At 38.4% G+C, this 72,089-nt stretch overlaps 2 protein-coding genes and 1 long non-coding RNA gene across 9 annotated transcripts; 2 read left to right on the top strand and 1 right to left on the bottom strand.

The window, feature by feature from the left end:
* The first annotated feature begins 10,923 nt into the window (after positions 1 to 10,923).
* On the top strand, positions 10,924 to 22,216 carry TMED7 (transmembrane p24 trafficking protein 7). Its single transcript, XM_033181508.1, is given in 4 exon segments — positions 10,924 to 11,452; positions 11,455 to 11,492; positions 15,114 to 15,359; positions 18,971 to 22,216. Coding segments are annotated over 4 exon segments (672 nt in total). The 5' UTR covers positions 10,924 to 11,301; the 3' UTR covers positions 19,208 to 22,216.
* On the bottom strand, positions 15,373 to 30,639 carry LOC117065999. 3 transcript variants are annotated; one of them, XR_004430132.1, is made up of 6 exons: positions 30,569 to 30,639; positions 30,344 to 30,454; positions 28,610 to 28,691; positions 24,346 to 24,423; positions 16,566 to 16,626; positions 15,373 to 15,719 (listed from the first exon to the last, which is right to left on the bottom strand). It is a non-coding gene; the product is annotated as an uncharacterized LOC117065999 (long non-coding RNA). The 3 variants fall into 3 exon arrangements; XR_004430130.1 differs by lacking the exon at positions 16,566 to 16,626; XR_004430131.1 differs by lacking the exon at positions 16,566 to 16,626 and having other exon boundaries at positions 24,333 to 24,423.
* Positions 30,309 to 55,344, top strand: TICAM2 (toll like receptor adaptor molecule 2). 5 transcript variants are annotated; one of them, XM_033181502.1, is made up of 3 exons: positions 31,830 to 34,253; positions 51,443 to 51,550; positions 52,678 to 55,344. In XM_033181502.1, the coding sequence occupies exon 3, from the start codon at positions 52,728 to 52,730 to the stop codon at positions 53,442 to 53,444; it is 717 nt and encodes a 238-aa protein (XP_033037393.1). In that variant the 5' UTR covers positions 31,830 to 34,253; positions 51,443 to 51,550; positions 52,678 to 52,727; the 3' UTR covers positions 53,445 to 55,344. The 5 variants fall into 5 exon arrangements, with proteins under 5 accessions (XP_033037395.1, XP_033037398.1, XP_033037393.1 ...); XM_033181503.1 differs by having other exon boundaries at positions 51,443 to 51,546; XM_033181504.1 differs by lacking the exons at positions 31,830 to 34,253; positions 51,443 to 51,550 and adding an exon at positions 30,309 to 30,367.
* The last annotated feature ends 16,745 nt before the right edge of the window (positions 55,345 to 72,089 follow it).

Genomic DNA, 72,089 nt, shown 5'->3' on the forward strand with positions numbered 1-72,089 from the left:
TTAATCCCCAATGGCCAAAGATGTAATCAACCCCTCCTACCTACATAATGAAACTGCCAAATGACAAGGTTCAGGGAGCTTTCATGTAGGTGAACATCTCGAGGTAGCAGGAGGGTGGTATGCTAGGAGGTTTATGTGCCCAGAGAGGGAATGACAGCTCTGCATCCCCTTCCCTTCTTTGCCCTATGCATCTCTTACATTTGGTTGTTCCTGAGTTTCATCCTTTATAACAAACTGGTAATGGTAAGTAAAGTGCCTTTCTGAGTAATGCGAGCTATTCCAGTGAACCGTCAAACCTGAACAGGGAGTTGTGGGAATCTTCAATTTATAGATGATCAGTCAGAAGCACAGGTCGCCTGGAACTTGTGTTGGTATCTGATGTGGGGGTAGTCTTCTGGGACTAAGCTCTTTAACCTGTGGGAACTGACTGTAACTCTAGATAGATAGTATGAGAATTGAATGGAATTATTGGAAACCCAGCTGATGTCAGAGAGTTGGAGAAGTAGTAACCTCTCTAATTTAGTCTTCATATGCCAGTCAGAATGCTCTTTTGACAATAGAAGTTAGGTGATTTCACGGTTAAAACTCTTCCATGGTTCTGCACTGCCCTAGGAAAATGCCCACATTTCCCATAACATGACCTTTCAGAAGTAGTTGTCAAGGTAATTGTGTGATCCATTCACTAATAACTTTTCATTCTCATCTCTAGTTTTTTATCCTGGTGCTTTTAGCAAAATTTCGCTCAAATATTTTAAAAAATTTGTATTTTCAAAATATTTTATAAAATATTTTAAATATTATATATTTATGACATATTTATAAATGTATCACTAAATATATTTATAAATATTTACATACAAAATGTTATAAATAAATTAAATACATTTAATATATAAATTATAAAATATTTTAAATATTATATATTTATATACTATAATAACTTATAAATTATATAATTTATATAAAATATTTTAAATATTTTAAGTATTTAAAAAATATTTTATATTTTCAAAAAATATAGTAGCTGTGCTACTCTAAATCTCAGATGAAAGAGGAACAATCCATTATTGGTGCCTGGGCAGAAATATTAGAATGGGAGCAGCACCGCCTAGTGGCCGGCGTGGTGTTGGTGGGGTAGGAGGGAGAGTTGAAAGTGAGCCGATGAATATGAAGCCCACAGTGTGGTTTCTGGTTCACTGGCCATTTACAAGAGAAACTTCCTTCTCTGTTGCTCTCTACATTTTGGAGAATGCAAAACTGGTTTTCTTAAGGAACATGGTGTGTTTGTTACTGTCTTCAACTTCCATTTTAAATGAGGATTTAAAATATTGCCCCATAATATTATGTTTATAATCTGAAATCTTTACAATGTTGAGGAATTTCTGCAGGAAGGTGAGCAACATAGTCCAACTACAGAGGTTTCTGAGGAGCTGACAATCTAGTAGCCTGGATTCCTGGCTTCCAGAGATTTCGTGTTTTCAGTTTCAGCCATTGGTAAGTGGTTTTTGAGGACTAGTGGCTTATGACAATTTGTTCTTTTCTTGAGACACAAATATGATTTGTGTGACTGGTCAGCATCAAGGTTTCCTTGCGGTTTTGCTTTCTCTTCAATACACTATCAAGTAGGCAATCCCTCTTCATAACGAAATGAAAATTTCACATGAATTTTTAAACTTCAAATGCATTGCCTGCTGCAGAAAAATCATATGCTGCAGAAGTGCTCATAGATCTGGGAATTCACAAATGTCTGAAAATGTGTCCTTTGTGTATATCTTTGTATCTATCTCTTCAAACAGATTAAGGAACTGTGAAAAATAATGCATTGATGTGTCTATTTGGCTTTCTCTTACATATCAGGGATATCAGACAAGTCTTTACTACGGAGCAATCTGTGGAAGTGGGCACAGATATAGGTATTCACTTTCTGAATTCTCATCATCTAAAGACTGCAAACGATTTCTCTGCAAATTCACTCTGAATCAAAGCCTGCTGTAATGAATCTGCCATGCATCTGTCAGTCAAAGCATGTACATTACTTTGACATCTAAAGGAGAGGATGCAGAGTACACTGCAGACCTAGTTCCAACCTTTTCCCGAGTGATGAGTCCCTGCTTTCATTATTTAAATGGGTTGCACATTATAGATATCATCTTCTCCATATTATTAAATAAAAATATATTCTAGAAAATCTATTCTGCAATTAGTTGCTAACAATGTTTTGGGGCAGTCATAGTTTCAAAACAAAAAAAATCACAGAAGTTGCCAAGGTTTGTATATTTTGTGTGTGTGTGTGTCTATAGTTAAGGAAAATGTTGAAATTTGTCCAACTTAATAATCACTGTTGGTCAGCAGAAGAGGAAGAAAAAGAAAAGCAACCCTGAGTACTCAGTGCCCAATGTTTAAAATCTACTTTAGAGCATGCACAGGAAAGACTGATATCATAAGTGATTGTGACATAAGCAGAAGTATCACACTCCCAAATACATTTACAGGTACAATCCTATCGTTAGGAACTTAAATCTGCAAGCTAAGGGAATGCTGTCCATCCTGAAGGATTGCCTATTCAACAAAAGGCAATTGGGGTTTGTCTTATTGCTGCAGGCCTTGCTTCTTCGTCACTGACTGACTGTTGAGTGCCAAGGTGAGAAGACCGTTTATCTGCTCCTCAAATTTAGACCTGGACAAACTTCTGGCACCTACTGCATGACTTAACTCCTTCATTTACTCATTCTCCCTCAAACTTCACCCATCACCAAACTGCTACTAAGATCACAGCCCCCTTTCTCTCTTCCCACTACCAAATCTCACCTGGGCAATTGGAAAGTAACTCTTTTTCTTTTATTTTTCCTCTCTCCCTCCCTCCCTCCCTCCTTTCCTCCCTTCCTTCCTTCCTTCCTTCTTTCCTTTTTCTCTCTTTCTCTCTTTCTGTCTCTTTCTTTTCTTTCTTTCTCCTTCCTTCTCTTTTTTTTGAGACAGGGTCTCACTTTGTCACTCAGGCTCAAGTGCAGTAGTGCAATCTCGGCTCACTGCTGCAACCTTCACTTCCTAGGCTAAAGTGATCCTCCCCTCTCAGCCTCCTAAGTAGGTCCCAGCTACTCAGCCACAATGTGCCACCATGCCTGGCTAATTTTTTATATTTTTTTTGTAGAGAGGGGGTTTCACCATGTTGCCCAGGCTGATCGAGAACAAGTATTTCTTAATTGCCTTGTTTTATCAAGTTATTTTGCTAATTGTTATGATGTATCTTTAACATAGTGTGTCATTGTTTATTTACATTACAGTGCATGTTCTTTGCAATGTAGAAGGAAAACATAATTTATAACTGATACTGTAGAGTATCCTTGAGTGCTGCATATGAACATACCATTGATGAGCTCATTATGTGTTGAGGAAATTAGATAATTAGTGCTTTAAATGCTTATACTGTCATGCATTGCTTAATGACAGACATATTTTTTTAAAAAGTATCCTTAGGCGATTTCATAGTTGTGTGAACATCATAGAGTATACTTACACAAACCCAGATGGTATAACCTACTACACACCTAGGCTCTATGGTATAGCCTATTGCTTCTAGGCTACCAACTTGTACAGCATGTGACTGCATTGAATACTGCAGGCAACTGTAACACAATGACAAGTATTTGTGTATTTAAGCATAGAAAAGGTACAGTAAAAATACAGTATTATAATCTTAGAAAACTGCTTGTGATTGTGGGTGACTTTGTTCCTTCTCATGTTTTCAGTTTCCTACAATGCACACATTAACTTTTAAAAAATAAAGGTTATTTTTAAAACCTGAAAAAAATAATCTTCCGGAATCACTGTTATATATTCAGTCTGTTGTTGACTGAAGTATGGCTATGCAGCACATGACTATATTATGAAGATATACGTGAGTTGCTATATAAGTTGAAGAGTATTGCTGGTGATATTTAGAACAACTGGTTAGATATTTTTATATGAATATGGAATAGATTATTATTTTTCCTATTTAAATAATAGGAAATAGAATATAGGCTGACTCTTCCCAAAACTGCTATCCAAAATGTTTTCAGGAATATCTGATTCAGATAATGATGAGTGTAGGCTCTAGGTGTAATAGTAAATATGCTGACACTTTTAGTCTTCACTCCCTTATGTCAGGAGCTGCCTAAATAGGGGATCTCCATCTCTGGGCAGCAAATGCTTTATCTCAGAGTTTCACTTATGTGCATCTGATGCTGACACCAAGGAGGTCATGGCTATGTTCCTTTCCTCCACCTAAACCTTGTCCTCTGAAACTTCTCTATCTTATATTTATGTTAGTTATAATATTATTTAACCTAATCTAATATTCTAACATACAGAAATAATAGGAAACCCCATATCTATAGGAATAAAATGATAGTTTTTGTCTCAATAATGGCCTTTTGTGGAATAATTAGAGTCCCTGTTGTATTTCAAGCACTGTGCTGTGTGCTGTACAGACATTTCCTCATTATCTCATTCAATATCCTTTCAGCCACCTACAATTATCCCGTTCTATAGATTAAGAAACTATACTAGAAAGGTTAGGTAATTTGCCCAAGTCTATATATTAGTAGGGGATATGAGACAATCTTGGCCGGGCGCGGTGGCTCAAGCCTGTAATCCCAGCACTTTGGGAGGCCGAGACGGGCGGATCACGAGGTCAGGAGTTCGAGACCATCCTGGCGAACACGGTGAAACCCGTCTCTACTAAAAAATACAAAAAGCTAGCCGGGCGAGGTGGAGGGCGCCTGTAGTCCCAGCTACTCGGGAGGCTGAGCCAGGAGAATGGTGTAAACCCGGGAGGCGGAGCTTGCAGTGAGCTGAGATCCGGCCACTGCACTCCAGCCTGGGAGACAGAGCGAGACTCCGTCTCAAAAAAAAAAAAAAAAAAGAAACTGTACTAGAAAGGTTAGGTAATTTGCCCAAGTCTATATATTAGTAGGGGATATGAGACAATCTAGTCTCAAAGATTACATGTGGGTCAAAATTCCCATTGCTGTGTTTTCACTGTAAACTGACCAAATTATGGGTTATTTTTTCCTTGTAACACTTTGTAGTTCTTAGTAAAAGTGTGTACTTTACATAAACATTATATTAATTTGTGTATTTTACAAAACTTTCTCACATGTATGTTCTTTCTGATCCTTATAATAATCCAGGGAAGTAAAGGAAAAAAACTAAAAATCTGGAACAAAATTAAATTCATATTTTCTAGATTATGAACCCTCCAAGGACAAGAATCTTGTTTAGTTCGTTTTCTGTCTTTATCTGGCAGAGTGAATTCAGCGCAAAAATGAACACAATTCTTCCCTGGCCCCATACTCACCTTTGCAAAGTGTCTGTGGTGGATTTGTATTGTATTAAATTAGCTAATTCAGAGCTACTGTTTCCTAGAATTCTATTCCTTGCATAGACAAAGGTCAGTGTATCTGAAGTAAGGAAGCAGCAGTGATATTCTTTTTTATGCCTGAAGTCTTCTGACTCCCAGGCCAGGTATATGTTTAGTTCCATGAAAAAAAAGACAGCTTTTCCTGCAGTTCACCTGTTGCTGAAAGGTCGGGACTTCAAGGCAGTGAGAAATGGCTGTACTTGTGGCCCATTCTCACAGGCTCTAGTTTCTCTTTATTTTTCCACTTCACATCCATCTTTCCTTCTTGACTATGGTAATTATCTTCAGACTTCAGGCTCTAGCACCAGACACAGAAGCAACAGCCTCCCATACACTGTATAATATATGTCTACCCAAAGAGATCTATGTTCTTGTTTATTTATTTATTTAGCCTTCCAGTGATTCTGCTTCTCTAGTGAAACCCTGACAGACATAACTCTTCCTTATCCTTGGAATCTGGGCTGACCTTGTGACTTCTGGTTAATAGAATGAGACAGAAGTGACAGAGCTTAGTACTGAGCCTAGCCCTCAAGGGGCCTTTTACATTCTCTCTCCTGAAATCCCGGGATCATCCCATGAATAATCCCAGGCTAGCCCATCAGAGGATGAGAGACTCCTACATGGAGAAGAGTTCAGTTTTCCCAGTCAACACCATCCTAGACCAGCCTAGAGCCAGTTGTCCTGCCAAAATACGAATGAACCCAGCCAAGATCAGCAAAGTTGTCTGTCCAATCCCCAGTGGACCACTGATGATGAGTGAGCCCAGGCGAGACTACACCCACTCAGCTGACCTGGGCTCTAATGTGTGGTAAACTATAAATGCAGATGGTTTTAAGCTACAAGTTTTGATGTGTTTTTCTCACAATAATGACTAACTACTGATGCATCCAGTATATTAAATCTTCCTTCTTTTGCTGTGAAATATAACATACATGCAGAAAAGTACATAAACCATATAATAATAAGTAAATACAAAGTGACCATACATGTAACCACCACCTATGTCAAGAAAAAGAGCATCACCAGCACCATGGAAGCCCCCACTTTCCCCACTCTGTGTTGCCTCTCACTTATTACTCCATCCTTCCCCGCTCTCCTGACTATTGAGATAATCATTCCTTTGCTTTTTTGTATAGCTTCGCCACATATTAGGGAAAATGGGATTGTTCAGTTTTGCTTGTTGTCAGCCTTTATATGCTGATTTTTTTTCTGTCACTTTCTTTGGCATCATGCTTGTAAGATTCTGCAATGTTGTGCTGTGTAGCTATAATATGTTCATTCTCGTTGCTATGTTATGTCTCATTTTTTAATATACCTACATATACCTACATTTATAGATATCTGGGGTATTTCCAGTTGAGACTGTTACTAGGCTTTGGCTTTCAGTAGTCTCGTATACGTATTCTGGTATACCTGTGCATGAGTTTCTTGAAAGTAGTGATTCTCATACTTTTTAGTCTCAGAATTTTTTTTTTTTTTTTAAGACAGGATCTGGTTTTGTCACTGAGGCTGAAGTGCAGTGGTGTGATCATAGCTCACTACAGCCTCAAACTCCTAGGTTCAGGCGATCCTCCTGCCTTAGCCTTCCAAGTAGCTGGGACTATAGGCATGTGCCACCATGCACAGCTAATTTTGAAAAAACTTATTATGGAGAAGAGGTATCACTATGTTTCCCTGGCTGGTCTTGAATGCCTGGGCTCAAGCAATCTTCCCACCTCAGGCTTCTAAAGTGCTAGGATTACAAGTGTGAGCCATCATGTTCTCAGCTGGGCCTCAGAATCATAAAAATTAAAGATTAAATAAAAATTTTAAAATTAAAAAATGTCCAATAAAGGTTATTGAGATCTGAGACATTTAAAATATTTGATAATTCATTTAAAATAAACAATAAACCCATTACATGTTGCATTAGTTTCCTAAGGATCCCGTTACAAATTACTACAGATGTGATGGCTTGAAACAACAGAATTTTTTTCTCTCAGAACTGTAGAGTCCAGAAGTCTGCAAGTAAAGTATTGCCAAGGTTGATTCCTTCTGGAAACTCTGAAGGAGAAGCCGTTCCAAGCCATTCTCCTTGTTTCCCATAGCTATGGGCAATCCTTGATGTTCCTTGACTTGTGAATATATCATTCCAATCTGTATCTTTGTCTTCAATATGCCATTCCCTTCCCCCCATTCTGCCCCCTGTATCTTTGTGTCTGTGCATCTGAAATCTTCCCTTCTCTTGTAAGGGGTATTAGTCCATGTTCATACGGCTATGAAGAAATACCCAAGGCAGGGTAATTTATAAAGAAAAATAAGTTAAATGAATTGACAGTTCCACATGGCTGGGGAGGCCTCACAATCATGGTGGAAGGTGAAGGCGGAGCAAAAGCACATCTTACATGGCAAAAGCACATCTTACATGGCAGTAGGCAAGACAGCGTGTTCAGGGGAACTGCCCTTTATAAAACCATCAGATTGGCCGGGCGCGGTGGCTCAAGCCTGTAATCCCAGCACTTTGGGAGGCCGAGGCGGGCGGATCACAAGGTCAGGAGATCGAGACCATCCTGGCTAACACGGTGAAACCCCGTCTCTACTAAAAAGTACAAAAAACTAGCCGGGCGAGGTGGCGGCGCCTGTAGTCCCAGCTACTCAGGAGGCTGAGGCAGGAGAATGGCGTGAACCCGGGAGGCGGAGCTTGCAGTGAGCCGAGATCCGGCCACTGCACTTCAGCCTGGGTGACAGAGCAAGACTCCGTCTCAAAAAAAAAAAAAAAAAAAAAAAAAAAAAAAAAAAAAAAACCATCAGATTTCACGTAGCAAACTACCTGTTATAAACATGAACAATGTTTATAAACATGAATAATGCATTATACGTGCATTATATGTTTATAAACACGAATAGTGCATTATAAACACGAATACTGTTTTATGGGAAACATAAACAAATGGGAAAAACCTGCCCCCATGATTCAATTACCTCCCACGGGTCCCTTCCATGACATGTGGGGATTATGGGAACTACCATTCTTTTTTTTTTTTTTTTTTTTTTTTTTTTTTTTTTTTTTTGAGACGGAGTCTCGCAGTCGCCCAGGCTGGAGTGCAGTGGCCGGATCTCAGCTCACTGCAAGCTCCGCCTCCCGGGTTTACGCCATTCTCCTGCCTCAGCCTCCCGAGTAGCTGGGACTACAGGCGCCCGCCAACTCGCCCGGCTAGTTTTTTCTATTTTTTTAGTAGAGACGGGGTTTCGCCGTGTTAGCCAGGATGGTCTCGATCTCCTGACCTCGCGATCCACCCGTCTCGGCCTCCCAAAGTGCTGGGATTACAGGCTTGAGCCACCGCGCCCGGCCGGGAACTACCATTCAAGATGAGATTTGGGTGGAGACACAGCCAAACCATACCATAAGAATAACAGTTTTTAGATTTAGGGTCCACCCTAAATCCCAGGATGACCTCATCTTGAGGTCCTTAACTTAATTACATCTGCAAAAGCCCTATTTCCAAATAAAATCATATTCACAGGGTGGAGGGTTTGAAACTTTGAACATGTGTTTTTTAGGGGGACACAATTCAACTCACTGCACAGATTTACATAAATAACACATCTTTTAATAAAAATATTTTCCAAATAAAAATTTAGCAAGAAGAGTGACCTTATTTTTATAAATCTTTCATAATCTAGATTTATAGAAGAAGCTGGGTGCTCATTTCCTTTGATATTCACTCTGTTGTGCTGTTTTGGTTGAAATATATAATGAAAATCCAGCTTCACACAGATCATTACATACCCTCTGAAAGGGTTTCAAGAGGCCTCTGGGGGTCTTCAGAGCAACACTTGAGAACCACTGCTCTAAAGCATATACTCTATAAATATATGTAAAGTGAAATTTCCAGGCGGTGCCTATATATTCCAGGCTATATATATATATGCACACACACACTGAATATAGGTGTGTGTGTTGTGTATGTGTATACATATATTCTACTTTATTAGATAATAGCACATTGTTTTCCAACTTAAGTAACCAATTTGCCTTTTCACTAGCAGTGTATAAGAGGTTTTGTGGCTCTGTAAGTTGACCAATATCTGTTATTGTTACACTTAAAATTTTTGCCTATCTAGCGGTATGTAATGTATTGCATTGTGATTTTAATCTTATTCATCCTTTTGTGTCTGTTTGTTTGTATTGCCATTTGATGTATGAAGAAACTGAGGTTTATTTAAAAGATCAATGTTACTTGTTCCCAGTCACATAATTAGTAAACAGAACCCATGTTTTCTCTTTTCGAATTCAGATTTCTTCCCACTCACCAAGACAAATAATGCTTCGGTTTCTGGCCCATTTCTCAGGAAGGCTCAACCTTCCCCAGATCCCCACCCAATAACTAAGAACCTTGACTTCAAATCTTCTTCCCTCATTTCCCCACTGTGGAGACTTTGGGCACTTCAGGCGGCTGGAGGACTGCACAGCAGCCCTGCATCTTCCTCCCTTCATACCCCACTACCCACCCACCCCTACTCTCACCCTCTCACTTCCCTGTCTGACTGCTTTCTATCTGCCTCTATTTCCTTTTCATAAAACCCTCTACTCATCTTCTGCTGACTAGACCCTCATCTAATCATTTAAAAAGGAATAATATCTAATTCGTGTGTATAATGTATGAGAAAATGTATAATGCACTGTAAGAATCATCACCTGTTAGCTGTTATTAATATTACTTATTAATACTATTATTTTTAAGCACTTCAACACAAATCAGTGGTGTGATCATAGGCACTCAATGTTTTTGATCCTCAATTTTCTCATCAGTGAAAAGGCGTAATAATACCTATCTTATGAGGTTGTTTGGAGGATGGAATGACATAATATATGTAATGTGCTCAGCACAGTGCTTGATGATAAGGCGTGCTCGAAGACGTTTGATTTGTAACAAATTAATATGTAACAAAAATTCATCTAGTGCTTGCTATGTACCAACCACTTCTAAGTACTTTTTCCAAATATTGAAACTTTGTAATAATTCTCTATGGTAGGTGTTATTATCTCCATTCTACAGACACAGATTGAGGCAGAGAGTTTAAGCAAGTGGCCGGGCGTCACAGCCAGTACGTGGCAAAACGGGGATTAAGTCAGTACGTGACAAAACAGGAATTCCAAGGGATTAAGCTCTTAGAATTCGCACTCCATGTCCAGCTCCTGTCCAAATATTTATTATTACTTATGAGAAAACTCTGCAAATTGCAAAGCTCTCTACCACCAAAGATTAGCACCCTAGGGCAAAATGAGCCCTTTACCACTCCCTCGATGCTCCCCAGCGCTAAGTTCCCAGCGGAGGTTGCAGTGAACCCAGATCGCGCCACCGCACTCCAGCCTGGGTGACAGGGAGAGACTCTTGTCTCAAAAAAAAAAAAAAGAAAAAGAAAAAAGCGAGTAAGTGGAGCGTAATTACCCTCGCCAATAGCCTGTAACCACCGCGGCCGCCACTCCCCTTTTCCTGGCCTCGCCCCTCTCCACCCACGACTCTGGCTCCGCCCCTCGTCCCAGGCTGCGACGGAAGAAGAGCCAACGCCTCGCGGGCTTCCACGTACGCACTCCAACCCTTGTCCCCGGAGGAGAACACATCCGGGTCACGGGAGCCGGTGTCTCAGGCTCCGCCCCTTCCCCACCAAGGGCTAATCCCCACTTCCGACCCTCATAGTCCTTTTCCGCTTCTCTTTCACCTCTCCAGGTGCGCCCCTCTGCGCCCCTCGTAGGAACCCGGAGGGTAGCTCTGATCCCGAGTCTCCCACAGGCGCGAACCTGCTCTGCCGTGTATCTTTGCGGGGCGGCCTGCGCTGAGGCCTGCCGCGCGCGGTGAGTCCGCGCAGACCTGACCCGCGTCTTGCAGCTCGGTTGAGGCCGCCGCCGACTTCTCCGGATGCCGCGGCTGGGGTACGCGCCGCGCTGCGCGGCCGCCGCGGGCCGTTGGGGCTGCAGGCTGCTCGCACTGCTGCTGCTGGTGCCTGGACCCGGAGGCGCCTCTGAGATCACCTTCGAGCTTCCTGACAACGCCAAGCAGTGCTTCTACGAGACATCGCTCAGGGCACCAAGTGCACCCTGGAGTTCCAGGTATCAGGGGCCCAGCAGTCCCTGGGCCCCAACTCGCGGCTCCAGGGTTGGGGGTTTAAGTTGAGGGATGGCACTTTCCTGTCCGTGTTTCCCTGTTCTTAGGCTAATTCAAAAATCGCATCCAGGTAGCTGATGCCCAGCATTTGACTTTCCTCTAATAAACCTGGAGTGAGAGATGTTAAGACCGGATGTTAAAATGTATGAATTCCAGAAATGCTCCCTCTAGCATTTCTTTCCATTCTCATATTTAAGGCCTATTGAACTTTCTTCCTTAAAAATATTCCCTTAAAGAAAATCATTTATATTCTATAGTACCCAGTGTCAACTCTCTAATCCACACTTCCAATTTCATTGAATTTGAAGTATTTTATTATACTACCTTCCAGAGATTGACTTTGACGTCAGAGAGCTTGTATAGACATATATAGTCATAAAATGTTAAATGCAACAATAAAGGTACACACTAGGTATAATGCTGGCAGAAGACAGAAGGATCATCGGGAAATTTAGCCAAGGAGCTGATATTAGAGCAGAGTCTGCAAGATAAGTAGCCGTTGCTCTACAAGGGAGCAGAGGAGAGAAGGGGCCCCAGGCAGATATGTTCATGACAGTTCCAGCAGGCCTGAAATTAGCCTGAGCTATATTGCTAACGTTTGTGCATGACATTGAAATACACTGAATAATAATAGTTTTGTGACTATAGTTACATATATTAATAGTCACAAAACTGTATATTATTAGCTTTAATATAAAGGTATTATAATAGCTTTGTGACTGTGAGTCCAAGGGCTTTGGGGGCAGTTTGTACCAGTTTGTCAACATTATTTATTGGTAACAGTGAGATGGATGATTTGCTCTTGGTCTTGGTGAGACCACACCCCCAACGCAGAGCTCTGTTGTTGAGACTAGCTCCATAGCAGGAATATGCCTTTGTGACCAGCGAAATATTTAAAAATGTGGTCAAGACTCCATTTTGTGTTCCTTGGTTCCAGGGTGTTTTGTTTGCACACTTGGGTGGTTCCAGATCTGAGAGAGTATGTGTCTGGCCACAGACCTAACAGAGGGAAGACAAAGGAGCCCACCACACCTGACCTTTTCAGACCTCTTGCTTTGGCTGTGATGTTTTATATTCTTTTCCTTTTGGGACTCTTTTCGGTCCTAAGTTAAATTCTTAACCACTTTATTATACTACCTCCCAGAGACTGACTCTGACCTCAGAGAGCTTCCATAGACATATATAGTCATATAATATTAAAAACTGTAGATTTATGACATTATACAGCAATAAACTGTAGATTTGCAAACACTGTCATTTTGAGCCCTGTGATTCTTCTTTAGCAAACCCCGTTGAACTGCACCGTCAGTGCAGATTTAGCAAAGACTTGTTCAGAGAATTTCTGGTAGTCTGGTATTTTGGGAGCATAGAACGAGTAAGGCTGTGAATAAAAGAGGTTCTGAAGCTACCTGGGAGGAAGAACAGTGAATAGTATACCACTGTTAACAGATTTTGATTTTTCTGCAGGCCACAGGTAATTATCAAAAAGTTTTTAAGTGATTGCTCAATGGGGAATGAGGAAAGATGGGGAGATTGGCACTCCTCCTTCCCAGGAGACATTTGGCATCATGTTAGAAGGGCAGCTACCTGCATCTAGTAGGTAGAGACCAGGTATGCTGCTTAACGTGCTGTAGTGCACAGTACAGTCCAGCGTCCTACAACACAGAATTATTCAGCTCAAAATGAGAATAATGCCAAGGTTGAGAAACCCTGAGTTAGAGGGAGAAGATATTGGGTAGTGGGAAGACCTTTTAGGAAGTTGTGGCAATAGTCCTGTCTGGATTGTGGTTTAGGAATGTGGTGAATTTGAGAGGGGCAAAAAGATTGAGAGATTTGTGTGATCGTATGGATAGATAGGGACACTTAGTTTGGGATGATCCTCAGTTTCAATAGTAGGTGATTGGACAGGTTGCAAGGGATACTTAACAAGATTACTTGTTTTAAGTTTGATGGAAGAGAAGTGGGGTGATGATAAGTTCTGGTCCTATTCAGTTTGTATGTATGTGTTTGATTATTCAAAATACAATGGTCAGGTATGAATAATTCAGTATAGCAAAATGAAGTTATTATTATCACCTGGAGAAAAAGTTACTTTTTGGTGAGGATGGGAATTGGTAAATCCCCAATTGATAAGACACTTTTATATCAAAACATTTTATCTGTATATTAACATTTATATATTTTTACAGTTTCCTAAGTGCATAATTATTTTCATTTGATTATCAAAATGATCTGTAACATAGTTCAGTTAGTATCTTCTCTCTTAAGTGAGAAAAGGTCACACAGGTCACAGATCCTTCTTTTAAATCCACAGTTTGAACTCTGTTCTACTGACCTAGAATGTCAGTATGCTAACCAAGAGGGTTCAAGGTTGAAAATAACAGTCTTGTGCTACCCATTCACATGGTGGTTTGGGAACCCTTCATTCAACCCAATGTCTCTTCCTAATCATCTCTTTCACAAGTGTAGACGTTTCCTCTGTTTCTTCACCTCTCTCCACTCCCTCTTTCTTCTTACTCAGTTCTTTCTCATGTAAGGAAGCCTTTCTCTTTAATCCTTTCCCACTTTTGTCTCTTAAAATACTTATCCAGTTACCGCAGGAAAAATCTCTCCCTCCTCTCTTCGTACAACCCAAATGGCTGGAAGTGTAACTGATTAAGCGTAAGCCCTTGAACGTAGTTCTACAGTTCTGTTCAGAACTACCTCCAGCCTTCCATTCAGGATGCTTGCCCTTAAGTACTGGCTTTCTAAATAAACAGACTTGTTGTCCTTTATGTTACTCATTTTTGCTTTAATCACAAGTGTTTCTACAATATTTGGTTTAATCAGTTATGTGTCTCCTGAAAACAAGGTTGTAAATGATTATATACTTTTAGAATAGCCCACTCCATTACTCAGCTTGTGTAGTTCAAAACAAAATATATATCAAATTCCATATAACTGACTATAAAAAAACTTAATAAACACAATCCACTTGTAATTTGGCAGTAAAATGAACTTAAGTTCTATGATAGAAGTATGAATGGGGTGTAATCCTAAGGACTGGCCTACCTTATTACTTCACTGAGTGTGTGCTTGGATGATGCTAATAGGAAAGTGAGTGAGAAAATTTTCAGAAGGAAAATAGTGCAGACAGTAAGCTTAGAGGTTAAGAATATGACTTTGGAGTTCAAGTTCTGCCTTTCCCACTTAACTGGATGAATACTCTTAAATGGGTCGCATATTTAACATCAGTTTTTCAGTCTGTCAAATGGAAGGAAGAAAGTCTTGTGTAGGGTTGCTGGGAGAATTAAGTGATCTAATAGATCTACATTAATTAGCAGAGTTGTCTGGTTAGTTCAAAGTGAATAAAAGTTGGAGGAAACTTGTTCAGTTTCTGTAAAGTTTAGTTGAAGTAAAATCTCCTCCCAACTTCCATCCACTGGTGAAAATTAAAAAATGTAAAATTGTCTGTGATAGTAAAAGTCCTTTGCCCATTTCCTTATTGTCATTTTATTAGGAAATCTGATTAAATCTGATTAATTTTTCAAACTTTTCAAAGTAATTTTTTTTTTAATCTCTTACAGGTGATTACTGGTGGTCACTATGATGTAGACTGTCGATTAGAAGATCCTGATGGTAAAGTGTTATACAAAGAGATGAAGAAACAGTATGATAGTTTTACCTTCACAGCCTCCAAAAATGGGACATACAAATTTTGCTTCAGCAATGAATTTTCTACTTTCACACATAAAACTGTATATTTTGATTTTCAAGTTGGAGAAGACCCACCTTTGTTTCCTAGTGAGAACCGAGTCAGTGCTCTTACCCAGGTAAATAAAAAAATCAGCAATATAATGTTGGTATATTTAAAAGGAGGAAAAAAGCATAATTTAATATCATGCACTAACTGATGAGCATGCAGTTTTGAGACTAACAATCTTTAAAATCTATCTTAATTCTTACATAGTAGGCATTTCACAGAGAACTTCAAACTTTTATAGTGAAAAATAATGTTGAAAGATTTTGTGAACTTTTAAGTGTAAAGAAAAGCATTAAAATAGGAGGAAGATCACTAAGGTAGAAACATCAGTGGTAAAAGAAGTTTGGGAAGGCTGAGCAGTGTTTCAATCTTCTGAAGCATTTTCTGTAATCCCTGAAGGAATGTTGCTGTCATACTCAGGCTGGTATAACTGCAAGCAAAATGATGCCTACATTAGTAGAGAAATAATACCACATGATAGCCTTTATACCATTACTTAGTGTTACTCAAGCTACTGTAACAGTAACTTGTGCTGTAACTTTAGGTGAAATCTTGAAGATTAATGGTAAGTCATCTTACAAAAATAGTTACAAAAGCTAAATTCGGATTTATTTTGGAGAAATAGAGAAAGCGTAAAAAATTCAAACCCAGTGAACAGCTATTGCTTAGCTGATGAGGACTGCTTTATTTCTAGTTCAAATACAGCAAAATCCAAAATGCTTCAATATTCAAAGCTTTTTTAGCTCCCACCTGATGCCACAAGTGGAAGATTGTACATCTGATCTCATGACACATCATTGAACATATCATATACAATTGCCTTAAGGCTACATGTATAAGGTGTATATGAAACATGAATGAATTTCATGTCTAGACCTGGGTTCCATCACAAAGATATCTCATTATGTATACATAGATATTCCAAAATCTGAAATTCCAAACAATTCTGGTCCCAAACATTTTGGATAAGGGATACTCAACCTGTATGGGCTTAGATCATATCTAAAAGTTACTCAATTAGGCATGAAAAAGAATTATTTACCACTTATTTGTTAAAAATCTTAAACCGGTATTTTAGCATTCCCAATTTCTATTTAGTCTCTTGGCCAAAGTCATGGTGAAAGAGACAGCTTTAAGAATGTGTAAAAGCCTTAATTCATAAACCTGTTGTAAGAATTAGCAAGATACTCTTAATTTTAGAAATGTTCTCTTTATTTTAAGGTCCTGTGTGAAAGACATTTTGCTTTGTAAAATGATATTTCTTTGGGGCTGTTACCTTAACCTGTGTCCATTGCTTCATAAATTTTAACTTGTATAAGGTGACTTGTTCTAAAAACCTAAGTGGTTAAATACAAGAAATGAATGGTAATAAAGCAGTTAGTATCATACCCTTCTTTATCCATGCTACATTTTTTATTTTTCTTAGTCTTATTTTTCTACTTTCAAAAAGATAATGTCTCCTATAATAGGGATAGTTACAAAGCAACTTTTCATACTTTAAAATGGAAAATTACCAGCTAGTAAGTTCAGAATAAAATTACCGGCTAGGAGTGCAGAATAAATGATAAGAGTTTTACTCTCACCATTTTTTACCCATTGATAAAATGATAGATTTAGAGTAGGCAATGATCACCAGTCACTACTAAAACCATTAAGTAAAAGGCTGGTGGGGAACTTAATACTGAGTAGATCAGAGTGAATGATCTTTCACAAATGGAGAGACAACTAGACATTATGTGCCTTATGAATAATTTGCAGTACACAACACTGACTACTAGGCGTTCCCACCCAGAACATTGCACGTGAATCCCATCAAGTCTCTAGCTCGAAATGCCCGTTTATGAGCAATACAGAGGATAAAGGAATAGCATGGGGTGCAAAAGCCGCAAAATCCAGTGAGTGGGAAATGCCACAGGATAGGGTAGATGGCAAGGAAGAAAGAGGAAACAAGGACAAAAGCCGAAAGATTAGCGAAGACTTCTATCAGCCAGATGATTGTGTTAACCTTACTTGGATTCTCATTTGAAAACCAATTTTGAAACAATTGGGGAAATTTGAACACTCTTTCCTGACTTTAAGGAACTGTTTTAAATTATTTCATGTGTTATAATACTATTGGGATTATGTTTTTAAAAAGTGTTACCTTTTAGAAATAAAGTATAAAAGTATTTGTAGCTGAAGTGATAAAATATCTGAGATTTGCTTTAAAAATAATCGGGGAAAATACATGGGGAATGTAGATGAAGCAAGATTAGCCATATGTTAATCTTTATTGACATCGTGGAGGTTCATTATACTTTTCTCAATACTTTTGAATATGTATGGAAGTTTTCACTGTAAAAGTTTTTTAAAAATCACATCTCAGGCCAGGCGTGGTGGCTCACGCCTGTAATCCCAGCACTTTGGGAGGCCGAGGCGGGCAGATCATGAAGTCAGTAGTTCGAGACCCGCCTGACTAACATGGTGAAACCCCATTTGTAATAAAAATACAAAAATTAGTTGGGTGTGGTGGAGTGCGCCTCCAATCCCAGCTACTCAGGAGGCTGAGGCAGGAGAATTGCTTGAACCTGGGAGGTGGAAATTGCAGTGAGCCGAGCACATTTTTCATTCCTAGGGGCCAAACAAAGCAAGGACAACAAAACGTCTGACTCTTCTAATAGGTTAATGCAGTTTGTTGGCTTCATAACTTCTTACATTTTTTAAAAGCACTTTTAATAGGATATTTTAATAATTATTCCTTTCATACTTATTTTGGCAGAACTTTATTAAACGTTATTTTTTAATGTCTATATTCCTTAACTAAAATTAAAACAAACTTAGATTTGTTTTTAAATACAAGTTTGTTGCATAAAATAATAATAAAACATATATTTTACCACTAGGATTAAGTTTGCAGCAGTAGAAAAATATTAAACCATGGTATACAAAAAACCTGGTCGCTTAACCTTTCTCAAAACAGACGGTATAATAAATGTATAAAAAGGCAAGCTGTTATCAGCTAAAGGCTCACAAAGTGATTACACAGTGAAACTGAAACTTGCATCCTGTTGGGAACATACATTGGTTTAGTTGACTGGCATGAGGGAAAAGGCTGATTTAACAAATAGATAAATGTAAAAAAAAAAAAAAAAAAAGTCATTCCTATTCTTATATATCCCTTTCAGATTTAAAAGTTACCTAACGATTTTGATGTTGTAGCTGTTTTAAACATAGTTCAAATAACTGACTAATTCGGCCTTTTTTTTTTGTACTGTGCTTTATAGATATTTGGGCTTTGATTTATATTCTCATTATTGATGAGCTCACTGCCATTGTCTTCCTCCTAATTCTTGTTTAAAGAACTTGGGCTGGAAATTCTGTAGTCACCAACCTTAGCTGATAAGTATTTCTGCTATTGTTAGCTTAGTGTTCCATCTGCCTCCTTACTGATGCCATGGCTGTGACATCTCAGTTGGGGAAAACAGCTGCTTCATGAGATCTCTAGCCTTAACAGTTGTCCTAGTGAAAATGAGCAGGGGGGTTTCATTGCAAGGACAACTGGCATAAATGTATGAATGAATGCCAGGTTAGTAGCACGTTAGTCAAAAGAGGAATTGAGATCAAATTGAAAGAAAAGCTGAATATGATAGATGAAGTCTACAGAAAGTATCACACATACTGATTGAAAATATTTCTCTGCAGATGGAATCTGCCTGTGTTTCAATTCACGAAGCTCTGAAGTCTGTCATCGATTATCAGACTCATTTCCGATTAAGAGAAGCTCAAGGCCGAAGCCGAGCAGAGGATCTAAATACAAGAGTGGCCTATTGGTCAGTAGGAGAAGCCCTCATTCTTCTGGTGGTTAGCATAGGGCAGGTATTTCTTTTGAAAAGTTTTTTCTCAGATAAAAGAACCACCACAACTCGTGTTGGATCATAACTACGTTTTGAGAATTGATGCACCATTGCCACTGTTATATTGCTGTCCTCTAATCAATTTTAGGTACTGAAGAACTTAATATTGGCAACATTTTTAAAACCTTACTCATACACTTGTTGGGAGGGATGTACAATGCATATCCCCAAACTGTGGAAAGGACACCATTTTTTATTTGTAAAGGTGGAAAAACTTTGGAACTCATTTTGGGCTATTCATGTTAAATATTCAACACCAATGATCTACTCTGTTCTGGGTTGTTTATATCTACTCTTCGCACACTAAACCTTGGTATTTTGATTCCTTTTAACCATTTAAAACTACTTTCTTATAGGTAGTTGATATTTTAAAAACCTTAGATTTAATGTCTACATGTGTTAAAGAGGAAGAAAATTGCCTTTTAATTGTTAATAAGAAAACCAAATGTGATGAACTGTAGCCCAAGCCCTATTCTGCACTGTTGAATTTTATGGAGGAAAAAAAAGTCTACCATAGGAATGTTAGTTAATATTGATACATCATAGTAAAATTTATTTCTCACTAGCTTAGAAAATGTCAGACTTTTGTTTTTGGAGTTTATGATTTATAACCAGCTATGCTATTTTTTCCTAAAGGCATTTGTAGCACACACAAAACAGTATGTTTCAGTAGCATAAAAGAGTTTATACAGGCCTTAAATATCAGACTGTTTGTAACAGGTAGAAATATTACAGAATAATTTAAGACACTACAATGGGGCAAATAGGAAAATTTTTAGTGAGTTACCCGTACTCATTACATTTTCAGTGCTTTTACAAAGAAAAAAGGTGATATGTTTAATTTTAACAGTTTAATTGGCTGGCTCTTGCCCTTACATGACTTTAATGTCTGAGAGTCGTTCCCAGCTGAAATTAACAATTGTTAGTATTAGTATCACATAAGTGCCGTACATTTTGTCCTCATGGGTGTGATGCACTGAAAAGTTAGTTGCTTTCTGTTTTTCTTTTTTCTTTTTTTCTTTTTTTGTCTTGCATATTTTATTTCTGTAGTTTCTGGTTAGCTACCCTAAAGTGATTAAAAAATTTAGAACGCTATGTGTTTCCTATTTGGTAATCTTCATTGACTGTTCCTTATTTAATGAGTATTAAATAGTGCATATTCTATAGACTATAGGGTTTACATTGTTTGCACCTTATAACTTGTATAGATTGAGCTGATTGAAATAAGATTTTGTTCCAAGTATTATCTGATAGAATACAAGATGATTCAAAATTATATAGATATTTAAAGGTTTTCTGTTTTTTTTTTTTTTAATTGCAACTGCTTTTCTGCCATGCCTCTCTTCCCTACCCAAAAGTGATGAGTTCTGAACAAGACAAGACTGTCATATTGTAGAGACTTTGACATGTTGATACCATGGAATACTGATTGGATAGCCATCCTAGTCACTTACCAATACTGACTAGAAGTTAACTCTTAATTCTAAGCTGTCTTAAAATGCATATATATACTTCTTGCATGGAAGAGCAAAACAAATTCAAGTTGTCATACTTGGTAATTTCAGATGCCGCAGTATAGCAAAGAGTGAACATGTTTTCAACCCTTTAATTTTTTAAGATGTTTGAAGACCAACTAACTACTCCTTAATATTTATCAATGGATTAAGAAGTTTAAGATTTTGCAGATTTATCAGTTTGGGTTTTTGTACTGAGGTTGTCTTGCAGCTTTATAAGTGTCCCTTTATATTTAAATTTGAACGTTTTAAGCACTGATGTTAATGTGATTGATCAGCATGGGCATATGTAAAATGTCCTTTTCTGGTTGCCTCTCTATGCTATTGTGTTCAGATACTTATACCATAATTAAACAGTAAGGTATAGATCTTGCTGAGTTTGGCATAGATAGTGCACTCATTTAATCTGTGCCTCTAAAAACTTCAGAATATTAGAATATTACCACAAATAATTTTTGGTGAAACTATTGAGATATTAAAATTTTTGAAATCACTGCTGTTACCTGTTATAGAAAATAGTGTGGGCTTAGTCTAGTCTCTGTGTAACTGGTTACATTTTGATGGTTGTCTATACTCAACTGGATATGTATATGTAAATTAGAAAATACATACCTATCCAGACATAAATGTTAAGTAACATTTTTTTCTTCCTCCAACTACATAATTTGTAGCTCATCATCTTTCCTTAATCCTTTCCTAACTTGTTGCAGCAGTTTGAATTTCCCAAATATTTATGTTTGGACATAATGGCTCAGAATACATATTTGAACATCATAGTTGTATATATTTTTAAAGTAGAATAAATAATGGAAAGCAACTTGATATACAAGTTTATACTAAAATTTCAACTGTGTGAAGATACATTTTAAGGTATTACTTTGCTAATAATCTACACATTCTTTTTTCTATTAAAGAAACAAATGGTTTGTGGTTCACAGCTTTCATCCAAGCTTGGTGATAATCAACTTTGAAAATACAGTGGACTGAAAAGCAAATTTATTCTTTCGAAAATTTCATTTAAATCTCTGTACTATGCATTTTTGTTTCAGTTTGTAAATGTGTAACATTTGTAGTTAAATAGGACAAAGCAGGCCCTATGACTCTTGTTTTCAAAAAATTAAATTAATATATAAATAATTCAGAGGGGTTTTTCATTTACTTTTGAAAAGAAACTTGTTTAACAGGACTGCACCTATCAGTTTCTTGTAGAATAAAAAAAAATCTTTCAACAAACTGACTTCACTTGTTTCTGTCAGGATTTAAATCTTTCTATAGCTCCTTATAAACTTAAAGCCTGGAGTACAGTTCTGTAATGAGAGTGATTATTTATTTGGTATTTTATTAAAATATCTGAGGGACTGTCCAAGAAAGAAGGTGAAAGAGAAATACCACGTCTGTACTGCCTAATTGGTAACCTCTTTGCATTCCTTACTGAAAGTTTGTGTAGGTGAAAAGCAGTTAAATCATCATTTGCTCTAAAGAGGTCTTAATTTTTAAGTAAATTAACTTTAGGTTGTATAATACCCAGCTGTATCAATGTTTTTCTTAATGTAGTCAGGGGACAGTCTGGTTCCTGGGCACAATTCTCCAAAAGCAACAGGGAAATAACTGTAAATATAGGTTAACATTTATTGAATGTTTACCTTGTGCTAGGTGCTGTGCTGAGTATTTGTATTGACACATTTAATCTTTGCAATGTTTCCATGAAATGTATTATTTCCATTTTACAGATGAGGAAACTGAGGCATAGAGGGGTTAAGAAATCTCATATCACACAGTAATTGGCACAGTTTGAATATGAACCATAGCAGTCTGGCCCCAGAGCCCTCTTTCTCAAGCACTATGCAATATTGCCTTACAAAAAACCAATTAAGGATAGTTCTCTGAAGGCTTAGCTATCTTGAATTCACTACAGCTCAGTAGTGGTTCAGTGCTTTGGCTTTGAAGTCACAGCCAAGTTCAAGTCATGGTTGTGTGACTTTGGATTTTATTAACTATATATTTCTGTTTTCCATCTGCTGCTAAGGTGATGCCATCTGGTATAATGAGAATGAAATGAGATGTTTATTAAACACTGAGGATCAGTGCCTAGCATATACAAGCATTTAGTAATTATATTTTTTATCATTAGTCTAATTCTGGTCTCTTGATCTTTCTTTAGTTCCCTTACTATGGCTTCTGTTCATGTGGCTCTTACATGAACAACACATGACACAAATACAGTGTTTGAATGTCTGTCATGCACATGATGGTCTGTTAGAAGTTTCAAAAATGAGTAAGACCGGCTGGACGCAATGGCTCATGCCTGTAATCCCAGCACTGTTGCGAGGTCCAGGTGGGCGGATCACCTGAGGTCAGGCGTTCAAGACCAGCCTGGCCAACATGGTGAAACCCTGTCTCTACTAAAAATACAAAAAGTAGTGGGGCATGGTGGCCCATGCCTGTAATTCCAGCTACTCGGGAGGCTGAGGCAGGAGAATCACTTGAACCTGGGAGGCAGAGGTTGCAGTGAGCCAAGATTGCACCACTGTAGTCCAGCCTGGGCAACACAGCAGGACTTGGTCTCAAAAAAAAAAAAAAAAAAATTAATAAGACAGTCTGACCTCCAGGAACATAACCTAGATGGTGTAGATAGGATAACTGTATGAGCAACTAATGTTACACAGGTAATGAAGCAGAGTGGACTCTAAGGGTCTAAGGGTGCTAGAGGAAGAAGAGAATATATAGGTCAAAAGACTTACTTCTTAGGGAGTTTTACATCATCTCCCCACAGTGGAAGCCCTGGTTATGTGATTATGCCAGTAATTGCGTGGTTTAATCTCCAGTTTAGGGATATGGGTATTAACCAGTCCCTCTTGCTACAGATTGAAAGACATATTCTTTAATTTTGTTAACAATAAAGGTGATGTTTGATCTCCTGAGTAACTTCTCCATCTCAGGAGTTTCCAAATTCTGGAGGAAAATACAAGGATGTTATCCTATTTTTATCATTAGGAATCAGCTTCCTTCCTGAAATGTAGATACAAAAGTGACACTGGTCTGGCATATGCTTATTAGTGCTGGATGATTCCTAATGATCACTACTATCTTGAAAAGGCAACAGCATAAGAATTTGATTAATAATGGTTCAAAGAACAAAGTCTACCCAGAATTTCATCATTCTTTTTGGTGTATTTCAGTTATTTTTATAGATACTTGTGTATTGTTTAAAGAAATTGGTATTGTACTTTCTATAACAAATTTTTAACACTTTTACATTTGTGAAATCTATCATATAGAAGAGAGCATTTAGCGTGTACAATTTAATGAGAAATAAAGTTATAAAACAGATACTCATATATCCAATGCTCAGGTTAAGAAATGTAACATTGCCAACACCTTAGAAAGCTCCTATGTATCCTTTCCTGGTCAGTTTCCTGAATCACCCCGAGAGAGAACCAATATTCTGCTTGTAATGCAAATCATCTTTTCTTTGTATTTTTACCAGTTAAGTATACTAGTTCTCACGCTTTTTAAAACATAATTTCTAAACCATCATAAACTGATACTTTCATAAATACAAAATCATGTACTTGAATGTATTGGCACTGTCAGATTACTATCAGCATTTCTAAATGTTTATGAGTGTTTACTCACTTTATGTGCTTACCTCTCCATCAGCCAATGACAGTTGATCAATATGGATCAATATGGGACCACACTTTGAGTAGTACTGATGTCTGCATTCCTTAAAAATAGTCAAAACAGGTAGAAGTCAACATTAATAAAATTTAATAAATAGAAATGTCACTTCTTTGTGACTTGCTGAACAGTTAGTACCATCCATGATGATGCATATGACTATAGTTTTCGTTACTGTGTTTACTATTAATATTACCACTGTTACGTATTTCTTCCGTGAAGGCATTTGGAGCATTCCACCTTTTTTGCTATTTTGAACAAAGCCACTATGAATATCCTTGTATATATGTCAGGTTGTATGTGTGTATGATCTCTGGAGAATACATCCAGCAATGGCATTGGTGGGTCATAGGATATGTATATCTTCAGATTTACTAGGTAATACCTAACTTTTCCAAAGTCATTATGTCAATCAGTGCTTTCACCAGCAGCATTAAAAGGTTCCGCATTTGGTATTGTTAGACTTTAAAACTTTGGAAAATCTAGGCTTGTAATGGTACCTCATTGTTGCTTAATTTGCATTTCCATGAGGTTAATTTTTTTTCTACAAATTTATCTAACATTTGGATTTCCCCGTTTTGCAAAGTTGCTGTTTAAATCATTTCCCCATTTTTAACAATTTTATTGACTTTTTTTGGTTAATAAAATTCCTTCTTATACTGAGACTACTTAATCATTTGGTTATAACTATTTCAAATATCTTCTTACAGTTATTTATCTTTCTGCTCCTAGTGAAATGTATCCATCTTCTCTATTTTTGGTGTTTTTGTGTCTTATTTAAAAAATAATTCCCTCTCCTTAGGTCATGAATATCTTCTGTAATGTGTTCTAAAATATGTGTAGTTTTGTCTTCCACTCAAACTGAATTTTGTTTTGTGGGTGAGGGTAAGTATCCAGGTTCTTTTTTTCCCCCTTGCTTCTTGAAAAGTCATCTTTCTCAATTGGTTGAACATGCCATTTCTGTCATCTATGAAATGTTCATATTTATATGAATCTATTTCTGGGCTCTCTTTTATTCCATTGATAATTTGCCCATATATCAGTAACACACTGTCTTAATTACTAAAGCTCTTAAAAGTCTTGATATTTGGTAAAATAAGTCTTTTTATACCTTGTTCTTCAAGATTTTGGCTGTGATCATTTCTTTGCACTTGTATACAAATTTTAGAATTTCAACAAAACAAAATTGTTAGGATTTTGATTGGGATTGTATTTTATCTGTGAACAAATTCTTTACAATAGTACATTTTTTGGTGAGTTAATGTTGTCTTTCCATTGTATCTTTGAATAAAGTCTTATAATTTTCTTCATAGAAACACTGTATACATATATTTTGTTAATCTTTCTTGTATCTTTATGTTTTTGATGCTGTCATAAGTGATATCTTTTAAGTTTTTAATTTTTTGTTGGTTTGTGGGAATACTTTTTAAATTGATTTTTCTATTCAGCAACCTTGCCTAGTACTAACTCCATTCTACAAGTCTCAATATCTAGCATTTTAGTTATTCATTAACTGTAAAGTTTTTTTTTCATTATCACTACTACTCTTTGATCCATAAATATTATTTGGAACTATAATTTCCAAACATGAATATTTAAGTTTTCCTTTATTGTTGATTTTTAACATAATTGAATTTTGATCAGAGGATATATTCTCTATATGATTTAAATTCTTTGAAATGTGTTAATGGTTGCTTTATGGCATCAGTGGCTGGTTTTTATAAATTTTAGGGTGCTTGAAAAGAAACTTCTACAGTTATTTATGTTCATCAATCATTTTAGTCATGTTCATTAATCATTTTTCAAGTCTTTGTATCCTTAGTGATGATTTTTTTGTTTTTGGTATATGTCTCTTGGTTACTAAGATAATTGTGTTAAAATCTAGCTAGCATGATTTTAGATGTGTCCATGTGATTCTTAGTGTTTCTCTCTTTTTCTATTTTGGGGACATATTGGGATACAAATGTATAATTGTTGTATTTTCCAGGTTTATTGAAAGAAGCTTTATCATTACAAAATTATCTTTATTTCCACTAAAAAATTTTGCCTTAAAATTAATTTTATTTGATATTAATGTAGCTATACCAGCTTTCGTTTGAGTAGCACTTGTGTAGTATATCATTTTCCACAGTTTTACTTTCAGCCTTTATGTATATTTATTTTTTAGAGGTGCCTCTTATTTATATCATATTGCTGTTACTATTACTGTGTGTCCTATCTGTTCTGTGTTTCTTTTTCTCTACTTTTTTTTTTTTTGATAGTTTTTGTTGCTGTTGTTGTTACTCCTTTTTTTCCTCTAGCTATTAGATCGGAAGTTGTGTATATTTCTGTTCATGGTTATTCTATAAATTTCATTACGCATCTTTGACTTACCAAAGCCTAAACTTGCCCAGACTTCTGGGCAGTACAGTAGCCTTAGAACACTTTAACTCCATTTACTGTCCTCCCAGCTTATATACTGTGGTTGTCACGTATGTTGTCATAAATGTAAGTCATCACTATTGTTTTATATAGTTAATATTGACTTAGATTTACCCACACATTTACCGCCTTTCTTACTCTCTATTCCTTGCTGTGTCTTTGAGCTTCCATCTGGAGTAATTTTTCTTTTGCCTGAGTATATGTTTAGAATTTACTTTAGTGCAGTTCACCTGGTGGCACATTTACTTTGTTCTTGTTTTTTGAAATGTCGTTATTTTGCCTTCTTTTTGAGAGACTTCCCCTTGCCCCCTGCTTGACAGAATTCTAAATGGATGGTTATCTGGAAGGGTAAAGATAACTTTCTGTTGTATTCTGACTTCCATTGTTACTGGGAAGAAGTCACCTGTCAGTCTATTGCTCCATTGAGACTAATCCATTTTTTTTCCTCTGGTTGCTTTCAGGATTTTCTCTTTGTAATTATTATTATTATTATTATTATTATCATTATTATTATTATTATTTGGAGTTTCATTATGTTGTATATAAGTGAGGATTTTATTGTATTTTCCCACTTGGGCTTTGTTTGGCATCTTGGACCTGTGGGTTGATCCGTCAGTTCTGGAAAATTCTCAACCATCATTGATTTGTTCAAATTTTGTTTAGAATCTTACATCTGTATTCATGAGAGATGTTGGTCTGTGGTTTTCTGTTTTTGTAATGTCTTTTGTCTGATTAGTATGATACTAATGCTGGCTTAATAGAATGATTTCGCAAGTATTCCCTCCTCTTGAATTTTTTTGAAGAGTATGTGTAGGATTGGTATTATTTCTTCCTTCAATGTTTTGGTAGAGCTCACTTTACCATTGAAGTCACCTGGACATGAAGTTTTCTTTGTGGGAACATTTTTCACTATACCTTTAATTTCTTTGATAGATTTAGGGCTTTTAAAATAAAATGTTTCATCTTGACTGAGTTTGTCTTTTAAGGATTTTTTCCATTTCATCTGAATTGTTGAATTTGCTGGCATAAAGTTGTTCATAATCTTTCCTTAGTAACCTTTTAATAACTGGTATGTCATGTTACCTCTCTCATTTCTAATATTTGTAATTTGCATCTGGTCTCTTTTTTCTTAACTTACCTGGCTAGAAGTTTATTGATTTTGAAATCTTAGTAAACCATCTTTTGGTTTTATTTCTGGGGGAATAAAGTACCATAATCAAGCTTAGTAATCCTTTTTCTTACCTTCCTCCAGGATTTTGACTAGATGGGATTCTTTGTCTAATGAAGTGACCTAAACCTTCATTTCTACAGAATGGAGCCATTGATAGGCCTGTCTTGTTGCAGTTTTCCACTGACTAGGACTGTTAGCACTAAGGGACATTCTGGTGAATTTCCTAGTTTCCAGATATAGCCTTCTTGTTTCCATTGTATAACAGAAACACAGTTTTCCTCTGATAACTGGAATTAGCTATCCTGGCCAGTCCATTGAGCTGCTTTTCTGTTAGTTTAATGGCATGAGGAACCTCAAAAGGCCAGGGCCAGTCTCAGCTCCTAAATCATCAAAACGTGATTCTTTTTCCTGAAGGAAGTGTTCTACTCTTAGACTCTAGAATTTCTAAACCCACGAAGCCCAACATTTTGGGAATGGGAAGCAAAAATTATTCATGTAGATTCTTAGGTATGCTATTGAACAGAAATACTCCTTCTACCCTTTGGCTCTGAGACCTGTGCATCCTGGTAGTAGGGAGACAACTCCATATATTGACTGCATATTAAATTAATATACCGCATTCTGTAGGATAGCACCCTACCTTTTCATGATGTTGCCTCCCAGATACCTCTGTAACCGAGCTCTCATTTTGCCACTCAACCATTCTATCAAGCTAGCTACTTCTAGGAGAGAAAGCATGTGTTAAAACCATTGAATTAACTTCCATTGCCATAAACTGTGTACCTGGTTGGAAGAAATGTTTTGGGGATTCTTATGTAATGGATAAAACCCTCAGAAGTGTGAAGAATATTAGTGTCAGTGGAAACACTGCAGGCAGAGAATGCAAATTCATACCTTGAATGTGAATTATCTTTGTGAAGACAAAGTGCTACCTATTTCTTATGGAAATTGCCCAATGTAACCATCATGTTACTGGGTTGCCAGCAAGTCTCATTGAGAATAATGCCATATTAGGAACCCAGCCTTGGAAATATAGTCACACTTCACATTGTTGCCAGGTTGGACACTCAGCAATGATAGTAGCCAAATAGTGTAGGTGAGGAGAAGACCATACTATTGAACCTCCATCATTGCTTTGATGGCCGCTTGGCACGTGGGCCCATTAACCAAGCCCTGGGTTGGCTGGAGAAAGACTGACCTCTACCAGACAATTCATCTTGTTCCCCTTATTACTGTAAATCTTCTCCACCTGATGTATCCTATTAGGCACTTATGTGGGACATGAATATCTTCACATGCCCTCACCACTCCAAGAGGGTTATCTGTAAGCCTCACTGACAGATCTTTTACAAATTTTCCATTTTGTTCTTTCCAAGAACCTAAAAGCTAGATGATCCATTAGACACTGCCTATAAGTCAGTATATTTATCAGTTTGTCATGTCATCCCCGCCTTTCTTGAATGTGAATAACCAGGTATGTAGCTAGCAGTTGCCCACTAGGAAGATTCCCTGTCCCCATTACCAATGCATGGATCTGAAATTGTCTCACTTCTTTACATACCTATAGCCCTAGATTAGACTATAAAATCTCCATGAGAACTAGGACTGTGTCTCCTATTCACACAATATCCCTAATGCCTAGCACATAGAATGTACTCTAACCATGTGTGGCGTGAGTGATTGATGCATTTTCTTGAACATTTGGAGAGAAAATGTTAAGCAATTAAACTTGTAACCAGTTTAAGATTTTTTTTTAGTACATGTGACTGTATTATGAAGAACAATGCAAAATTTGGAGCAATTTAAAAAGATGAAACAGTTCAAGTAAATTTGCCCATGACACTAGTGACTTCAGGCTCTTTTATGTATGCAACCTAAGTGATGAATAGGTAAGTATGTGTTTATGGAATCTGTCATTGGTGGTATTTCAGTGGAAAGATTTGAAAAACTCTGATTTTGAAGGGTTGCCAGAGAAAGAGGAACAGGCAGAGGAAACTGAAAGAAGAATTTTAACAAGCAGGATGAGCATAAAGGCAAAGTGGGGTTGTCAACATCAAGGAAACAGTGTTGGGAGACAATGGTCAACTCTCTATCGCCAAAGAGAGACTCCCAGGAAAAATGAGGGCAACAAAAGTATCCGTGAATTTAGGAGGCCACTGCTTACCCAAAGAGTTTAGGCAGAATTGTTGGGAGGTGCAGTGGTTGGAGAGTCAACTGCATGAATAATGAATTGTGTTGACACTGTACATAATACGGTATTTCTGACTCCATTGTGGCATTTCACCAAGTAATTACTACCTGAAGTGCCTCCCTTCAGTAAGCCATCCTGTTGCTGGATGGGGAAAGAGGAGGAGGAAAGAATTCTTAGCTTTACCTGTACTGTGCTTCTGAGACCCAGGTATGAACCTTCACTTCCAATTTACTATCCATGGTCTGATCCGATGTTCAGTAACTGGGTTCTCCTTTGGCAGGGAGTAGGTATTGCCTGAGAATTAAAAGGGGAGGGGAGATTTCTGAACTGGAGCTCTTAGGTTATGACTAGGATTGGGTGCTTTGAGGCAGCAATGGAGCTTTATAAGGCTTCTTATGCTTCATTTACCTAATAGCTTTTTTTTTCTCTCCTGATACTCAGTGGAGTTCCAATCTGTTCCGTTGTGGAGAACGAACCTGAGAAAAGGGATCTTTCTCAGGGTAGTTTTTGGGGGCAGGGGCGGTTGTGCTGCACACCCCAGTCAGGGGTATGGTTGGCTGCAGTAGTCAAGCGAGACAGCCGCAAAAGGACAGGAGATGTCGAGACTATCTTAGGGAACCGGGAGAGTCCCTGTGCCTCTGAAGGGTCTAGGGTTTGGTCTGTAAGGAGCAAACACGGTGGAATTCCTTTCTAGATTTTTCTGGGCCTCGAAGTCTGGTTTTTGGGGTACATGCCAAAAAAAAAAAAAAAAAGGGCAGGGAGAGTCCACTACCCTCGGTGACAGTTCCCCATTGCGGTTTCCCCTCCTCCACCCTTCTTTGCGAGCTCCTTCCTTCTGCCGAGAGGTATCCCCCCCCATTAACCCCTGACTCGCAGCTGGACCGCCCCGGCCCGGAGCGCCTCGTCCCGGGTGGGGCCCGCTGCGGCAACGCAGCAGCCCGGCGGGGAGCGGCCCCTCGGGAGCGGCAGGGCGGGCGGCGACCTCCAAGGGCTGAGGCAGCGCGTCTCCAAAGGCGTGGGGCCTCTGCTTCCCGCGACTCACGCGCGTCCCGACTCCGCGAGCGCGCCGGGGAGCAGGCTGCTGTGGGCGCGGGGACTGGGTTGCGGCCCGCGGTGTAGGAGGCGGCCCCGGCCTCTAGACGCTCACCGCCTGGGGCGCTCGCTGGGCCAGAAAGGAAGACGGAAACGCCCGGGCTGGCCGTGGCGGCGCTCGCCTGCAGGCAAGTACCGGGCGCTCTGGCGGGGGCCAGGCCGCCGGGGGCGCGGGGTGGGCGGGGGGCCGGGCCGCGGGGGCGCGGGGTGGCGGGGGCCGGGCCGCCGGGGGCGGGGTGGGCGGGGGCCGGGCCGCCGGGGGCGCGGGGTGGGCGGGGGGCCGGGCCGCCGGGGGCGCGGGGTGGGCTGGGGGCCGCCGCCGGGGGCGCGGGGTGGGCGGGGGGCCGGGCTGCTGGGGGCGCGGGGTGGGCGGGGGGCGGGCCGCCGGGGGCGCGGGGTGGGCGGGGGGCCAGGCCGCCGCCGCCGGGGGCGCGGGGTGGGCGGGGGGCCGGGCCGCCGGGGGCGCGGGGTGGGCGGGGGCCGGGCTGCTGGGGGCGCGGGGTGGGCTGGGGGCCGCCGCCGGGGGCGCGGGGTGGGCTGGGGGCCAGGGCGCCTGCGCTACGTCTCCAGCCCGCCCTACCGGCGGGCGCGGGTGCTGGCGCTGCTGTCCCCAGTGCGGGCGGGCGAGCAGGCAGGCCTTTTCGTCTCTTGGGTTACTCGGAAGGGAAAATCCGCACAGCTGTCTGCTTTTTGTTTCATTTTGACTAGAAAACCCATTTTCGAAAAGACACCTCAGAACCATAAGCAAATAGCCCAGAGTCTTCAATGCTCTAAAGGCTCCGGATGAGCCCCTGCCAGGCACAATGAACCAGCGCTGGAGGTTTCAGCGTGGGTTCTTCCTACTTGGCTTTTTGGCCAAAGCTAATTTGGATAAAAATAGTTTGACTGGCAGCTGTGAGCGATTTTTCAGTATATTAGGACCTCACCAGCTTTCCACAGTAGTAAACTTTTTTTTAAAAAAAAAAAGTCTTTTAAAATATTCTCACATTTATTACTTTTTAAATTTATCCTTTTAATTTTGGAAAGCAAGGGTGAGAAAGGCTATATGATCTGGAGGTAAAAATACACCATTGTATAGAGTTGAAGTGTTATCCCCTGAACCCGCATTGCACGTCTACAAAGGAGAAGAACTTGTCCTTCTCCAAGTGTTTAGTATTCGTTAGATTAGTGTTTTTCAAACAAGCCTGATGGGAAGACGCATTTGGGACTTTTGTTTAAAATGCATCCCCCCTACCTCTGAAAGTTTAATTTGGTAAGCTTGATTTCCAGAATCTGTATTTCTTTTTTTTTTATTATTTAATTTAATTTTTTGTTCTGGGATACTTGTGCAGGTTTGTTACATAGATAAACGTGTGCCATGATGGTTTGCTGTACCTATCAGCCCATCAATCCTTACATTTTAATATTTTGAAGTAGTAGGTTGGTTATCAATGGAGTTAAGCCACTCCATTTTATATTTCATTCAAGTCAGAAAATAGATAAGCAGATATAGGATATTGACACCTGCATTTGAAGCAAAGTAAATGTGACATGTACGTCTTACTGTATGGAACTTGAAGTACAAACCATGCTTACACTGTTGAATCATGCACACCTATCTATCTGTTGAGTCATTTGTTCCTTATGATATTCTTAAAATGTATTCATTTAACAAATATCTGCTGTTAAATCTTTTGTCTTTAATCCCCCTAGACCACACATCCCATTCTAGGTCCCACTCCACTACTTTGCTTCTTTTTATAACAAACAAACAAAAATCCTCTTTGAAAGATTTACCTCTAAGTCTCCATTTTCATTTCCCCTGTTTCTTCCTACCCCCTCTCATCTGAGGCTTTTTGTCCCCATTACCCCCTACATGGACCTGACATTGCCAATGACTGTCTTATGAAATCCTGTGTCTGTGTGTGGTTCTTATCTTTCCTGACCCCTCAGTAGCATTTGATCACTCCCTCCTCCTTAATATTCTTTCTTCTTCACTAATGTTCTGCACTAATATTCTTTCTTCTTCACTTGGCTTCCAGGTCACCACATTCTCCTGCATTTCATTCTGCTTCTTTGTGTCTCCAGGCTTCCCCACCACTAAATCTTAGTATGCCACGAAATTCATTTCTTGGCCATATTTTTCTAGCCATGCTTTCTCCCAGGATAATTTCTATCCCAAGCCATATTCCTTGGCTATAAATAACATCTATCAGCTGATGACTGCCAAAATTTTATTTCTAGCTTTACTGCTCTTCTGAGCTCCAGATGTGTATGTCCAGCTGGTTACTCAGCATTTCCATTTGGAAGTCTGATAGGCATTTAAATTTAGTATGGACAGACAGAACTACTGATGCTACACTCACCAAGTTCTCCCTCTGTTTCCCCTCAGCTCCCTCCCTTATCTCAACAAACAGCCTCAGTTACTGCCGTTCAAGTAGGCTGGAATTCTAGGAAATTACTCTTGACTTCTCTTTTTAGGTCAGACCCCGCATCCAAGCATCCAACAAATTCTCTTCACTCTATCTTGAAACAAAAGATCCCAAATCTGCCCACCTCTCCCTCTCTGTAAGCTAAGCCATAGTCCTACCTACTGATGGAGAAGTCTCCGCCCCTGCCCTTCCTCTTCTATAGTCTTTTTCAAACAGCAGTGATTTTTGTCAGACATACTCAGAACTTTCATTTCCCTTCAAAACCTTCTCATCAGAATCATAAAAAACAACAACAAAAAACAAACAAACAAAAAAAACCACACACACACACACACACACACACACACAGACTTACAATGGCTTTAAAGCCCTGTATGATCTAGTTCCTGACTATTTCTCTGAACTCATCTTCTGATTTCCCTCTCACCCACTCCTCTGTAGTAACACTGATTGTGCTGCTGTTGCCTTTGCCTGCAGCGGGTCTCTGCTAGACCGTTGCACACTGTACTCCCTCACTTCTCTGTTAGCATGCTGCCTCAAAGGTTACTGTGCTATTGTAGCAAGATCTGTTTTGCTGCTGGACTTGTGCGGTAGGTTGCTATTAAATACTGAATGCCACTCTCTAGTATTCCATGAAGCTTATGGCAACTTTAAAACATTGTTGGTTGCTTGAGTTCTCTAATATTAAAAATGCACAACCATTTTTCTTTTTAGCCTAATTTTGATAAGATAGACAGTTTGCCTTTAAATTCTGTGTTTTTATAAAATCTCTTCCTGATTTGGAGATTTGCCCTTTAACATCAGTTTTCATTTTTAGATAAAGAAAATGGAAGAAAAATATCCAGTTCACTAAAAGGAATATTTGGTGGGGACCAGTTACCCCCTCACCCCCACTAATAGGGGCAATAGGAAATAGGAAGCAATAATCTAACATTTGGAGATTCTTTGAATGGTACCAGCAACAGGTAGTTTATGGGAAGAAGAAAAATAAAGACTCTCATTCAGAGAATAATATACAAGTTTCTAAGTTCTGCAGTGACTAAGCCAATATCAGAGTTGTCAAGATTTTATAAGATATTATATACATTCAACTCTTTTTTTTTTGAGACAAGGTCTTGCTGTGTTGCCCAGGCAGGCCTTAAACTCATGGGCTCAAGCAGTCTTCCCACCTCAACCTCCCAAATAGCTGGGACTAGAGGCACATACCACTGCACCTGGCTCCAGTTCTCTCTTGAGGACTATGTAGAAATGAAAAACAATATTTTCATCTTTATGAAGAGGTGTAGCAATGAAAAGATTGTTTAATTTATAATCCTTATTTCTCATTTGAATCCCTAGGAACTGGTTCTGTTATCAGTAGCACAGGCACTATTGCCCCTTCTTTTAAAGGAAAAGAAGAAAATTCCTTCTCATTTTAGAATTAGGATTTAAGATACTTAAATAAATATTTCCAATAGAAGATTAAATAAAATAAGTAGATTTGGAATATGGAACAAAGAGAAGAGTAGGAGGGTTCAGCGGAAGCTAGGAGTGAAGTTATTAATAGTATCAAAACACCTGCCATAAGCTTCTGTCTGTTGGCCAGAGCAGTCATTAACCTGGAGCTTCCTAGCAACTGAGTGAAGAGAGAGGGTCCACAAGATGAAAAAGCAGTGCCCAGGTGAAGATCAGATAGAAGCGTTTTTTAAACATTGACTTGCTCAAGGACCTGTTTTAGGTACTATGAAGATGAATGTTCTGTCTTCTGGTACTTAAGAAGAGTATTGGAGAAGCCCTATTTGGTTTAGAGTTAGTAAACCCAAGCTCTTGGAATATTTGCGTATAAATAAAAAACAGATGAAATAGAGCTACACCTGGAGATAGGCTGAACTCATTTGGAATGTATAGATAGAGCTTGTAAGGAAGACACTTACCAAAGGTGCTGGAAAAGATATATATATATATAAGGAAGATACTATTTAGATGGAAATCAAGTCGACATAATTGACATAATTGTTGACAATTACTGCCATAATTGATATTTATAAAAATATAAAGCCTAGAAAATGAATTTTTATTTACTAAAAAACTATTTTTTCAGATTGTATGATCATTGTTTGAAAAAGTGAACATGTATGTGTCTATATATATGTACATGTGAAGAACATATGTGAGTTCACATATACATGAAAGAATACATATATACACACACATTTATATATTCTTATGCATATACCGTTCACAGAGTATCAATGTTACTTTTTTGGTATTCACTTGGCCCATGAACAACACGGGTTTGTATTAGGTGGGTGCCCTCATATGTAGATTTTCTTGAACAAAACATGGATCAAAAATGCAATATTCCAGGATTCAAAAGCCACACATATGGAGAGGTGACTTTTTGTATAGGCAGGCTCTGCAGGCTGACTGTGAGACTTGAGTATTCTTGGATTTTGGTATATTCAGGGGTCCTGGAACCCCTAGAAGCAGTCTTCTCTGACCTTAAGTATACCAAGAGATGACTGTACTGCATTTTGTTTAACGAAGCTGAAATCATATTGTGTATACTGTCTTATAGTCAGTTCTTTTTGCTTTAGTTACATTTCATTTTTGTATCATGAGAAGCATTTTCTCATGTCATTAAAATTATAACATTCTAAACATTTTTAGTGGTTTAATAGGATTCAATCATATGAATAATGTGACATAGTTAATATTGTCATTCCCTAGTTTTGGGATATTTTGATTTTTACCTCCAGTGGAATTTTAACTAGCTTATGACACTATGTACAAGATCTCTTATGATAATAAAATATAGTCATATAACTCACACTTCAAATTTGCAAGAAAATATCTCCATAGATTGCATGACAAGAAAGCTAAGCCAGTTGGAGAAACTGACAAAAAGGTCTGTCAACCTAGATAACAGAGAGAGAGGCTCTCTAAAAGAAAGTAATATTTATTCAGAAATAGGTATTGCAGCGGGAATATGTGTTCCATAGTAAATTGTGTGTACTCAGGGAAGTAAAGGCAGACAAAGATTTTCAAAGTAAAAATGAAGAGGTTTACATAATTGTTTTGAGATAATTATTTTTGGCTTGTGGATAAATAACAAGGGTGGCACCAGTCTGAAGTTGGACAGGAAGTTGCTGGGCAGATGTTCTCGCAGAAGTACTTTTTGTATAGGACTGTGATGGCATTTGTGCAAGGTTCTGGTTTTTGTGGAGACTTTTTTGATAATTCTGGTTACTAGGCATATATGTATAAGAACCTTTCCTTCATGGCCTTCCCTGGCTCTGATTGTCTGGTTTTTTAACACTAGTGACTCGATTTTGATTCTGACAACTCTCACAGACCCATAAAGACCCATGTGCAGGGAGCTGGAGGAACAAAGTGGAGAAAAGCATGAGATGGGGTTGGAGCTGAAGTAGTCAGGCTATGCAGGGTATTATTTGTCATATCAAGAAATTTTTATATCAAGCACAGTAGGAAGCCAATGCAGGGTTATAAATGGGAGTAAGTCAAATCAGATGTTTTGAAAGATCATCCTTGCTGTTGAGTGGAGAATAGATTAGATTGACTGAGAGCAGGGGACCAATTAGGAGGCAGTGCATTAGTCCAGGGTAGAGACATTGATCTAGAATGAAAATGTGGCAGAGAGGAAACTTGAAATGATTTGAGATTGTCTGTTAGAGTTAGATACACAGGACTTGGTGATCACTTGGAAGTGTAGGAATAGGAGAGTAAGAGGAAGGTGTCAAGGATACCCCAGGTTTTGAGTCAGAACAGGACAAATGATAATGCCATTTACCATGATGGAGAAGTCTGGGAAAATGAAGTGCAAGCTACCTTCCAGGTCAGCATGTAAGACAAATTAAGAGTGCTGTGCAATACATATTATAAGAGATGTGAACCAGATATTATGGATATACAGAAGATGAGTACTTAATTTAACTTGGAGATAAAAGGAAATGCAATCCTTGAGTAGTATCTTGAATCATAAAAAGGAGCTATTCATGTAGATAGTTGGGGAAGGGTATATTCTAAGATGGAACATGGAGGCAAGACATGACATTTGGGAAAACTAAACAGGTGGATACTAGAAGTCTCAAGAGTAACATGGTAGGAGCAAATGTTATGGATAAAAGGAGAGATTGGATCATAGAGGGCCTAGAATGTTATTCTCATAACATAGAGTTTTTCTTGAAGGCATTAGCGTATTATCAAAGGGATCTTTAAGCAAGAGAAAAACGGATCAGTTTTCCATTGCAGAAAGATCTACCTAGAAATGATGTAATGAGGAAAGAGACTGGAGGCAATGAAACCAGTTGGATGTTATGGGAATCTGTAATCCTCTAAGGAGGAATAATATAAGTCTTGAACTAAAGCATAGGCAGGGAATGGAGAGAATGGGAAAAGAGACAGATATGTTTAGGAGACAGAGTTATCAGCAGGACCTAAAGTTTAGTGGGTGGAGTTGTGGGGAGGGTTTGTTTGAATGGGTGAAAGAATATGAGAATAATTTCTAGGTTTCTGTCTTCATAGGTAGAGAGGATATTAGTATCATTGGCCGTGGCAGAGAAGATTGAGGAGGAAAGATTGATTGACTGATTGGTTGATCCATCTGTCTGTCCATCTATCCATTTACCCTATACTTATTGAATGCCTATCATGGCCCAGGTACTATTAGCTTGACCCAATAAGCAAACTCTGGTCAACAGAGGGAATGACTGTACCAAGCCCAGTTTGATATCTATCACTCATATTAGTTCTTGTGGCCCAGTCTCCCTTGGAATCATGTCAGAGCGGTGTGCAGAGTCAGGGGTGCTACAAACCTAGAGAAGGGAGTGCTGTTTGGAAACAAGTCACAGACTGAATTGAGTCTGTATCTGTCATCTCAGATGGGGATGAACTTGTCTCCTAAAAAAATCTCCTAAAGTCATGATACGCCTTTAGCCATCATTTATTTCAGTTTATCCAATTGTGAGTCAGTCCTCCTCCTCCCAGGCTGCAAGGGTATTTATGGTACCTTCTTAATGCCAAAAGATTTCACCAATTCCTAATTGCCTGCTTTTGTATCCTCTTTTTCTGTGGTCATTTCCTGAAAGTACTTTTAGCCAAAACATCTATCATATATTTTTTTTCTAACAGATCTAGCCACTGTCACTTTTATGTAGTCGTTATGCATGAAAACTGTTTGCTAGAAAACAACATTTTGGCACACAGTATAAACACCTTGTCAAGCTGCCATTCAGACTGAGGAAAACTTAGTAAGTTGAATAATTTTGTATTTCTTGGCTAAGAGCCAGTGACAGAACTTAGTCTCCTAAGCTGACTGATCTACTAGCAAAAAATGTATAACTCTGCTATTTGGTATTTAAACACACATGCTTACATACATTTGTTTATTTAAAATTAGAAAAAGACATCTAAGACAAACAGTGCTCTCATGGATTGGTATTGTATAGGAAAGCACACAACCATATGTGTGTTTGGGTGTGTGTGAATATGTACGTATACATACACACACTTTCAAGCAAGCGTATGCAAAGAGGCACATATTCAGTGTAATTTTAACACAGAATTGGGATCATACTGTAAGTATTATAGTATATTTTAATTTGATCACTTTTAAAAAAAATAAGTAAGTAGATAATGTTACAAAGGTCATTTTTGTCAGAGGAAACACATCTGAGGCATGGATGAAGTTACAGAGCTGAGAAGGCTGAGTGTCCTGGCAGAAGAGAGAAGGACCAAGCATGATACCCACATTTTTGAAAAATGTTTTTATATAGTAATAACATAGAACACAAAAGCACATAGAGCAAAGTATATAGTTGAATAAATAAAGAATCACCCATGGAACCATTTTCTGACCTACAGTCATTTTTCCCAAAGATTTTTTCCCGCTACTCTGCAGTACGTCTTTTGTTGTACATCAAGTGTCCATATATGTGCGAATCTGTTTCAGAGCTCCTTATCCCATTCCATTAGCAATTTGTCTAACATTTTGCCGAATTACATTGTCTTCATTATTGTAACTTTATAGTAAGTATGGATGCTCAATAGAGCAAGGCCTCCCAACTTATTCTTCCAAGTGTATTGACTATTCTTACCCTTTATATTTCCATAGAAATTCTGGAATTGAACCTGTAAAACTCAACTTTAAAAAGTCTTGTTGAGATTTTGATTAGTACTGCATTGAATCTATATATCAATTCAGAGAGAATTGGCATCTTTACTATATTGAATATTTCAAATAATAAACATGATATATATGTGCATTTATTTGGTATTTTCCTTTTATATTTTATCTCATTAATATTTCTGCGTGGAAATCTTGCCCTTTTTTTGGTTAGATGTATGCCCAACTATTTGATATTTTTTGATCTATTGAAAAATGGCATTTTTTGTAATTGTATCTTTTATCTTTGTTATTGGTATTCAAAAATAACAATCGAATTGTTTATGTTGACCTTATTATATCCATGTTCTTGCTAAACTTGCTTGTCTTTTAGTAGTTCTGGTAATTTTTTAAATTTTCAGATGATAGAAGACCCTTTTATTTCCAGTTTGCTGAGAGTTTTTATAATGAATAGCTGTTAAATTTTATCAGAAGATTTTTATTCTTAATTGTCAATGTGATTAGTTACATTGATTTTTTTTTTTTTTTTTTTTGAGACAGGATCTCATTCTGTCACCCAGGCTGGAGTGTAGTGACAGGATCTCGGTTCACTGCAAGCTCTGCCTCCTGGGTTCAAGCAATTCTCCTGCCTCACCCACCTAAGTAGCTGGGATTACAGGTGTGTGGCACCACACCTGGCTAATTTTTGTATTTTTAGTAAAGATGGAGTTTTGCCATGTTGGTCAGGTTGGTCTTGAACTCCTGGCCTTAAAATGATCTGCCCACCTTGGCCTCCCAAAGTGCTGGGATTACAGGCATGAGCCACCACACCCAGCCACATTGATCAATGTTTTACCTGTTAGATCAACCTTGCATCCCTAAAATAAACCCAACTTGGTTGTGTTGTATTATCCTTTTTATAAAAAGCATCCATTTTTCTAATATTTTGTTTATGATTTTTGAAGTAATCATGAGTTAGATTGATCTATAATTTTCCTTTTTGTAATATTCACATCAGTCCTTGGTGTCATGGTTATGCTGGCCTCATAAACATGAGTTGGGGAATGTTTCCTCTTTTTTAATTTTGTAGTTTATTATTTTATTCTTTACATATTTGATAGACTTCCCTGGCTACCATTTGAACCTGGAGTTTTCTTTCTGGGGAGATTTCCAATTATGAATTTATATCTTTAATAATAATTGAGAGAGAGGATTAGGAAGAATAGCTAGTGGGTGCTGGGCTTAATACCTAGGTGATGGGATGATCTGTGCAACAAACCATCATGGCACACATTTACGTATGTAGTAATCCTGCATATCCTGTAAATGTACCTCTGAAGTTAAAAGTTGAAGAAAAAAAATAATTGAATTCAGGTTCTTTCCTCTGTGTCTGTTTTGAGAAGTTGTCTATTTCTAGGAATGTCTTTATTTCATCTCAGTTCTCACTTTTGTTTATATATGCTTGGTCATAATCTTTTTATTACATTTTAGGGTCTGCAAGATCATCACTGAGATCCCATTTTCATTTCTGACATTGGTTATTTGTGCTTTCTTTCACTGTGTATATGACTCTAGAGTAGCAGCTATTTTCTTTCAGCACATTAAAGCTATTATTATTTCTCTTGAGAAGCATTTTATTGTTGCATCTTTTAAGGTAATCTATTTTCTCTTGCTGTTTTTAAGACTCTTTTTTTTGCTATTGGCTCTTAGCAGTTTTACTGTGTTGAAGCTAGATGTGGTTTTCTTTTTATTTATTTTCCTTGAGTTTCATAGGACTTTTAAAAATGTGTGATTTGATATCTTTCTTTAATATTGCAGAGTCTTCATATTATCTCTTAAATTACTGCTTCGGTTTAATTCTCTCTCTTTTCATTTGGGACTCCAATTTACATATTTGTTATACCTTCTAATTGTATAGTTGTCCTGTATAGCTTTTACCTGCTTTCTTGTATTTTACATTCTTTTTTTTTTTCTCTGCCTTATTCCGAAGGGTTTTTTCTAGCTTGTTTTCTAGTTCGTGAGTTCCTTCTTCTGCTGACCTAATCTAACGATAAATCCACCCATTCAATTCTTAATTTCAATGACTATATTGTCAGCTGCGTTTGCTGGTTTTCTTGTCTTCTTCCAGAGAGGATTTAATTTTTGCTTCTGCCAGATTCCTGGCAGCAGTAACAATCTTTGATCACTTTAATCTGATTTCGGTGATGGGGGTTATTAAAAAGAGTGCTTCAATTCCTGGGAGGATCAGTCTGTTTTTAGATCACCCTTACACCTAGGTGTAGCCTTCAGGGTCCCAACCCAAAGCACGTTAGTGGAGTCACACTTTTGTCTCATTAGCCATGAGGGGCTGTCAAAAAGCACAGCACCAGCTTTCTTCCTCTGGACTTGAAACATTCTCTAGGGGGAAAGTTGTCTCTGGGTTTCTGTCTTCTGGATTTGTGTCCAATAATTCTTCACTAGGTCAGTAGTTCTCTGATGCTTCAAGCCTATTTTTTTTTCCTGTTTTGTCTAGCTTTTCTAGTTATTCTCAGCAGTAGCATTGATCCAAATTACCTAGACCACCAGTACTAGAAGTGGAAGCTTCAAAGAGCCACATTTTGATCTTTGAGAAACAGGCCAAGAAAGAGCATTTAGTAAAGGAGACTGAGAAGGAGGAGATGCGAGAGAGACAGAGACATGATGATATAGTTAAATGGATATTGGGAAATGCCTTTCGTGACTTTAAAGCCATAATAGAGAGTTAAATAACTTTTCATAGGAGTTTTTTCCTCTTTCCATTGTAGCCTATATCTTTGGAAGAGAAAGATAAGATGATGGTTCTAAAGGGAAAGATATAATACAAGTACAACATGCAAGTAAAAGCAGGAGAGCAAAAGTGGAAACAGAAGAACCTGAAAAATCTTAAAGAAAACTGATTGTCAGCAGCTGAGACATCTGTATACATCTGTAGCTAATAGATAGGATACGGATGGCTAATAAAGGAAGTGAACTTGAGTTTTTAATACAATGTATCCCCGAAAGGATTTCCCTCGTTAAAACAAAAACCAAACTAAAGCAATTTAGAAAATGTACATTAATATTGCTTTCTGTCAATAAGACAACCAACTTGTACAGAAATTTCTGAATCCAGGTATGGGAAGCACTATGGAAAGTTTTCATATTTCATTTCTTGATAGTTAGATAATGGTCCTTTTGTCTACTTTGTAATCTTTTCTGTTTTCCGTATTATGTATAATGCATATGTCATATTTATATTCACTTAACTTTTTCTTTTTTTTGAGACAGCGCCTTGCTCTGTTGCCTAGACTGGAGTGCAGTGATGCAATCATGCCTCACTGAAGCCCCAAACATCTGTGCTCAAGTGATCTTCATGCTTTTTAAATTTATTTATTAAATGTTTTTTGTAGTCATGGGGTCTTGCTGTGTTGCCCAGGCTGGTCTCAAACTCCTGGCCATAAGTGATCCTCCCACCTCGGCTTCTCAAAGTATTGGGATTACAGGCATGAACAACTGTGCCAGACCCTATATTCACATAGTTTTTTAAAAAATGTAGCATAATTGATCATTTTAAAAATCCAACAAAATATATTTTGATTGGTTACTTTCTATTCTGGTTGAGTCAATGATTTATATAATAGGGATGATCAAAAGCTATCTTTTTGGCTCTCTCTAAAGCTACAGAATTCTGTCATATCTTTGGAGCTGTCTAATTTATTCATTCAAAAAGCATTTCTTGAATGCTAACTATATGCTAGGCTCTGGGAATACAGTGATGAATAAGACAAGTTGATCCTTGTTCTGATCGAGTTTACAGTATAGAGGGAAAGATGAGAAACTAAGCAGATAACCATACACATAAATAATTAATTGTGATTAGTGCCATGAAGGAAAGATACAGAGTGCTAGGCTTTGATAGATCCCATAACTCTAACCTTTCTAATGCAAGCTCTAATAGCTAAGAATGAAAAGTATAGGTACTGGCTTACTCTAACTGTAAATAAATGCCAATAGGTAATATTTGATATTTGATAATCCTTTTATTTAGGCTGGGCCTTTGCCATCCTTACTGATTCTCTGCAGTCCCCCAAAGAAAGAAAACAAATGACAGCTGATTCTCAAGAATGTTATTTCAATCTAAGATCAAGATTCTACTCATTCTGTACTCAAATTCTACTCATTCTGTTCCTGAAAATACTTATTACCCTAGATGCAATTTTTAAATATTTCCAGTGTCTAAGAAGTCTAAGAATAGTCTACATGTTTCTCATCTGGCTGGCACAGATCTGTTCTATTGTGTCCTGACAGCTCGGCAGAGCTTGGCACACTCCCGTGCTGTAGTTGAGGGATCAGCAAACTTTTTGTAAAGAGCCAGGGAGTAAATATTGTAGGCTTTATGGGCTATATGGTTTCTGTTGCAATATTCAACTCTGCCTTTGTAGTATGAAGTAAGCCACGGACACATACATCAATGAAGGGACATGTCTGCCTTCCAATAAAAATTTATTTACAGAAGCAGGTGGTAGAGTTTGTTTTGGATGTTGTATCAATCACAGTTTAGTTGTGAACAACAGAATCTACTCTAGCTAGTTTAAGTAGAAAGGTATGTATTATGAGATATTGCAAGATGTACAGTATTACTGGGAAAGTTGAAGAACTGCACTCTAGGTTGGGTTTCTAGAAACACCTCTCAAAGCCACATAACAGACGTGTCTACTCGCCTGGGGCTTTTGGCACACTCAGAAGCCTCCTGCCAAATCAGGAAGCAGCCAGCTCCTTAATTACGCCAACTCTACCAGAATCGTAGCCAGCAAAACAGGTGCTTGATGTTCTACCTCCTGGCATATTTAACTCAGACATGTAAGTACATCCGATTGGTGAACTTAAATTACATTTAGGAAACCTAGCATCGAGGGAGTCTGGGAGATACAAGTTTTTAGTACTTGTGGTACAGAAAGTACAGGAAGATACAGTAAAAAGAGACAGGAATAAATTTTGGGTGAACAAATCTTTAGTAGATACTGCAGCAGATCCACAGAACACCACTTTGGCTAATTAACGTCATGGACACCCTTCTTTTCAAACCTAAACTTCTAGGCAACAGTAATAGCTGTAATGGTATGCTATCTCCCAATATAATGCAACTCTCCTTCATATAAACTGAAGTGGACTCACCCTCTCTCTAAAAGGTACAACCTGAAGTCCCACAGGTCACTGTATCATCTGTAATATTCATCACAGACATTATCCTGTGACCCAGCACACTCAAGAGTTAAGTGTCCTATTCCTCTTCAGCAAAGGAGCAGTGGTGGAGAGACAGAGCTTACCCAGTGCCCAAGAGGATAAGACCTTAATTCTAAGAAGCTTCTACACATGTATTTCACCCTCTTTCTCTTTACTAGCAAATTCCCTTCAGTTTGTAAGCGTTCCAAGTATTTCTTCTCTTAATGAAAGCCTCTCCTGACCCTGCATTTAGTTGTGTGAGTATTGGCCTTTCCTTTCCCTCTCAGCCAACCTTTTCCTCTGAATGTCAAGGTGCTAAATGCAGTGGATGCTGACTTCTTGGCAGCCATGGGTGCTGACCACTGCTGAAGCCCTCTCCTCCCTTGGCTTTCAGATCCCATTCTGTGTCTGATTTTCCTGGTACTCCTGGGCCACTCCTGCTCCATTATGGGACCCTCACCCTGCATATGCTCTTCAGTCATTGATTCTGTCTTTAGCTCTCTCTCCTCTCTTTTCACTACCTATTCTCAGTTACTCACATGATTTAAGCAAGCACCTAACTTGTATCCCCAATCCAAAATGATCTTTTATGCCCCAGACCTACATGTCCAAGTGCCTACTGGACAATTCTTGGAGGCCATGGGCACGCAAGCTCCATAGGTCCCAGACTGGATTACTTGGTCATCCCCAACCCACTTCATCCTGATTATATTGCTTTTCCCAGTGAATGGCACCACCATCCACCAAGTTACACAAGGCACAAGCTTGGAAGGCATCCCTGACTCTTCCCTCTCTGCCACCCCCATTACCTCCTACATATCTTTGTCTCCACTATCACTTCATCTGTTTGGGGCTCTGCTTTCTCACCTATACTATTGTAGCAGCCTCTTAACTAATTGTTCTCCCAGTCTAGCATCTTCCAGTCCTGTAGCCTAGTTTCTTTACAAACCTAAACTTCCAGACAACAGCAATAGCTATAATGGTATGCCGTCTTCCAATAGAATACACTCTCTTTCATATAAACAAAAGTGCACTCACCTTCTCTCTAACAGGTACAGCCCAAAGTCCCATAGGTCACCATGTCATCTGTAATATTCATCATCAACAATTTTAGGACTATTTTAACCTGCATCAAGTCAGACCAGATCACTCGTATTTAACACGTACCAGGTGCTATCTGTCTGCCAGCATGATGAAAGCCAAAGTCCTGAGCAAAATACCTTAGGTTCCTTATAAGGAACCTCTTTTAATGTAGTTTACCTTTCCCCTGCTGTCACTTCTTTCCCTTCCTCTTGTACCTCCTCCTTCGTGGACTTGAGCCATAAATACCTGGTGCAAAATGATTCTAACATATAGTCTTTGCCCTCTGGTACCTCAGTGTTATTTCAAGTGCTGTTTCCGCTGCCTAGAAAATGTCCACCTGTCTTTGTCTTGCAAGTGAGTGTCCCCTGCTGCAGATGGCCCTCCTGAGTGCTTTCATGGCACCTGATATTCTGAATAAAGCACCTGTGCAGTGGGTCCTAATTGTCTTGTTTAATTGTCCTGGCTTCACATCTCTAAAACCTAGTATGTTTGGCTGCAGAGTGAGTTTCCAACAAAATATTTATTAATAACAAACATTAACAACAAAACTTATTAATTGAACACAGGAATCTTGATTTTACAAATATTTGCCACAAGATGGTGCTGTTCAGATATGAAAGAAAAAGGCTCTCCAAGGCCGACGGATATCAGTACCAGGTGAAATTACTTTAAATATGTTACAATTTTAATATTGCTACATTCATCGGTCACCGTACTTGACCATCATAAGCATTTGAAGTCAATTAAGTACTGTCTTTCTCTTGAATTGCTTTCTTTCCTTAGCAGCTGGGGTACCACTCTCTTCTGGTTTTCCATCAACCCATCAACCTTCCTGACTAGTTCTTTTCTGCCTCCTTTGCTGGTTCTTTCTGTTCTGTTTTGTTTGTTTGTTTTTTTCCCAACACTCTACTTTTATTAATGGTTTTATTAATGGTTTATGAATTGCATGTTGTCATAGCAGTAATGGGTAGAAGTGACTAACAACTTGCCATAAATCTAAAATAAAGACAGATCATCAACTATCCAAAAATCATTTGTAACATGATACAAATAAAAAATCACTGCAGGAATAGTTAATCTTAATAATAATGCCCACAATAACTCCACCATCATAATGTTGGCGTGCCATAGGGCTCGGCCTTTCTTTTTCTATCTATACTCACCTCCTTAAAATCCTGTGTAGTCTTTTATGATCTTATATTGTCTTTTTCAAATACTATCTATACAAAGATAAAGGTCAAATATGCATCTCCCCATTGGACCTTTCTCCTACACTACAGACTGTATATTCAATGCCTAGACAACATCTTCAGCAAATCTTCTCAGTTCTACTTTCAAAATATGCCCCAAATTTAGCCACTTCTCACCACTTTTGCTACTGCCATCCTGGTTCAAGTCATCATCTTGTTACTGTTGGGTTTCTGCAACAGACTCCTAACGAGTGTTCCTGCTTCCACCCTTCCCTTCCTGCCTTCTATTCGCAATGCAGCAACCAAAGTGATCCTATGAAAACTGGTCAGATCATGTCACCCTTCTGCTCAAAATCCTCCCCTGGCTTCTCCTCTTGCTTATCTCCTTCTAGGCTACCCTTGGCTCCCTCCAGCCCCACGGCCCCCCTTTGCAGTTTCTATTTTTTCCTAATAGTGTTTGGATCCTTGATTTGTCTATAGCCTCCCTTTTTAATCTAATTCTGTTAATTTATCTCATCTTTGCTATTTTTGTTTCATTGATTACATATTCTTTTTAGTACCTCCTAGAGCAAGGGTACTCAAAGTGCTTGTCCATGATAATGTAAGAAGCATACACCAGAATGTAAACTGTGCTGCTTCCTGCTTTGAAAGTGTCTTGCTAGGGAAAAAAAAATGTCAGCTGAACTAAACAGCATAATTAGTGATGTAGTTGATTTACATCCTGGCACAATCTGCTTATGTCTTCATTGGTAAGAAACAGTTCAGAGACTGGCATCTTGTTCGTGGACTACACTTTGAGTAGCACCATCCTAAAATGTAAACATTTGTTATATAAATTTTTTAGCTTCTTTTTTATGTATTTAATAGCAATAATAGCTGCTAACATTTATCGAGTCCTTACTATGTGCCCAGCACCATTCTAAGCCATTTTGATCTTCATAAACCCCTAAGGATAGGGACTATAATTATTTTACAGATAATGAAATCAAAGCAAAACTATATTGATTAATTTATACAAAATCAGTTATTTTATAGCAGGAAGGGGATTTACACTCAGGCAGTCTGATTCCAGAGTGCATAGTCTTCATGAAATGGAATTTTAAATCTGTTTTTGTATGCTATGATTCTTCTTTATATTCTTTTATATTTCCTGTAATATTTTACATATTTACCATAGCATATTTGCCATGTTGTTTTTTTTCTTTCATTCCTGTTCTGTTTAATATAGAGAGTTCTACCGGGGTCTCTTTTGCATAGATATAAAGTGGATACATTCTGGACTCTCCTTCCTTCTTATCTCAGATAAGAGCTTCCCTTCAGAACTTTAGTTTAAGGGCACCATTTGGATGGATTATGTTTCTTTACATTTCTGTTTCCTGAGGGGATGGATATGATTCACTCTGTTGGGCTTTGGTGAATAGTAATTGGTAGTTTCCCTCTTATGCCTTTTCTGGGGCAAGGGATAGAGCTGGGGTGTCATTCTATCAAGTTGTAAGTTTTTTTTTTTTTTTTTTAAAAGCTCAGCCCTACGGAGAGCAATTTGACCAAATGAATCACTGTTCCAAATGGAAATCCCATTGGGGGAATTGTTCTATAGATAAATTTGCACACATATGAAATGCTTTTTGTACAGAATTATCCATTGCAGCATAGTTTGTCCTAGAAGTAGACTGGAAACAACTCACATATCCAAGAACAGGGAATGATTATGGGATAGCCACATGCTGCATGATTATGTAGTTGGAAATAAGAAGTTCTCTATGCGCTGTTATGGAAAGCCCTGCAGATATAAAGGGAAAAAGCAATGTATACTAATGTTTATCTATCCACTGCTGTTTGGCATTTATATGTCATGTATACGTATGAATAATGATACTTTTTCTGAAAAGAATAACAAGAATATTCTTTCAAAATATTCTTATTTTGAATTTTGGGACATTTTTGAAAAAAGGAAAGAAAAATAAGAATATATGTTCATAGAGAAACAGTGGAAAGATGCAGGAGAAACTGATAAAAGTGGTCACCAGCAGGAGACCATGGGGATAAGTAACAGAATGGATGGAGACACACCACCACCTTTTTTTAAAAAAAAGTAAATGAAAATATATATACATACACATTTTAATTTTTATGAACAGTGGTCTCACATGCATCTCCCAAGTGGCACCCTCACTCTTCTTCCATTTAGCTGAAGCAAGGAGGTAAAACCTAAATTTTTTAAGCCTGGTGTTCATTGTTCTGATGGAGGAGGACTTTAAAGGAGGCTTTCCAGGATTCCTTTGGCCAACCTTCAGGTTTCCTTCAGCATGCCATGCCTTTCCTTTGTTCCAATAGAGTCCTTTTTATTGATGGAGTTAATTGGCCCACAGTGAAGCACAGTCATGTCCTCTCACTTCCTCCCAGCCCTGGGAACCACACTGCAGTAATGAATCCTGACCATCTCTCCATGTCTGAGTCACAGTGATGTTATGAACAGCACAGCTTTCCACAGCTTGTTCCCTTGGCAGTCTCCTTACTCCCTCCCTCCAGATTAGAAGGTTATAGTGAAGTTTTATAGACATTGCCACTAGCTTTTTTCTCTCGGTGTGATTAGGTGGGTGACACTGCTTGGAAGTTGGAACAACGCATCATAGATTTCTGAAGTCTTTTGCTCTTTTTTTGCTAACTGGCATTTAATAAAAATAAGTCAAAGTTGTAATTCTTTGTTTTTATTTTAAAAGATTTTGTGATCTGCCTTGACACACTATCTTACCCTAGAAGTTTTTCATATTCTTTATAAATGGCTGTTATATTCCTTCAAAGCACTTGTCTGTACCAGCTAGTGACTAAGATAATGGTGTTGAATTCAATGATAAGTGTAGATCATTTTAATTGACAGAAAACAGATGCCTCTGGATGGTTTAACAATTGTTTTCTCATTCAGGGGGAACTTCTTTCTGCAACTTTGCATAGCAAAACCGTTTTTTTATAATGCAGGAACAAAAGTCAGCAATGAATCCTAATCAGTGAAGAGAGTCCAAATTAATTTGGTTTTATTATTTTGGATGTATGTATGTCACATCTTAGAGTTATTATGCCCTAATTAGAATACCTCTTGGTAACTAGCACAATATACCATGGAGCGAGAACCTAAAGTACAGACAGAGTGAATGACAGGGAGTGGTCAGCAGTTTCCTCACTAGTCAGAGGCAGCTGCAAACATTTTTACTCGTATACATTAGAATGAAATTCTCTATGTTTTTTTCCTTGGTTTTTGTTCCCATGACAGTTTTCACCACTTTTGTTGAACAGTTTCTTCTAAACCTGAATTATTTAGGCATATGTAGCCCTGTTACTTATGTTGTTATGAATGTTACAATTTCTTCTTGAGGTCTGGCCTTTGCCCATAAAGAATAAGTAAAAATGCTCTGGAATACAGCCTGTGGCTCATATTTGAAAATATGAAACCTGTATTTATATATTCTAAATGTTCTGTCTTTTAATAAAAGAATTCCCCTTGAAACTGCCTGTTTAGGGGGTTTTATTAGGAATATTGCCAACGTTTTCTGAAGAGTTATTTAAATTAGATTCACACGGTGTACTTTTCTTTCACAGTTGATCTGGTTCTTCCACTCTGAATTTAGAATTTTTTTAAATAAAAGAATGAGTCTAGGCCAGGCGCAGTAGCTCATACCTGTAATCCCAGAGCTTTGAGAGGCTGAGGTGGGAGGATTGCTTGAGCCCAGAAGTTCAAGACCAACCTGGGCAACATATGAAACCCCATCTCCAAAAAAAACAAAATTAACCAGGGTGGTGGCGTGTACCTGTAGTCGCAGCTACTCCAGAAGCTGAGATTGACGTATGGCTTGAGCCTGAGAGGCAGAGGTTGCAGTGCAATGAGTTGAGATCACACCACTGCGCTCCATCCTGGGCAACAAAACCAGACCTTGTCTCAAAATAAATAAATAAATAAATAGCAACAACAACAACAACAACAAACAAGAATTGAGTCTAGACTATAATCATTCTTTGTTGATTTCACTGGAGAAAGTCTCAAGTCTTTGTTTCTAGAGTTCACTTCCAAACTGAGATGTTAATTTTTCCCTAGGTGAATAAATATATTTTCTTCAGTAGCTACAGAATTTATTGGAAAAAGATATTTCTTACTTTTCACACACTCTTATTATAATTTATTCTCCATTAGGTTCACCATCACCACAATGCCTGACTCCTGACAAACAAAAAAAAGCTCTGAACCAGTGAATCCTGGACATCATTTCACTTGACATTTCGGATTTTCCGTTTATAGTCAGTAGAGACGCTGCCAGTCATTGTTAGGATATTTGTGTTCTATTTTGTTGGTGCTTGGTACGAAATATATTTATGCTTAATATTTGAATATTCAGTTTCTTTAGATTTTCCTGTTTCTAGTCTGCATGGTAATTTGATAATGGAGAAATTAGATTTAAACTGCATAAAAAGATAGAGTGGTACCTCTCACGAAAATACCAGCGTAATTTATTTCAATCTGGAGGTTTGTAGTGCTAATGTAATGCCATTTACATTTTCCGAATGTCTCCTATTAAATTGGATTCTTTATTTTTTTATTTTTTATTTTTATTTTTTTGAGGCGGAGTCTCGCTCTGTCGCCCGGGCTGGAGTGCAGCGGCCGGATCTCAGCTCACTGCAAGCTCCGCCTCCCGGGTTCCCGCCATTCTCCTGCCTCAGCCTCCCGAGTAGCTGGGACGACAGGCGCCCGCCACCTCGCCCGGCTAGTTTTTTGCATTTTTTAGTAGAGACGGGGTTTCACCGTTCACCGTGTTAGGCAGGATGGTCTCGATCTCCTGACCTTGTGATCTGCCCGTCTCGGCCTCCCAAAGTGCTGGGATTACAGGCTTGAGCCACCGCGCCCGGCGTGGACCATTTATTGAACGTAGCCTTCAGCTGCCTCTGAGAGCCCTTGTGAAGCTTACAAAAGACTAGTAGTTTAGGCCGGGCGCGGTGGCTCAAGCCTGTAATCCCAGCACTTTGGGAGGCCGAGACGGGCGGATCACGAGGTCAGGAGATCGAGACCATCCTGGCGAACACGGTGAAACCCCGTCTCTACTAAAAATACAAAAAACTAGCCGGGCGAGGTGGCGGCGCCTGTAGTCCCAGCTACTCGGGAGGCTGAGGCAGGAGAATGGCGGGAACCCGGGAGGCGGAGCTTGCAGTGAGCTGAGATCCGGCCACTGCACTCCAGCCTGGGCGACAGAGCGAGACTCCGTCTCAAAAAAAAAAAAAAGACTAGTAGTTTAGCTTCCCAATTATCTGTTTGTCGTTTATATAGTTGGATCTGTCTATTATAATCTTTTTGAGCTTTTCAGGTTGAATGAAAGTTTCCATTTTTAATGTTTTGATTAAATTTATAATATTCTTCTGTTTTGTTACTTCTTTTAGATTCAAAAGAAATGCTGAGAAATACATAAAGTTTTCCTCTTCTGCCTTGGATGTTTATAATGGGTATCGGGAAGTCTAAAATAGATTCTTGCCCTCTTTCTCTCTCTTGGGGTAAAAGGCACAGTGTGGATACAAGTCCAGGATATCATGAGTCAGATTCCAAGAAGTCTGAAGATCTATCCTTGTGTAATGTTGCTGAGCACAGCAATATAACAGAGGGGCCAACAGGAAAGCAGGAGGGAGCTCAAAGCATGGAAGACATGCTTGAAGAAGAAGCTGAAGAAGAAGTGTTCCTCAAATTTGTAATATTACATGCAGAAGATGACACGGATGAAGCCCTCAGAGTCCAGAATCTGCTCCAAGATGACTTTGGTATCAAACCCGGAATAATCTTTGCTGAGATGCCATGTGGCAGACAGCATTTGCAGAATTTAGATGATGCCGTAAATGGCTCTGCATGGACAATCTTATTACTGACTGAAAACTTTTTAGGAGATACCTGGTGTAATTTCCAGTTCTATACGTCCCTAATGAACTCTGTTAACAGGCAGCATAAATACAACTCTGTTATACCCATGCGGCCCCTGAACAACCCCCTTCCCCGAGAAAGGACTCCCTTTGCCCTCCAAACCATCAATGCCTTAGAGGAAGAAAGTCGTGGCTTTCCTACACAAGTAGAAAGAATTTTTCAGGAGTCTGTGTATAAGACACAACAAACTATATGGAAAGAGACAAGAAATATGGTACAAAGACAATTTATTGCCTGAGAGGAAACATATGACATGTGCCTGGCTCCTGTTTTGTAAACCAAATGATTAATCTTCACTTGAGAAAGCAGTTTCTAGGAAATGTTTAAATAGAAGAGAGTCTTAGCCTTAGAGAAACCTATGGAGCACAAGAAAGATAAATTTCTGCAGGACAATCTGTAAAATTGTGGTACTTTTTGATGTTTCAGTAAACTTGACATTGTCAGTTTCAAGGACTTTTCTTTCACAATTTTCCTAGGTCATGGATATGAAAAAGGAATTCTCAATCCATATTCCTCGTACTGAACCTTGAACAAAAACTTGTATGACAGACATTTTTAAAAATGTGACAACACTTTTATTCTCTGAATTTTGATCTCAAAGGACACAGAAAAAAAATGGCCCTAGGAGATCTGATCACACTTCCTCCTGAGACGCATCTCATGGATGTTGCAATAAGCTTTCGGGTACTATCACCTAGAAATATGAATTGCCAGAATAGAACATTTAGCATATTGAGTGTTGATGCATATAAAACCAGAAATAGATGTGAGAATGATGGAACTTTTTAAAAGAACCCAGTCAAATGTATTTTCTGCTGAAATCTGCATATTCAGAGGCATTTCCCACCACCGGTTCACAGCCCATTTGATAGTGTGGTAGTCAGAGACTTCATGGAGTGGTGTTCAGATGTCCCCTGGGGCTTAAAGCTCTTCATATTAGTCATCATCTGTAACTATGGCTTTATTTGCAGAGCTTCTAAAAGGCGTATAACTGTGTGAGTGGCCAGATACTCACTTTTAAAATCAATAACCTCTCTTATGGAAGCTTGAAAGAAGTTTCCCTCACACACAATCCTCTTCTCAGGAAGTATTTCTCATTTAGGTCTTCAAAGTAGCCTGACTGTGTGCATGTGTGTGTGTGATGGGTTATTTGTAAAGACTTTGGATAGAAGGAGATGTATTTTATTACCTCCTGTTCTAGAGCCCCGTGCTTCTAACAAGCCAGAGAGGCCACAAACAGGATTGTTTCTTTTCACCACAGCCCTTCTGCCCATCTGAGATTGAGGGAGTGTCGTCCACTTGCGATCAGGGATGGGGTGGAGAATGGGTCGTGTCATGTAATGAGAAAAGCACTCTTTAGGATCATGAGACCTGGTTCTAGTCCAATCTCTGCCACTGAGGATGAATGTAACTGTGGGCACACTATTTACCCTCCTTTATATGTGAAATGAAAGGGTTGAATTGATGGATCTCTAAAGGCCTTTGTCCTCTATGAGGATGTGAAAAACTAGGAACCACAAAAGGGAACAAGCAAAAAAGTTTGGATTTGATAAAGTGATATATAATAATTGCAGAAGGCTTTATATATGCTTATAATGAAAATATCTTTTTTGTATATTGACAGCATAATTGATTTTTAATGCTGTCATTACACTTTTAAAGTCACAGAAAAAAATATACATGCTTATTCAGGTTTTCTTAAAAATAAATGTTTATAGAGATCCTTGAGTAAAGACATTTTGCTTAATTTCTTTCTTCTTATCCCCACTTGTATATCCCCTACCAGTACTGGGATCTGCACGCATCTTTTTGCAGTTACCTCTTCATAGCCATGAACCAAAGCGTTCTATGGGGAGCATGCAAGTAAGTCAAGCCTCCTATTCTGTTAGTACTTACTAAAGGAGGAGATTGTTTTCATTGCATGGCGACATTTTCTTAGCCTTAGCGTTCTGATAGTAGCTGACTACTCACTTCTCTTTTTCAGTTTTCATAATAAGTATTCTTTTTTTTGCCATAATGCTTCCTGTAAAGCCAATTTTATATACTAATAAAACATGAACTGCCCACTCTTCATGTCTGCCAAACTTGGGGCAATTGATGCTAAATGGTATTTTTAAAATAAATGTTTTTATTCTTTACTCTTGACTAAACTTGTTTATTTTCAACTCCAATGAAGATTGTGGAAGAGTGTTTTGAAATGAAGCATCGATTTGTACTTCATAGAGCACCAGACACAATGTCTCACCCAATTTGGAGTTCCATAATTTTTTATGATGAAGAAAAATGTTAAGTGCTGAGTTATTGTATATGTTGAAATGATCAGTTATAACAAAATAGCTAAACTGAGGATGAAAACAGGTAAAGGTGTGGGCTTAGTCATGTGTTTGTGTGTTGTGTACATATGTGCATGTGCACACACACATATCTAAGTGCATACACATATCAGGAAATCTGGGAAATTTTGCACCATGCTGAGGAGCTTACATTTTGAGTACTCTTTGGGCCTTATTGCCCACCCTGGAGCTTTACAGGGAAGAATCTGAGTTGAGTCTTATGTATCAGTTAGGAAAACCCCATGCCACATGGCGTAAACCATAAGAAAAAAATATTATCTGACTTAACAAGAGGTTTGCCAAGGTACAGGGGCTCAAAGATGTCATTAAAAACCCAGTCAGATACTGAAATATTACTCAGTTCTAAAAAGGAATGAAATTCTGATACATGTTATAACATGGGTGAATCTTGAAAACATTATGCTAAGTAAAATAAGCCAGATACAAAAGGACAAATATTATATGATTCCACTTATATGAGGTAGATTCACAGAGACAGAAAGAATAGAGGTTACTAGGGGCTGGGAGGAGGGAGGAATAGGGAGCAATTGTTTAATAGGTACAGGAGTTTCTGTTGGGGGTGGTGATGGGTAATGGTGATGATACACAACATTGCGAAACCTACTTAATACCACTGAATTGTACACTTATGGCTAAAATGATAGATTTTACGTTATATATATTTTACCACGTACAAATTGAGTATCCCTTATCCAAAATGCTTGGGACCAGAAGTGTTTTGGATTTGGGATTTTCTGATTAGAGATGCTCAACTTGTAATTAAAAAAAAAAGAAAAGGTGAGAAAACAATCCCAGGTTCTTTCCATCTTTTTGCTCTGCCATTGTCAATGTTTCAGTTGAGCTCCCTTCCAAGGTGTAGCCTGACTGCTCCAGTGTCCAACACTGTATACAGACATGACAGGGTCCAGCCTAATAAGATGATAGGAGTGGTCCAACCATGTGGGAAAAAAAATTCACTGCATTATTGAAAATTGTTGATACCCAATAATAATAAAGAGCCATCTGACTCCCAGCTGGTTCCATTATTTCAAAATTCTCCGTACCTCTACCCTGAGTGGATACCTGCTAGCCTCCCAACATCTTCCAGCACCATTTCTGAGTCAGACTACCTGGATTTGAATTCCACCTCTTTCCTCTATAAATGATGTTCTTAAGGAAGACATCTAACTTTTTTAAGTCTTAATGTCCTCATCTAAAAGTAAAGATCATAAATGCCTCCCTGAAAGGTTATTTTGAGAATTTAATGAGCTAGTGCCTCACATATAGCTACCATATCTATGCTACTAGAACTCTTTTTTGTTGCCTACACACATTCAATCTGCAGCCCGGGTTGGCGGGGAGGAGACATATGCATTTTTACATACCCACAATCCTATCCTTGGAAACCTCACAACTTTTAGGGAACAGATTTTAGACAAAGACAAAGGAAGATGCCAGGCCTTGTTCCCATGTGCAGTACAGCCCCTAGCTGGGCAATGAAAAGCAGAGGAGCCCCCTGATCAGCAAGAGATGTGTGAACTGTTAATGATGAGAATGAGTGCAGAGGAAGCTGGTGGAATGAAGGATGCAAGAGCACAGTGCCATGATTCTAACAAATAAGTAAAGTTGGGCCATAAACTAGAAAAGCAGGAAAATGGAGTCTAGGAGTGCCAGCTTTGAAGCCAGTTAAGAGGAAGAATGGCTCAGACCTGGATGCCTTCAGTGGAGTTTGGTGGCTCCTTACACTCAAAAATGCTGGATCAGCTTTGTATTCATTTAATTTTGGAGGGCAGGGGGTGTAATCCATTTAATGTAGCTCTTTTCTGGGGCTTAGCAACTCCCAGATAATTTTGCCTTATTTGGGAATAGGCTGTATGAGTTTAGTTACACTGTTCCCCTTGGGTTGGGTGGAGAAGGGAGTAAGAGTATCACTAGTCTGCTCTGCTCCTTTCTTTCTTAAGTTCTGCCTTGAATTCAACAGGCTGTTTGCTGGGGTTAACCCTTTCCAGCACAAGTCAGTGATATTTTCCACTTCAGTCCCTCATCCTTCAATTTTGCAGCTCCTAATGCATTGGTTGGCAAAACCACCTCACAGCATAGAAGATAACACCACTAGTCACAGAAATAACTTCCCTGGGCCCTCTCATTTGCAACAGCTCATTCCTAAGGCTCAATCCCAGTTCCTGATGATGGATGTTGTTTCAGCCTGAAAAGCTTAATCACTTCCTCTCCAGGAACAAATACGTAGACTAGATTTCACTGAGTTATCTGTCTGCCCAGCAAAGGACCCCTGCGAGAAAGAGATCAAAGTGGTATTCACAGTCTTGTTGCAAAGGAAATCTGAGTTGAGGACCAAGTGTCCAAAGGGTGTAGAGTGGCTCAATATTAGTATCTAATTCAGGAGAATCATTTCCGTGCAGCCAAAGGATCTTGGGTCCTTTATCTGTACATTTTGCAGGTAAAAAACCTCAGTGCAGGTAAAGAAACCACATGTCATGCTGTGGAGTCAGGCTATTCCCAACTGTAGAGAAAGTCCATTGATCCACGAGTGTGCTGGGGCTGGTCCCAGGGCTAGTGAGAAGCTGTTGCCATGGCTGCATTTCTGGTAAGGTGGGATTCTGTGTGTTTGCCCTGAGCAATCTGCGTTGCCTCTGTGACTTTCCTACTCTTCTCAGTCTTACACCACCTGGTCTTAGGTCACCTGCTGAGCTGTCACAGAAAGCGACTGTACCCTCTATACCTGTGGATGGTCTGAAGGCCAAGGAGGAAATTTCAGAGAGCTGTCAGGCACTTGATGAAATGAAACCACAGCATCTGGAAGTTGATGTGCTTAAGCCAATGACTAGGAAGAATGAACAAGAGAACTGGTGGTGGTGTCCATGGACCTGATGTTTCTTATGAGATTCCAAGTAGAAAAATTTATTAGATTTTGAACACTTAACGGCTGGATAAGGACAACTTTCATATATATGTATATATATGTCATATGTGGCAATCCTCTTGTCAATTAACATATTAAGTTTGGATTGAGGTAAGTAGTACTTGAAAGTGCCATTAATTAATAACTCAGAGCATGAAAATTATTTGATTACAAGCTCAACGAGGCCGGGTGCAGTGGCTCATGCCTGTAATCCCAGCCCTTTGGGAGGCCGAGGTGGGTGAATCACGAGGTCAGTAGTTCAAGACCAGCCTGGCCAAGATGGTGAAACCCTGTCTCTACTAAAAATACAAAAATTAGGCGCGGTGGCAGGTGCTTGCAATCCCAGCTACTCATGAGGCTAAGGCAGGAGAATTGCTTGAACCCGGGTGGCAGAGGTTGCAGTGAGCCGAGATCGGGCCACTGCATTGTATTCCAGCATGGGCGATACAGTGAGACTCTGTCTCACCAAAAAAAAAAAAAAAAAAAAAAAAAAAAAAAAAACGCTCAACGAATTACCTTGTGGAAAAAAAAAAATGACAGTTACTCTCTCTTCTCCTTTGCCAATGAACCTCCTCTCACAACTGTTTACTCCAACATCTATACTCCTTCACAGCTCCCTTTCTGGCGTGAGCAAGAACTGTTCTGGGGGAATCACTTCTTTAGTTGGTTTAACCCACTTCTATTTCTCTTAAGATAGAGTGAATTCTGAGTCATTTTTACTCTGAGGTGAATAATTAGAAATGCTTTTATTAGCAAATAACAGGAACCTGCCTTTAAGCAGTTTCTAAATCTAATTAGAAATGTTCCTTCCAGCTACCTACTCAAACTACAGGTTTAAAACAAGAAAATTGTTTTTCTCTATTATTTGTGGGGACCTCTACAAACTAGCTCCTTCCGGAGGTTTTTCATGTATATACTGGACAGGACACATAACAAGCTTTACAGATTTCTATATGTTTTATGTCTATTTATAAATAACGCTATCACATTAAAATGTTCTAAAATTAGATTGTAGTGCTGGTTGCACAACTCTGCACATATACTAAAAACTATTGAGTTGTATACTTGAAATGGGTAAATTTTACGGTATGTAACATATATCTCAATAAAGAACCTAAAAAAATACTCTAAAGCAAAAGTGACAACAAAATGCTACAGTGATTTGGAAACACGATTTAGCAGTGACTAGTAATGTTGAATACGGGCATATCTTATAAATCTAGCAATTCCACCTCTGGATTTGTATCCCAAAGAAACTCCCTCACCCATACCCAAAGGAGCATGAGTGAGAAGGATGCCTATGCAGCATTCTTTGTAATAGGTGAATGACGGGAAACAATCTAAATGTCCATCAGTAGAAGGACGCAGGAATACATTATGGCAGGTTCATGACATCAGTACTATAGGGCATTGAAAATAACTAAGAAAGCTGCATGTAAGAATATGGGTAAATTTCTAAGATGTAATGCTGGGGAGAAGTGAATTATAGAATAATATGGACAATTTGATAACATTTGTATAAAGTTTTAAAACATACAAGACAGCTCCATATCTTTAATGGATACTTACTTTGGTGACGGTATATTATTTTCCATGCTCTCCTCTATGTTTGAAAAAGTTCATAATTATTTTTTAAATTAGCATACACTTGTAGTCATGCTAAGTGCTGTAGGCATTTCCTGCACATGCAATGATTTGAGGAATTAAAAAAAGATGCAGACTATGAATGGGTAGAGAAACATATGCTTATAATAATATGTTTCATTTTTTATCATCTACTGTATTTGGCACTTAACTTACATTATCTCCAGTGTTCCCGAGATTCCTACAAGGTTTAGTCGTACAGTGTCCAATACTGGGCCAAGAAACAGACGCTGGAAATGTAATACACCCAAGATACAGGCTGGTAGATGATGGAGTCATTGAAATATCCAGTGGCCTGGCTCCAAAACCTTGTGAGTCTTAGGCTTCATAATGGTGCTTCTCAGTGTACCTGTCTGCTTTTCTCATGGTGGAGAAATTAAGAGAGGTCAGTAGTACAAAGAGAAAACCATAGCAATTTCTAAGTGAGAAAGAAGCAACATGGTGAGGTTGCCATAATTCTAGTCTTCTTTGCCTAGTATGCACAACTCATGACAGAGAGTCTCAGGAACTATGTGTTCTAATTCCACTGTGCTGCTGTGGAACTAACTTTTCTAATCTTCACTTTCCTCCAGAAGATTCAAAGTATTGCAGTAGCTGATTTCTAACATTTTTCTAGCTGTATGATTTTTTTTCTGAGCTCTAAGAACTAAGGTCTCTGCCAGTTCTAAAATGCTTCCCTCCTTTTGTTGTACTTTCTTCACTTCAGCTTTTGAACAAGCATCACTAAGCACTATTCTGTCACAAACTCCATGACCTTTGGAAATGGAAAGTACACTGTTTGGCATGATAATTTAGGGGGTCGCCAAGTACTCTTGTTTTGTTTTGCTTTATGTACTTTATTTGCTCGTACTGGATGATGCATATGTTAAATGAAACACTGCTTTGATTTAGAGGGAGGAAGAAAAGTGGGGGACATAATAAGTGGGACTAGTGTTTATTTCAGGAAAAATGTGTTGCTTAGCTCCTGGATGCATAAAATCTTGTGCATCTTTTCTGTGTTTCAGAATAAAGATGTTGTCCAGCAATATAGGAAACATTAACAAAAGGAAATGAATGCAAACATTTACATGCACTGTGATTTGTGAGTTTCAGAGTGGGATAGATCTGCAAAAATTATGTTTCATGCTTAGATTTTATGTTAAACTACTGTGATATTGAATGTCATATGTTTTGATGAGAGTACAGCCTGTGCAGCACCATTATTTGGGTTTAATTTTAGTTGTACCATTTATTTGTTGGGTAACTTTGGTCAAATTTAGTTAACCTTTCTATGCTTTCGATTTGTAAAGTGGAAATCATAGAAATGACTACCTCAGAGTTGTTCTGGAAAGAAAGTGAGTTAATAGAGATAAAGTACTTAGGACGGAAGGAGTAAGGCATTCTTAGAAGTTGCTTTCATCTTGACCTTGCCTGTTATTCAGGGCTGACTGCTAAGAGACTAGTTAAGCAATGAGATCCAGATCTTGATAGTTGCCCTGTTTTTCCCCTTCAAGACCATATGTGTTACTTTCCTCTAATATGTTTGCCTAAAGCCAAAGGACAATCCATCTACCCCTTAAGAATGCATTTATTGCTTTTAACTTAAAAAATACATAAAGAAAAGATCTCTGTAAGGATGAGCTCCGTCTTATGATGGGCTTCATCTATACTGCCTCCTTCTCGTCACAGTGGCTGATGCAGTCGGGCATCCAGTCACTGGTACACAGCTGAGAGAAAACTCAGGGCTGGTGTTCTAAAGGGGGTGACATAAGGATCTGTAATCACTGACCCAGCAACTCCAATACTTTCTTTGTTTCACTGAGTTTTATGTTTGCCCAGAACTGGAAGGCTCCCAGCCATTCATTCACTGGTCAGTTCTATGTGTGTGCTGTAGTAGCTACTCTGTTGCTAGCAACAAGAAGAGGGAGGTGAGGACAGCTCTAGGCCTGATTTTCACTGCCAAGGAAATTCTGGCACTGGTTAGTGCCCTGCTACATGGTTGGCATGGAGAGTAGAGAATTCAGACTACCTAACAATTGAGGACTTAGGGGAACAATAGGTCCTGGTTATTTTATTAGCCTTTTGCTGAGATATTTCTTTTATTCTTCTTTGGACTGCCCCATTAGGACCCAAGCTATTTCTTGTGGTTGTAAGGGCCTACTCAACTTAAAACATTTAATTTAATTCTATTTAATTTTAAAAAATAGTTAATATATTCAAATGCCTCAAAATTCAAAGAGTACAATGCAGCAACCCTGTTTTCATTCTCAAAGCCATTTACTATTACCAGCTCCTTTTGAGTTCTACCAAGATGCCTTATGCATATACAATCAATAACATATGTACATATATACAAATCTACCCATCCCCATCTAGCTCAGAAATTAAGAGAGGTCAGTAGTACAAAGAGAAAACCATAGCAATTTCTAAGTGAGAAAGAAGCAACATGGTGAGGTTGCCATAATTCTAGTCTTCTTTGCCTAGTATGCATTCATTCCAATGCATGAAGAGCTTCTTCATTTCGTTCTTCTTATTGACTGCCTGGTACTCAGTTGTTTCAATGTATCATAACTTATTTTAACCAGTACCCATTGATGGATGGCTCTTTATATTGTTTCCAGTCTTTTGATACTACAGTGCCCCTGTAACAAGCAACCTTGTATGAGTGAAATTTTGCATGTGTATAAATGAATATATCAGTAAGATAAAAGCCTGGAAGTGAACGTGCTGGGTTAAGAGCATGTGTATATGAAATTTTTATGGATACTCCACAAAAGTTGAATCAGTTTACATTCCCAGCAGCATTATATGAAAGTGCCTGTTTTCCCAGAGCCTTAGAAGAGTGTGTCACCAAACTTTGCCAATCTAAAGGTAAAAAACAGTGTCTCACCAGGGTTTTAAACGGCATTTTTTAAGACGCGAAGTTGAACATCTTTTCATATGTTCAAGAGCCACTGGTATTCCCTTTTCTATGAAATATCTGTATATACCCTTTGTCCAAGTTTCTTTTGGATTATTGGTCTTTATATAACTATTATATGAATAGGTGCTCCTAAGAATAGGATCTCTTTATATGTTGGATAAATTAGCCCTGGTCTGTGATTTGCAAATATTTTTCACAGTGCAGGTTTAAATGTTGCTTATGTTAGTTTTTTTCCCCATGGAGATATTTTTTATTTGTAAAATAAAAATTTATCAGTTTTTCTTTTATCTGAGTTTTTTCCTAAGCTTTATAATATGCTTTAGTATCTGAGAAAGCTTGTTTACCCTTATTGTTCTTCAGTTTCAAAATTTTCTACTTCTATGCTTGCTTACTATTGCATATGAATGTGAAATATTAATTTTAATATATTAATATAAATATGCTTATATTGCGATAAAAATCCTTTTATTAGGGCTACATTCCATTTATAGCTTAGCTTAAAGAGATTTTATATCTTTATGTTGCTGTGTCTTTCTATCTGGGGACATCTTATGCCAAAGGCAACACAGATGTGCCATCTCTGGGTGCTTTTAACAAAAATGCCAAGCTTTTGTATATGTTATGTGTGCCAAGGGTTTAAAGCAGGCCTTGCACTAGTGCACTAATAGTTTTTACTTTATGACTTGAGCAAAACATTTTGACACTGTATTGTGGCTATGTCTCTAAAGTTAATAGTAAATATTTTTAATTTAAAAATATTAAGAACCTTAAAAATATATATTTGAATAATTCCCTTCCAAAGCCAGAAAATTAGAGCTATGAAGAAAGTATTGTATACACGTGCTTATACTATTTTTAACATAATAACAAAAATTAGAAATGATGTAAATGCCCACAGGTGAAGATTTGGTTAAATTACAGTAATCTTTATCTTGAAATGCCTTTCAGTGATTCAAAAGTTTTTTTATAAATATTTATTGACAAAAAAATTCCAGCTATAATGTTAAGTAAAAGTACAAGAAACCAAAAATATATTTAATATGACTTGAATTCATTTTAAAAAGTTGAGTGTGTATATTACATATGCTTTGAAAAAAGACAAGAAGGCAGTAAACTAAAAGGTTAATATTAGCCATCTGCAAGGGTTGGATTGTGGGCAATTATTTTTTTTCCTTCTGTTTTGTTGCACTTTCCAACTTTTCTACAAGAAACAGTATTATTTTAAATCTAACTAATGAAATTCTAAAAAGCTGCATAACAAGGTTGTGTTTGAATGACAAGCATAAGAGGTATATTGGTAGTTTAAAAATACAGTATTTTCCCAAATCAGAGCAGCCTACAAATGCTGGATGTTTTCTTCACTTTATTTATGATACAGCTACTCTTCCTAAAGAAACTCTTATTGAAATTATAGATTCATTAATGAATGACTGATATGTAAATATATAACTTTAAAAATAGTGACTCTTAGAATGTTTTTAAAGAAGCACGATAGTAAAATTAAGTGTGCATAGTTGGAAATAAATTATTGGACAGTTTTATTATTTGCCAGTAGCATGACTATACACTTGTTGTAAAACAAAGTAATAGAAAAGAGAAATCATCCATTATAATTTTACTGTCAAAGAAATCTTTAACCACCTATAAATTAGCAAAAAGAAAAATTAATTCTATGATTGTGATATGGATGATGAGCAAATGAGGACATCAATATGTCTGCCCTGTTTTAACTGCCACTGAAATATCTATTTCAGCTAGAGTGGCATCTGCTTCCCACAGTGCACGTATTTGCTCTCAGGGTGAGTATTATAAGCCAGCTGCTATTAATCCTGTGCTGAGGAGTTATGTTTCCTACCCTCAGACACAAGGAAACTTGAGAACTTGAAATAAAATTTAAAAAATACGCATTTCTTTTAAGTTTGGTTTTATTTGAAAGTTTTCTAGAAGACATTTTCCTCTTATTCCAAGAAGTATTTTATTGCTGAATTTTAAAATGTTATTCCCGAATTTTTAAACTATTTCGGTTTTTAATACACATGAATTTTTCTGGAGACTTGGACAATGAACTACTTTGAACTGAAAATTCACATTGACACCTTACTTTATTTAAAACAAAATTTTTTTTTTTAAATATATAGCTGTTGGCCAGGTGCAGTGGCTCATGCCTGTAATCCTAGCACTCTGGGAGGCTGAGGCAGGCGGATCATATGAGGTCGGGAGTTTGAGACCAACCTGAGCAACATGGAGTAACCCTGTCTCTACTGAAAATACAAAATTAGCTGGGCGTGCTGGTGCATGCCTATAATCCCAGCTACTCAGGAGGCTGAGGCAGGAGAATGGCTTGAACCCAGGAGGCGGAGATTGCGGTGAGCCAAGATCGTGCCATTGCACTCCAGCCTGGGTGACAAGAGGGAAACTCTGTCTAAAAAAAAAAAAGAAAGAAAATACATAGCTGTTTAAATGCTAAGCCTGTCGTTATAGACTTTCCTGTATAATATATTTGTAATCAAATGTTTTTCTGGAATGTGATGATTTCTCTAATATTGAGAATAGAATGTGTAGCTCCCAGTTGTTGCCAGTTGTTGCACTGTGTTGCTATTCCTACCCTCACCTACAGCTTCATGCAAAATATTTTATTGAGCACATACTATGCATCATTCATTATATAAGAGGCTGAAGATATAAAAATAAATAAGACATCGTTCCTGCCTTCAAGGAGCTATATGAGTGAAAAAATCCAAGTAAGAGTATGGCCATAGTAACAAAGTAAATTCCATATACTGCGTGTTATGAAAGATGGGAAAAAACAACTGGACTCTGAACGATGACCTAGAAATTTCATCCAGTGGAGTGGGGTAATAATGTTGCTCCTGCTGACTGATGATGATGACAGCAGTAATATCAGGGCCAGGACTTTATATCTACATATACATTATGAATTTAATTATCACCATATTCCAATGAAACAGATAATACAATAATTTATTTTTACAAATAAAAAATCAAGGTCATCAATGAAAAGAGGCATAGTCGAGATATAAACCTGGGTCCATCTGACTTGGAATCTAAGTCCTTAAAGAGTTTGGGCATTGGAATTCTACAGAGCTGGATTTGGATTCTAATACCACATGTTCTAGCTGAGTAATTGTTGGTAAATTACATAACCTCTCTAAGCTTCAGTTTTCTCTTTTGTAAAATTAGGACAATGGTAGCACCTATGCATGATGCTGTTGGCTTCCTACTTAAGAGTTACCCCTCCTGCCCTCCTTACTCCTTGCCAATGGAGCTCACCTCCAATTACTATGGCTGGAAATTCCAGATCCTCATGATCCCAGTTGCTCTTGCAGTTAGGGGCTGAATACAACATTTCATAGTCCTGGCCAATGGGATCTGAAGGGAGAAATCAGCAGGAGAAACATTTCCTCTCTAATAAAAAGAGATGCTAGAAATCTACTTTCATTCCATATGGTCATGTGAAACCTGATACTACTCTAGCCAACTTGCAATCTAAAATGAGATGTCACAAACACACTGAGGATAAGCTGCAGAAAAATGGTAAGTAAAGGATTCCTTTTTGACATCACTGAGCCAGTAACATCATGGAATTATGTGAAACAGCAAATTTTCTTCAGTATTTAAACCACTTTTAATTGAACATTCTGTTACTCATAGGTAAACCAAACGTATTGAGTTTTAGATGAGCTAAATTGCGTAAAGCACTAAGTATAATACTGGCATATAGTAACTGCTTAATAATAGAGGCTATTGTAATATTCTTGGTCAAAGTCTTCTAAGCATGGTGTTTATTTTGTAGCTTTTGATCATTACTAGTAAGGAATTCTTGTATTGCAATAAAGAATACCTGACACTGGGTACTTTTTAAAGAAAAGAGGTTTAATTTGCTAATCGTTTTGCAGGTCGTACAAGCATGGCTCCAGCATCTGCTCAGCTTCTGGGGAAGCCTCAGGGAGCTTTTACTCATGGCAGAAGGTAAAGCAGGAGCAGGAGCAGGAGCAGGAGCAGTCAGGAAGGTGTCACTTACTTACCTAGATCTCGTGAATATTCACTAATAATTGCAAGGATAGCACCAAGCTAAAAGGGATCTGCCTCTATGACCCAAATACCTCCCGTTTGGCTCCACCTTCGACATTAGGGATTACAATTCAGCATGAGATTTGGCAGGAGCATATATTCAAACTATATCATTCCACCCCTGGCCCCCAAAATCACATGTCCTTCTCACATTGCAAAATATAATCATGCCTTCCCAGTCGTCCCCCAAAGACTCAACTCATTCCAGCATTAACTCAAAAGTCAAAACCAAAATCTCATCTGAGACAAGGCAAGTGCCTTCTACCTATAAGCCTGTAAAATCAAAACCAAGTTATTTATTTCCAAGATAGAATGAGAGTACAGGCATTGAGTAAACATCCCCATTCCAGAAGGGAGAAATAGGCCAAAAAGAAAGGGGCTTCAGTTTCCATGAAGTCTGAAACCCAGCAAGGCAGTCATTCAATCTTAAAGCTCCAAAATCATCTCCTTTGATATCATGTCCCACATACAAGGCACACTGGCGCAAGAAATGGGCTCCCAATGCCTTAGGCAGCCCTGCTCCTGTGGCTTTTCAGGATTCAGACCCCACAGCCGGCCTCACAGGTTGTTGAGTGCCTACTTTTCTAGGTGCAGGGTGCCAGCTGCCAGTGTCTCTATCATTCTGGGATCGAGGGAATAGTGGCTCCCTTCCCATGGCTCCACTAGGCAGTGCCCCAGTGAGGACTTTGTATGGGGGCCCAACCCCACCTTTCACCTCTGCACTGTCCTATTAGAGGTTCTCCGTGAGGGCTTTGCCCCACAGCAGGCTTCTGCCTAGACACCCAGGCTTTTCCATACATCCTCTGAAATTTAGGCAGAGGCTGCCAAGCCTTCACTCTTGCATTCTTTGTACACACAGGCTTAACACCACATGGAAGCTGCCAAGGCTTATATCGGGCACCTTCTGAAGCAGCAGCATGAACTATATCTGGAGTCCTTTGAACCAAGGCTGGACCCAGAGTGGCACGGATATGGGAAGCAGTGTTCCAAGGCTGTACAGTATAGCAGGGCCCTGGCCCTGACCCTGGCCCTGGTCCAGGAAACTATTCAGTCCTTCTAGACCTCAGGGCCTGTGATGGGAGGGGCTGCCTCTGCAATATCTGAAGTGCCTTCAAAGCCTTTTCCCTATTATCTCAGTTATTAGCATTTGGCTCCTTTTTAATCATGCAAATCTCTCTAACAAGTGGTTGCTCCATAGTGTGTTTGAATTCCTCTCCTGAAAAAGCTTTTTCTTTCTCTGCCATATGGCTAGGCTGCCCATTTTCCAGACTTTTATACTCTGCTTCTCCTTTAAATATAACTTTCAACTTTAAGTTATTTCTTTCCTTCTGCATGTGAGCATACGTTGTTAGAAGCAGCCATGAACATCTTGAATACTTTGCTTCTTAGAAATTTCTTCTGCCAGATACCCTGGGTTATTGCTCTCAAGTTCAAACTTCCACAGATCCCTAGGACATGGACACAATATAGCCAAGTTCTTTGCTAAGATGTAAGAGTAACCTTTGCTCCAGTTCCCAATAAGTTCCTCATTTCCATCTGAGACCTCATAAGCCTGGATTTCACTGTCCATATCACTATCACCATTTTGGTCACAACCATTTAACCAGTCTCCAAGAAGTGCCAAAATTCCTTACCTTCCTGTCTTCTTCTGAGACCTCCAACGTCTTCCAACCTCTGCTGTTACACAGTTCCAAAGTCGCTTCCCCATTTTCAGGCATCTTTATAGTAATGCCTGCTTCTGGTACCAACTTTCTATGTTATGCCGTTCTTGCATTGCTATAAAGAAATAACTGAGACTGAGTAATTTATAAAGAAAAGAGATTTAACTGGCTCATGGTTCTGCAGGCTGTACAAGCATGGTGCCAGCATCTGCTTGGCTTCTAAGGAGGCATCAGGGCATCAGGGAGCTTTTTTATTTTTTATTTTTTGAGATGGAGTCTCGCTTTGTCGCCAGGCTGGAGTGCAGTGGTGTGATCTCAGCTCACTGCAACCTCTGCCTCCTGGGTTCAAGTGATTCTCCTGCCTTAGCTTCCTAAGTAGCTGGGACTACAGGCACACACCACCATGCCTGGCTAATTTTTGTATTTTTAGCAGATACGGGGTTTCACCATGTTGGTCAGGCTGGTCTCAAACTCCTGACCTCATGATCCGCCCACCTTGGCCTCGCAAAGTGCTGTGATTACAGGCATGAGCTACTGTGCCTGGCCAGGGAGCTTTTACTCATGGCAGAATATGAAGCAGGAGTAGACACATCACATGATGAAAGCAACAGCTAGGGGCTGGGGGAAGGTGCCACACGCTTAAAAAAGCAGACCTTACAAGTGCTCAGTCACTATTGCAAGGATAGCACCAAGCCATGAGGGATTTGCCCCTGTGACTCACACACCTCCCATTAGGTCCCACTTCCAACATTGGGGATTACAGTTCAACGTGAGATTTCACAAGGACAAACACTCAAACTATACCAATCACCATTTCTAAATTTACCAAATCTAAGCATATAAGTAATATATAAATCAAATATTTGATGCTGTTTGACTTCTCAAGAGATTAAACATAATACCAAGTAATACCTAGGTGAGTTAGCACAGAGCATTGAACTACTAGATGAGCTGCTGGATCAATCATTAATTAGCTTTGCAGACCCACTCAAGTTATTCAAGTTTTATAACGTATGTTAAAGGATTGTAGGCATCTACATGAAATAAACTTTCATTTAAAAAAATTAAAATAGCTTACAATTAACCACTGAAAGCACATCTGTAACTGAACAAGGTGGTTTTATTACCTGTTGCAGAGAGGGAGAACCTACACCATGGGAGACCATGGAGCACCTCAGTAAAAGGGTATGAGAAGGAACCCATTATAGGGTTGGACTTTGGTAGGGTCATTTGGGGAATGGTCTGAAGTGGTGAGGGTTTGTTCTAGATTAGAGTGTAAGAAAGCAGGGTCAATAGTATGTTGGGTATATCAATAAATCTTATTTATAGGGAGAGGAGGTTAGAATGATCATAAAGTTGCAATTGGTTAATAAGTAATAGTCAATTATTCTGGCTAAGAGGAGACATTTTATATTTTGTGGGTTACATGCTGACTTTGTATTTTTTTTCTGTGCATAGATAAAATTATGAAGAGTCCTTATTTTGTCTTGTTTTATCAGGGTCTTAGAGTAATCTTGTCTGCAGTTAGTATTCTATGTGATGGTTTATGCCTAATAGGAGAATAATATGGCCTAGTGTAAGGTGAGATTCTGAATGTCAAGGACTGTAATTTTTGTTTTCCTTTCTTTGAAAAGTACAACAATATAAAATGCACATCTTCTTTTCTATATGTATTGCCTTATTTTGAAATTCAGATTTAAAGTCAATAAGGTGATGGCACTTTAATATAAAGGAAATAAAATTTTTTTGTTCCTATTAATGGTCCTCAATGGGGAAGTTCTATAGTTCTCTTTGGATGATTTAAGGAAGTTAGACTGAGAATACCACAAAAGAGCAGAAACATGTTTCCTCAAAAGGTATAGTCTTAGACTGGTTATATTCTTCATCGTGGTACAAATAAAAGATAATTTCTACCTATGTTTTAGTCATTCTACAATTAACTTTTGGCAATCAAATCCCAGTTATATTTACTTTTTTAAAAAGTCATTTTTTTGCAATATGACTGTTCATGAAGGAAAAAAATGTAAATTAAATGAAAAAAAATTTTGACTGTCCTGGGTTTCTCTTAGTATCTATTTATATTTATATATTTTTAAAAGATTTTAACAGATCATGGTAATAGCATCTTAATGCATAGATAATAAGTCATAAATGAACTTCAGTTGTGTTTCAGTTCTAGAAATATTTGAATGCCATATGGCCAGTTGAAAACTGATAATAAACTATGTAGACATAAGTGTAGGGATAACAAGATCTGCAATAAGTTTCTGGATTACTAGCTGAAAAATAAAAAACTACATAGGAAAAAGTCAAGGAGACACAATAAAAGTATTTTAGTAAATGACATTTCTGAAAAAGAAATTAAGATAATACTTAGATTATAAAGGGAACCACTGACCCAAGATAGGCACAAAATTCTCTCTGCTTTATGATATACCCAGGATGAAAAGCAAGATGAGCAACATTTGGAGGCTGTTGCTCCCCTCCACATGTCCTGATAGACAGGCTCTCGTGTGAAAACAGAGGGAGCTGTATCTAGACTAATTTACTTGTTTCTGTGGATCTCAAGATGCTTATCAGTAGAAGATAAAAGTGAAAATGCTTGCTGTGGTTCTCAAACTTTATTGCATATCGAAATGACCCAGAGAATGTGCTAAGACACAACTTGCTGAGCCCCACCCCTAAGGGTTTCTGATTCCTTAAGTCTCAGTTAGACTAGAGAATTTGCATTTCCTAGTTCATAGGTGATGCTGCTATGGCTGATACAGGGACCACACTTTAGAAAACATTACTCTATTGGAAAAGGAATTATTTGAAGCACTACCTGTTGAACTCCTTGGAAAAGGAATTAGTTAAAATACTACCTGTTGAACTCCCTGCAAGGTGGGTTATATGTTCCTCCTTTCAGGACTAATCTTTCAACATGCTGCGATCAGTTTGAGATGGCCTGCTAATAGGATTTGGCTGTGTCTCCACCCAAATCTCATCTTGAACTGTAGATACCATAAACCCCTTGTGTTGTGGGAGGGACCCAGTGGGAGATAATTGAATCATGGGGGTGGTTCTTCCCATATTATTCTCATGGTAGTGAATACATCTCAAGAGATCTGGTGATTTTATAACAGGAAACACCTTTCACTTGGTTCTCTTTCTCTCTTGTCTGCCTCCATGTCAGATGTGCCTTTTGTCTTCTGCCATGATTGTGAGACCTCCCCAGCCACATGGAACTCTGAGTCCATTAAACTTCATTTTCTTTATAAATTACCCCGTCTTGGCTTTATGTTTATCAGCAGCCTGCAAACAGACGAATACGCCTGGCTTCAAGTCCCTT

Source organism: Trachypithecus francoisi, unplaced genomic scaffold (assembly GCF_009764315.1).
Source record: "Trachypithecus francoisi isolate TF-2019V2 unplaced genomic scaffold, Tfra_2.0 Lachesis_group2, whole genome shotgun sequence".
Taxonomy (NCBI): Eukaryota; Metazoa; Chordata; class Mammalia; order Primates; family Cercopithecidae; genus Trachypithecus; species Trachypithecus francoisi.

Excerpts from the sequence above, each read along its gene's own strand:
- TICAM2 (XM_033181504.1), top strand. The coding sequence starts at position 52,728 with ATGTTTATAATGGGTATCGGGAAGTCTAAAATAGATTCTTGCCCTCTT.